Below are 72,089 nucleotides of genomic sequence, written 5' to 3' on the forward strand. Positions count from 1 at the left end.
CTGCATTTTCTTTGTTAGAAATACTTTCACTTGTTGAAATATAAAATTTAGAGCAATTTCCTAAAATAGAAACTAGAGAAATGGCTTCCCTGACCATATTTACAATCATTGATGTTGGCATTATGATACAGGTGTTGTCCTTGATGGAAACTCACATATATGATACCCAGAAATGAATCAGTGATGTATGATGGCAGTTCACAGTGCAACAAGTCAATTCAGAGGTAACAACAAAGGATTACAAATCAGACTCCATAGATTGAAGAAAGAGAATGTTTTAAGAAGTATACGCACGTTCACCTATTCGAAGTAGCGTATACAAGTAGGTTCACTGAATAAAAAGAGCATATACGTATGCACACACTTTCATATAAGGAAAAGCGCGCATGGGATTGAAAATTAAGGTTAATGAATACCAGGGGTTCCTACCATGGTATTGACCCATGGTAATGAGTGCAACAAAGAATATTGATACCATCAAAGAATACCAGAAGCATAACTATGGTTTTGGTTCGAGGTATTGAAAAAGGATCTAAGTATATAAGAAGGAGAAGATCAAAGGGCTAAGTGTGCAAGTTACCTTATGAAGAGTTATATGAAAAGAAAATATGCATGTTATGGTTTTTTGATGCTTTGCTTGACCTGAACTAAGTATGCACCTGAGTGTTTGATGATGGATGAGATCCAATGATGGATCAGGATCATGAGACCTGAAATGACTTATCATTATGTGATCTGATAATGGATAGGCTAGATCTAAGTGCTAACGCATGTTTTACCCTTTAAATATTATGATCTGAGTATGTCTGAAGTCTGGAATAGATGCGAAGTTATGAATTATTATTTGTAGATATATATGCTGGTTCTCCTTAGTGAAGGCGTGTATACACGCTGGTTCAACACTTTGAAGTAGCGTATACATTATGACATATTTTTTTGAAGTTGCGGTTGGTGATGGTTGTTGATGCAAAGTTCTGGGTTCAGCTCTGTGTTCTGGTGACCATGATCTAATTGTTCAGATTGATTGGTTATGATTTGCTTCAGTGTTGATGGGTTTCATTGATTGGTTGTATTGTAGTGGTGATTGATTTTGAGTTTCAATGTTACTGATGGGTCCAGTATGAAAATTGGATGAAATGTGGCCTACATATTGTGTTGTTGAGTACCAGGAGTATCCAGTCTGAAAATTTATGAAACTTGGTCCCTGGAGGAAGAGAGAAGGTCGTAGCCTTCTGTAGGTTGATGCCTACATACTGGTAAATATATCAGCCAAACAAGAGACAGGGGGTTGGAGCTCCCTTCCAGTAGCAGTTGGAGAACAAGTGAAGGTTGGAGCCTTCTATAGGTCGGCGCCTACGTACTGGTAAACAAATCGGCTAGCACAAGAGCTAGGGGGTTGTAGCTCCCTTCCAGTAGATGTTGGAGAATGAGAGAAGGTTGTAGCCTTCTGTAGGAGGGTGCCTACGTACTGGTATGAGTCTGCGTCAGTACAAGATTGTAAACAGGTTTTTCTTATATTAAAAGAGGATAGAGATGACACAACAGGTGGTTTTTATCCTGCATTGGGTTTCCACCTTAAATCTTGGTGTTCATGGGTGTCGTTTATGTGTGATGGTTTATTCTGTTATCACTGCACATGGTTACTGTTTAATGTTTAATAAAGTACTGATGCATTGATTAAAGATCAACATATGATGAATTAATTGAATCATAAGTTCACTGGATATACGTTGGTTTCCTTAAGAATAGTTGCATGCATACACGAGTTCCCTTAGTGGAAGTGGTGTATATAAATCTAATTATGAAATGAAAAAGTTTTTGATTAGTAAATATTGATTCACACCCCCCCCTCAGTTTTATTCCCAACAATTAGTATCAGACTTGGTCTGTTGGCAGAATATTGATCGCTTGAAGGAGATCTGTCGAGAAAATTGGAAAGAAGCAAAAGAAGAAAGCACCTCAGAAGAAGAATACATCTCAAAGGAGTAGTGACAGCATGAGAGACAATTGGCCATTAGGTGGAAGCAATTATTCATATTCAGAATCACCTCAAATTGAAGATGAACAAGCAAAAGAAGTATCAAGTACAAATTTTTGGTATTCTTGTGATACTTTTCTCTGTTCATGCAATGTTGAAGATATTGAAAGTGATAATGAAAGAAATATAGAGGTAGAAGTTAAAATACTCATAGATAAAATTAGAGATCAACAAGATCTATTTAACAAAAGGGAATGTACCTTCAAAGAAGAAGTTACCAGATTAAAAGCTCAGTTGGAGGAAGGAAACAATGTAAGGAAGTGATATCTGGAAAAGGAAGAGAAATATTAGGTTGAGGTAAATATCTTAAAAGGTAAATTAGAAGAAAGGGATAAATTGTTACGATTTCAAGATAGTACTAAGATTTTGGATAATATTCTTAGTAGTCAGAGGTCTCCTACCATCAAAACTGGTCTTGTTTTTCATGAAACTTTTGAAGGTGAATCTAGCTCACAAGATGAGGCAAGGAACTCTAATATGCTCACCACGGGATAAGAGTTCAACCCCATCAACAACCAAGGAAAGAAAGTATTCAAATAAAATAATTTACTCCTAACTATGGAAGTGTTAATCAAATAAATAATGTTGAGTGTTTTAGATGTCATAATTTTGGACATGTTGTAGCGAGATGTGGGAGTAGAATGTTTCAAGCTAATAGTCGTCTCACAGAAAGATCATCAACTTCCACGTACTTTAAGGAATATTGTTTTTCTTGCAATATGTTTGGTCACAAATAGATTGATTTCTATAGAAGGAATATGAAACATATAATATTTTATGTTTGTAACAAGTTTGGGCGTATAGCAAAGGAATGCAAGAGAAAATTTCAACCAACATACCAAAAGGAGAAAACATCATCACACTCCAAGGTATGGAAGAAGAAGGAATTACAGACAGAAAGATGTGGCATAGCTTAGTATATAGACAGAATAGGCTCATAAGGAACTGAAAGTATGCGATTTCAGTGTTCTAATTCTCATACGTAGTTATCAAGAAGACAAGTCACGTATATACGCGAGTTAGAAGCTGCACAGTCATGTATATGTTGGTTTGATGAAGCAGTGGGATAGACTCAAGAAAAGGGGTCTGATATGGTTTAGTCAATTATCTCTTCCTATTCTGATGATGATGATTACAGTCTGTTGATGATATGTCGAACTTCTTTTGGCCTTCATAAGTTATTAATGACTTTATGAATAACTGGTTGATGATGATGCCCTGATGACTCTTACTGACAAATGTAATGATCAAATCTGACAGTGAACATTTGGCACAGGTTTAGGGGGAGCATATTCTATGCTTCTAATAATGCATTTTTGGCATTATGTTTTTCTTTAGAATACCTTGGTACATAATGATTCTTATGTTAATGAAATGTTGCATCATACTATGCTGAAGACAGAGGTGGCCTATGATGAAATCTTAGATGATACTTATATTGCTTGAGCCACATAGTTGTTTTGATTCAGTTGACTCTTTTAATGATGGACATATATAGGTGGTTGATCTTAATGCTGTTGACAAATGCTTATGGTGCAACTCATATATGGTGTATGATAGTTGTTGATGACTATCATGGTCTTTTTTAGATTGTTGGTCTTTGTTATAAATGTCATATATATCATTTAATGTATAGGACATGTAAAGACCTATGATGTAATAATTGTTATATTCAGTCATGTAAGGACTTTTGAGATCATGTCACACTTGATATATCCCCACTTGGTTGGGTGGTTGATGTATGTATGAATCATTGGTGATAGGAAGGTCATACTCAAGTAGTTGAGATATAGAGTCATGTTATTCTTTTGAAAATTATCTCTACAGACTCTGCATGTGCTAAGGGGAAGCATGGACAAGGGGAGAATATCTTGGTCCGCCCTTTTCCCTTGATGTCAAAGGGGGAGAGTATCTTGGTGTTGTTTGATATATCTAACAATTTCTACAGCTTGACGTAATAGACACCAATATGGTTTCCATCAAGTCCAAAGGGGGAGATTGTTGGCATTATGATATAGGTGTTGTCCTTGATGACAATTCACATATATGGTACCCAGAAATGAATCAGTGATGTATGATGGCAGTTCATAGTGCAACAGGTCAATTCAGAGGTAACAACAAAGGATTATAGATCAGACTCTAGAGATTGAAGAAAGAGAATGTTTTAAGAAGTATACGCTAGTTCACCTAGTCGAAGTAGCGTATACAAGTGGGTTCACTGAACAAAAAGAGCGTATACGTATGCACGCACTTTCATAGAAGGAAAAGTGCACATGGGATTGAAAATTAAGGTTAATGAATACTAGGGGTTACTACCATGGTATTGACCCATGGTAATGAGCGCAACAAAGAATATTGATACCATCAAAGAATACTAGTAGCATAACTATGGTTTTGGTCCGAGGTATTGAAAAAGGATCTAAGTATATAAGAAGGAGAAGATCAAAGGGCTAAGTGTAAAAGTAATGAATATCTTATGGAGAGTTAGATGAAAAGAAAATATGCATGTTATGGGTTTTTTATGCTTTTCTTGATCTAAACTAAGTATGTACCTGAGTGTTTGATGATGGATGAGATCCAATGATGGATCAGGATCATGAGACCTAAAATGACTTATCATTATGTGATATGATAATGGATAGGCTAGATATAAGTGCTAATGCATGTTTTATCCTTTAAATGTTATGATCTGAGTATGTTTGAAGTCTGGAATAGATGTGAAGTTATGAATTATTATTTGCAGATATATACGCTAGTTCGCATTAGTGAAGGCGCGTATACATGCTAGTTTGACACTTCGAAGTAGCGTATACATTATGACATATTTTTTTGAAGTTGTAGTTGGTGCTAGTTGTTAATGCAAAGTTCTGGGTTCAACTCTGTGTTTTGGTGATAGTGATCTAATTGTTCAGATTGATTGATTGTGATTTGCTTCAGTGTTGATGGGTTTCAGTGATTGGTTGTATTGCAGTGGTGATTGATTTTGAGCTTCAATGTTACTGATGGGTCCAGTATGAAAATTGGATGAAACATGGCCTACATATTGTGTTGTTGTGTACCAGGAGTATCCAGTCTAAAAATTTATGAAACATGGTCCCTGGAGGAAGAGAGAAGGTCGTAGCCTTTTGTAGGCTGACACCTACATACTGGTAAACATATTAACCAGTACAAGAGCCAGGGGGTTGGAGCTCCCTTCCAGTAGCAGCTGGAGAATGAGTGAAGGTTGGAGCCTTCTGTAGGCTGGCGCCTATGTACTGGTAAACATATCGGCTTGTACTAGAGCTAGGGTGTTGTAGCTCCCTTCTCGTAGAAGATGGAGAATGAGAGAAGGTTGTAGCCTTCTACAGGTGGGTTCCGGTGTACTGGTATGAGTCTGCATCAATACAATATTGTAAACAAGTTTTTATTATATTAAAATAAGACAGAGACGATAGCAGCAGGTGGCTTTTCTCCTACACTGGGTTTCCACCTTGAATCTTGGTGTTCATGTGTGTTTCTTATGTGTGATGGTTTATTCTGTTATTACTGCACATGGTTACTATTTAATGTTTAATAAAGTGTTGATGCACTGATTAAAGATCAACATATGATGAATTAATTAAATCATAATTTCACTGGATATACGTTGGTTTCCTTAAGAACAATTGCATGCATACATGAGTTCCCTTCACTGAAGTGGCGTATATAAATCTGATTATGAAATGAAAAAGTTATTGATTTGTAAATACTGATTCACCCCCCCTCTCAATATTATTCCCAAAAATTGGTATTAGAGGTGGTCCTTTGGCAAAATCTTGATTGCTTGAAGGAGATCTGTTGAGAAAATGGGAAAGAAGCAAAAGAAGAAAGCACCTTAGAAGAAGAAGACATCTCAAAGGAACAGTGACAATAGGAGAGACAATTGGCCATTAGGTGGAAGTAAGTATTCAGATTCAGAATCACCTCAGATTGAAGATGAACAAGAAAAAGAAGTATCAAGTACAAATTTTGTAGGTTTTAAGCCCGTACAAAAATTACCTGCATACGAATTCTAAAACACAGAAAATAAACAATGTGAGAGAATAACACATAAAACACATATAGACAGAGATTTTCCCCTGGATCCCAAAATCGGGACTACCATCTTGATTTTTGATTATGTTCCTTTCAATGTTACAATACATATTTATACATACTGATGAGCCCCAAATTTGGTAACTTGTTGGGCTCATTTGGCCTAATTATCCTTGTTCAGTCCTTGTTCAATCCTTCATTTTTCATAGCTTATGCATTATTTTTCAGTATGTTTATGTCATTTGTACGAATAAGGGTAGTCACTCTTCCTAGGTGGCTAACACGTGCTCATTTCAGGTTTTTTGACACATGTTGGAGAAAAACCGAGCAATCATGGGCTAGAAGACAGCCAAACTTGAGGTGAGGATTCGTCGGGGGGTTGTCTATGGCATTAAATAGCCCTTCCTCGGGATCTTCACCCCCAACTCCGAGCTCCAAATGCAACCAAAATCGGATCTAGAAGGCAGCCAAGCAGATTTTGGAAGGGGCTATCTACTCACAGTTTGGACAGCCAAGTCCCATAGATTTAGGAGGCCAGCTAGGGCCCTCGTGGTGTATAAATGTTAAGGCCTCAGCTTTCGCAAGAGACTTTTGAAACCATTGCATATTTTGCACTACAGTGCTGTTAGCTTTACTTTGTTCTCTTGTAGCCATTTTGGCATAACTCTTGACTTATGACTATTTTTTGATAATGAGAAGAAGTCCGATTTTATATCAACTATGAGTTTTGTATAGGAGCCATAGCTCTCAGGGTTGGGCCCAACTGGAGAGCCTAGGGCTTCCTTTTTTACTGTTACCTTTCCCTTATGCATCGTTGTTTTCCTTTTATGCATTTGAAACGTATTTCTGTTCGGCAGATTTAGTTGTGTTGGTTAAATAGGTCACTGTTTATGAATAGAATTGCTTTAGATGTTTAAAATAGATTGGTAGGATAATAACAGGAAAAAAAGGTCCAAGAAAAGGGTCAACAACACTCTCAGTTTCACCTCATCCTTATTGGATCATGGGCTGGAATTGAAGAAACAATGTTGCCCCAACAAAAACACTAGTTTGCTTGACCATGCAATCCTTAGTGTACTATTTTCATTTGCAGAAGTTAGTTATGGGTTCAGATCTCTGAAATGTTTCTTTGCATGGTTGATGTACATGGTTTTCTTTCCAAATAAAGCTGTTGTTCATTCGTTTTATTGACAGTTAAATTAGATTAGCTAGGACTTTGATTATTTGTAAGACTTTGTTGATTCAGTTAAATGTACACTGTGCAGGGCATCTCTACCACTCTCTATCATCCACCTAAGCTTCATTAAAGCCAGTTGTTCCATATCCTAGCTAGGTTCCTCGTCTCACACCTGTCCTTTTGCCCACGTAACCCTACCTTCTTGCTCCATCATTGTCTTAGCCTTCTTTAAGCCAAGTCAGCCTTCTACACCCTCTCACCACTCCATCCACCAGTCCCTGGGTCACTCCAGGCCCCTATCCTACCTCCCTATCCATTCATGCATCTTCCCTCACTCACCCATCCTCTAAAATCCACTTTTTAAACATCCTGTAGAAATTTATGAACATCCTGTAGAAATCTCTGAACATCCTGTAGAACCCCTGCAGACTTCCTATAGAAGCTCACAAATGAGGTTTCTTGATAGCCAAACTTTGTGAAACTCTCTGGAAGGGTGTTAGGGACTCCTTAGACCCTCTCTAAACCTTCCCAACCTTTTCCAAGCATTTCTCCTACTTGATCCACCCCTGCACAGTAAAAAGCCAGTTAAAAGAACATGCATGATAATTCTAATAACTTATTCAAAAATACAAAAAGATGTTTTCTTTAGGTAGAGGTAGTCTAGAGACATGTATTTTACCTTCATAGAATTAATGGCATCCCTTCTAGTAGTTTGCATTCTCTCCTTTGCATCAGTAGGACTAGCTGGTAGAATTAGGGTTTGCTAGGGTTTGCATTACTTTTTGGCTTTCAGTTTCTTTCCGCAAGTAGATTAGCTTCCTTTGAGTTAGCTTTCATCCATCAGTTAAAAAGCTTCTTCTAAGAGCTCATAGAAGTTGGTTTAAACCCCTAGCGGACTTGTGCCAGCTGACCAAGTGACAACTGCGGCAAGAGCTAGTACTTGTGCATACAGCACCATCGCTTCCAAGTTTGTTACGAACTACCGGGTTGATAAAAGTAAAGAAGGGAGTCCCAGGAGTTGCAGCATTATTGCTGCAATACTGGAGCCCACCATCGTTTTGGCGCCGTTTCCGTGGAAGCGTTAGAGTATTGGTGATTGTTGCTTTTCTGCTATTTTCTCCTACAACCTTCTACTAAGTAGTTTATTTCATTTCATTTCCGCAAAAGTAGAGTAGATATTTCCTTCCTTCATAGATTAGCATTTCAATTCCGCAATTTCAATTCTGCAAGCGTAGATTAGTGTTTCAATTCAGCAAGCATAGACTAGCATTTAATTCCTGCAATTTCATTTGAGCAAGATAGATTGGTCCTTTTGTGCTTTCATTTCCATTCCGCATTTTCATTTCAGCAAGATAGTTAGTTGTAGTTCAATCTATTTTAGTTTTGCAGGTACTAGAAGAAAAAAAAACAAAAGCAATCAAAAGTCTTTCCATTTCATGCCTCGTAGGAACAGAGATAAAACCAGCAAATTCTTACCCAACACCCCCACCACATCACTGAGTCAACCTTCTCTCTTCTCTAGTGACAGTGAGCTAGAAGAACCCTATAGGTGAACTTCCTGAGATATACGATGATCCTATAACAGAAGAAGAGTTAGAGAACACTCCATCTGAAGCCATGGCTGAAAACCGAAACGGTAGAAGAGAAGATGAGAGAATATAAGGTGCCTTTCCCATCCGGGAGACCAATGGAGACATGAAAATGAAAAACATAAGCCCCTCCGCTTTACCTCACTTCCATGGATTGACTACTGAAGACCCTGATACCTTCCTGTTTGAGTTTGTTGTCCTTTGTCTAACTTATGACTATGCTGAGGATGAGCAAAAGTTGAAACTCTTTCCCTCTACTCTCAAGGACGCAGCATTACGCTGGTTCATGGGGTTACCTGGAAACAATATCACCACTTGGGCTCAGATGCAGCAAGCTTTCAATGCCAAATACCGGGACTACTGTAGATCCATGGAAACTAAGGGAGAAATCTTCCAGATGACCATGGGAAGCATGAATCTTTAGAAGACTATGAGGAAAGGTTCCAACTTAGTTATAAACGGGCCAGGTGCACACTTGACCGGGAATCTCTGAAGCTGGTTCTTCTCCGAGGAGTCCCTGAAGATCTTCTGGACATCCTTAACATGCTGACTGGAGGAGACATCTACCAATTATCTTATGAGGACATAAATACCGTGTTTAGAAACCATTCTAGGGCGGCCCAGAAGAGAGGTAGGGGAATCATCTTTCAGCTAGTACCACCTTCTCCAAGCATGAGTTTGCTAACTAGATGGAAGACCTCAAGAGTGAGATGAGACAGACTATTGCCATGCAAATTGATACCTTCCGAATTCAGCAAAAGAAAGAAGAAGCTGAGAGGGCTTTGGCTATTTTTTGTCCTAGATGCACGAGGAAGCATCCCAAGAATGAGTGCCCATTGCACTCAGTAGAGGTATGTTTCGTTTGTGAGGAAGACCACCACACCAACCAATGCCCTACCTTACCTGGATTTAAAGCCATGTATCTAGGGGCTGAGGTGGCTACTGAACCTCTCTACTTCCTCAACCAGAGGAGGCCACATGGACCCAGACCTTACCAGCAGGGGATGCAAGGGACATCCCAAGCTTATTATAACCCCAACCAATCCGTTCATATACCTTCTTGGGCCCCCCTGCTCATCCTTCCTGGTCAACACCTCCTCCGTGGTCTTATCCATCTCCATACCATACTCAACCTCCTTCTCATTCATTTCACTCACATGCCCAGCCACAACCTCAGTGGAATGCACCTCAACCGGGGTGGAGGCCCCAGTACAACACTCCTCCCACCATTTTGCCTCCAGTACTAGCTCAACCACAACCATTACCTCTTGCTCCTCCAAGACAACCCCAGATGCCTGCTCAACTGAACCCAAACCCCAACAACAGACAGGCCCAGCAGGTATATACCGGGGAGACAACATGCCCTACCTATGCTGTGGAGATCCAGGAGATCAACCTGCAATCTGGGAAGGTCCTTCCAGAGCGCCAACCACCTCCCCTAGAGGAGGAGGAAGAGAAACAGGAAAGTGAACCCCAAGAAATTCCACCCTTTCCTGAGCGACTCATAGTAACCACACAACCCCAAACCAGAAGAGAATGAGCTTCTGGGAGAACTCAAGCAGTAGTGTGCGAAAATATCACTTCTCCAGGCCATAAAAGATGTACCGATATACAACAAATTGATTAAGCAGAAGTGTTTCAGGCACCTAGGCAGGCGAAAGAGAGATGCCTCAACCATCATTGTCATAGGACAACTGTCCGATCTCATGTTGGGGCAAGTAATCTGTCCAAAGTATTTGGACCCTGGGAGTCTTGTAGTTGATGTCCACATCAATGGAACCATCATACCCCACACCTTGATTGATCTAGGGGCCACCATTAATGTGATGACCAGGGACACCATGCTTAAGCTCAACCTTTAGAGTTCCTTAAGGAAGACCTCGATAGTGCTGCAATTGGCAGACCGCTCCACCGTGACTCCCGAAGGGATTGTGGAAGATTTCTTGGTCTTTGTCGACTCCTGGGAGTACCCTGCGGACTTTTTGGTCCTTCAGCCAAAGGCAAAACTCATAGGATATCCCCTCATTTTGGGAAGGCCTTGGCTAGCTACTATGGATGCTTACATTAGCTGTCAAGCAGGAAGCATGACCATAAAAAATGGGCCTATTTCCAAACAGTTGGTCCTATACCCTCCTGCCCAACCTCTGCTATAACATGACTTACCCCTCTGGTTGGAAGAAGGAGAAGAGGATGAGGTCTACTCTGCACCATTATGCACAGTAGAGGCCACCAGGGGAGGTCCTCAAACCGAGGATGATTTGATTGAGAACTTAATCCAAAATCCTCCCCCTGGTGCACTATCCTTGGAAGAGTTGGTGGAAGATACCCAAGCCAATGCTTTAGTGGACCTATGTGCGACTGATCCGACCACTCCTAAAGTTAAGAATGTGGAGTTTTTCCCTGAAAGAACTTTAAAGATTAGCTCCTCTCTCTCTCCCTCTCAGGAAAAGGATCTATGTAGCCTCTTGACCCACCATTTGGAGGCTTTTGCCTGGAGCTACAAGGAAATGAAAGGAATCCATCCCTCAGTCTGCACCCATCATATTTACATTAAGGAGGATTGCAAACCAGTCAGGCAACCTCAGAGGAGAATGAATCCAGCCCTTAAGGACATTGTTAAAGAAGAAGTGCAAAAATTGTTGGATGCAGGATTCATCTACCCCATATCGGACAGCGAATGGGTTTCCCCTCTGGTGTTGGTACCCAAGAAAAATGGGAAGTGGAGAATCTGTATGGACTACAGAGAACTAAACAAAGCCACCAAGAAAGACCAATTCCCTCTTCCTTTCATAGATCAAGTGTTGGATGGATTGGCAGGAAAGAAGTTTTTCTCTTTCCTAGATGGGTTCAACGGGTATAATCAGATCTAAATCAGCCCAGAGGACCAAGATAAGACCACCTTCACTTGTCCATGGGGTACCTTTGCCTACCAATTCCTTCCCTTTGGGCTATGCAATGCCCCTGCCACTTTCCAGAGAGCTGTATTGAGTGTCTTTGTCGAGTTGGTTCATGATTCGGTGGAAATCTATATGGATGACTTTACTCCTTACGGGTCTAGCTTCCAAGAAGCCTTGTCCAACCTGGGAAAAGTTTTAAGCAAGTGCGTTGAGATGAACCTATCCCTCAGCCCTGAAAAATGTGAATTCCTGGTGACTGAAGGGACTGTGTTAGGTCATACCATTTCTCGCCAAGGATTACAGGTGGATCCTAATAAAATTGCTATCATCAAAAAGGTTCCACCTCCTGAGAAGGTAAGAGATGTTCGGAGTTTCTTAGGCTTAGCGGGATATTATAGAAGATTCATTAAAGACTTCAGTAAGCTAGCCTCGCCATTGTTTGGCCTCTTAGCAAAAGATGTTGAGTTTAAATGGACGGACGACTGTCAGAGGGCTCTGAATGAATTAAAGGATAAGTTCGTGTCTGCCCCAATTTTGAGAGGCCCAAACTGGACCCTACCTTTCCACATCCACACTGATTCCTCGAACAATGCCATAGGGGCAGCCTTAGGACAAGTTGAAGAAAAACTTCCATATGCCATATACTTTGTCAGCAAAAACTTATCCAGGGCAAAAATGAATTATACTGTAACTGAGAAAGAGTTCCTGGCCGTGGTCCATTCCCTGAACAAGTTCCGACACTACATCACTGGCTATCAAACATTTGTACATAATGACCATGCTGCAATTAGATATTTAATGAATAAGCCTGATGTGAATGCTCGTATTATTATATGGTTACTTTTGTTGCAGCAGTTGATTTGACTACCGTTGACAAACCAGGGAAAGAAAATGTTGTTGTTGACTTCTTGTCTAGATTGGATTTGCCTGCAGGTGAAGAAGGAACAATGGATGACCAGATGCTAGATGAACATCTATTTGCTATCTCAGTACTCTCTCCGTGGTTTGCTGATATAGAAAACTATCTGGTCTCAACATAGTTCCCTCTGCATCTATCCTCAAAGGAGAAGATCAAAATCATGAGGAAGAGTGCCTCATTCACTTGGATCGGGGGCAACCTGTTCAAACTTGGCCACGATCAGATCTTAAGGCGTTGTGTAAGGGAGGAGGAAGTCTTTGACATCCTCCTAACCTGTCACGATGGGCCTTTTGGAGGAAATTTTGCAACCAAGAGGACTGCCTTCAAAATTCTATAGGCAGACTACTATTGGCCCACTCTTCATCAAGATGTCAGAAGACATATCAGCCAATGTGACCGATGCCAAAGGATGGGGAAACCGACTCCAAGGGACGAAATTCCTCTCCAACCTCAAGTGACTCTTGAGCCATTTGACAAGTGGGGTATGGATTTTGTGGGTCCTATCAACCCTCCTTCAAGGAAAAGGTCTTACATCATTGTGTGCATAGACTATCTGACAAAGTGGGCGGAAACCAAGGAAATAAGCAACAGCAGAAGAAAAGGTGGCTGAGTTTTTAAGAGAAAACATCTTCTACAAATTTGCCTACCCAAGAGAGTTAGTCACCGATCAAGGAAGCCAGTTCACCCCCAACTTAATTGAAGACTTGCTCGCTCATCACAAGATCAAGCATAGGACTTCCACCCCATATCATCCTCAAGCAAATGGGCAGGTGGAAGTCACCGATAGAGCATTAGAAGGGATTTTGACTAAGGTGGTGAGCAGCAGCAGAAAGGATTGGGCAGATCGCCTGGTTGAGGCCACTTGGGCCTACAACACCACTTGGAAGACCACAACCAGTTTCACACCTTATGAGCTGGTCTATGGGAAGAGAGATTTGCTATCAATCGAGTTTGAGTACAACACATTGAGGATGGCAGCTCAGCTGGACCTAGATCTCAGCCATGCTCAACAAGAAAGGTTATTGCAGCTGAATGGGTTAGATGAACACCGAATGCAAGCCCTCCTCCACTTAGAAGTGGTTCAACTTCAGAGGAAGATATGGCATGACCGACACCTCAATGACAAACAATTCCAGCCGGGAGATTGGGCGTTGCTGTATGATTCCAGACATAAGGATTTCAAGGGGAAGCTGAGGACAAGATGGCTAGGACCATATGCAGTGGAGAAGTGTAATGAAAATGGTTCTGTCCTTATCCGGACCATTGATGAAGAAGCCATCCCCATGCTCGTCAATGGGCATCGACTAAAGATCTACAGGAAACCTCTTTCGAGGCAAGAGTTCATCAAAACTGTGGAAAAATCAGTGCTGGTCATAGAGAAGGGTTCTGCCTCTGTTTTGGGCACACCATGAGCATCATTATATATATAAAAAAAAATTTAAAAAAAAAAATGCAATAAAAAAAGATCCTTGGGTGAAAACCTTTCTGAGGCACCCAAGGCAGATGGTAGGGGTGAAAACCTCATTGAGGCGCCCCTGCTATCTCTCTGAAAAAAGAATTGGAATAAAATGATCCTTGGGTGAAAACCTCTTTGAGGCGCCCAAGGCAGATAGTAGGGGTGAAAACCTCTTTGAGGCGCCCAAGGCAGATAGTAGGGGTGAAAACCTCATTGAGGTGCCCCTGCTGTCTCTTAAAAAAAAAAAAACAAAACAAAACAAAAAGAAATAAAAAGAAAAAAGAAGAAGAAGGAAGAAACAGAAAAAAAAAAAACAAGTTTAATCTCTGGAAATTGTTGCAGGTTGCAGGAACACAATGCAAAAAGGAGGCCTCTCAACTCAAGGACAAGGGTCCCTACCAAGCTATCAGGCAACCTCACATACACTCCCTCCATGAACAGTCATTTTTTCCAAGGTTTGGACACAATATGGTCATGGTTTAGCCTTCTACAGGAAGCTACAGGACTTTCTACAGGAAGTTCTGTATTTCTACAGGAAACATCCAGTAGAGAATTTGGGCAGGCCAGGATCGATTATGGAGAAGGATTTGAAGCTTGAAGTCCATTGAGGAGGCATGCAACCACTCTTTTCTTCCATCCTCCACTTGTTTCACCTCCTTTCACCACCATTGCTGCCATCTGGTCGAATATACCTGCACAGTCATACCAGAACCCTGTTTTCTCAGATAATTTTTTTTTTAAGTGGGAAATAAAGCATGCAGAGGCTCGCACACTTTACCTATCAAGGCGACCTCAGGACCCTGCACCTGTGAACGCAACTCATTTATTTCAGCATGCACCCCAGGAGGAGAAATGGCTATAGGATGTCCTATAGGAATCCTGTAGCAGCTGATCCGGCTGGAGCACATACCATGGAGACACTAGCAGCTCCTGAATCTGTTGCATGCAACATTCACCACCAGGAAATCGAGTCTCAAGGTCTCATAGCCAGCAGCAGCCAATGAAAAGGAGCTCCAGCACCCGTGCACAAAGCAGTAGCAAGCAGATCCAACATTCCTCGTCCTGAAACCTGAAAAAACCACGTCCACGGCCGCACAAGTAAGTGCCTAACCTTATTTCGTCAAATTACATAAGCTATACTCTAAATGTGCATGACTGTGAGAATGGATGGATTGAACAAGTCTGGTATCCATTCAACTGGCCACCACAACCAGTCAGACGGCCTCGTAGGATCCGAATGGGCTTGGTTATGCCGAAAAGATGGGCAATTGACACGTGGGAAGTGTCCAGTCGGGGAGAAGCGGCAGTATGACAGGAATGGTGGCAGTGAATGCAGAGGGAAGAATTCGGCGGTCAGGGACACGCCGAGGAATGATGGTTGTGACGTCGGCCAACGGATTGACTGGGACAGCTCACCCCCGCGCCATGAATTCTGCAGCAATTCAAAATCGGCTGGTTGGATAAATTATGATACATTGCAGTAATTTACACTCACAACCATTTTGCAGCCGAGTACGCATCGTCCTCCTCTGCAAATTGTTAGCCCAAGTTCTCGGTCTGTTCCAACGTCCTGCTACTGCTCAGACTCGTCCAGAACCACCGTAACGTCCTCCAGAAGCCGTGTACGATTTCTACAGGAAGCTGCACTACAGGGAGCCCGGCATTACAAAGAAGCTTGGACTGTTCACGTCGAGGGTGGCAATTCTCAGTGAGGTAGGCCTGAACATAACTTTCCCATGCAAATAATTCAAAAGGTGGTGAATTCGATGTGTTGAGGGGGTAGGGAAAATGTGAATGCAAGTCTATCTATGAATTCAAGAGCCGTTTTCTTATCGCTACATGAAATTGTCTTCGTAGTCTGCATGCGACATTTTCTCCAGGGTTTTGAATTAAATTCCCTCCTGTAGAAAAATTGAGACACTGTCAAGGCTCACCGGTGAAAGATTGTGAACTTTATATGACTGTGTGCATAACAGAGACGTAGCTCTGCGCTCTGTGTAGAGAAATCCCGAAGTCCTCCTTATGTACACGAGCAGGCAAGTTCAGAACAACAAAAACAGAGTTTTTACCATGCCGGGAGGGTTCATTAGAAAAGAACCTTCGGACTCCAAGAAATTACGGGAAACCCCTGAGGTGGTGGACTTTTTTTCCCGTGCACACTGGATGTCATTCTGTGACAAGGTTCAAGGTCACGATGACGAAATTACAGAAGAATTCCTAAGGTCCTTGAAGCCGAAGTCAAAGACATCGGCCATTGTCAACTTCAGAGGATTGACCCTCAGACTCACCCCACAGCTCATTAACAAAGTAACTGATATACCGATGGGGGTACCCTGGGATAAGGAGGAGAGAAAATTGGGTCAGAAAGCTAAAAAAGAGTTCTTCTTGTCAGAGGAACAACTTTCAAAGGACAAGAATGGAGTTCAAAGAACTAGCCTACAACCATTCTGGAGTGAAGTCAGCCTCCAAATTATGAAGTATATTACATGTGAGGGGCGATTTAGCATCGTGTATGGTTATCATTTCCGGTTGCTCACAGAACTCAGGCACCAAATGGACCTACCCTCAGAACAAAAATTGAGCATTCCTTACTTCCTCCTGCAATCCATGATTGAGTGTGCCACCAAGCTAAGAGAGGGGACACCAGACCAGCTAGCCCATCATGGGCTTATCAAGCTCCTCGTGGAAGATGCACTCCACACTTACACTATCCCTCTCTCCTGGGAAATTTTTCAGAATATGTCTAAGGATGATGACATCCGAATTTTGGCTAAGGAACTCACTTCCTCCAACAGCGAGGAGAAGGAGCACACTCAGGCAAAGAAGAAAGCTAAAGGACAAGAAACCCCAGGAAAAACACCAAAGAAAGAATAGAAAGGAACACAAGAAAAAGGCCAAGCTGCCAAAACAGGGGGTGGTAAAATTACACCAACACCCAGGGAGAAAATACTACAAAGCAGGGTAGAAAGGACTGAGAAAGTCCAAGCCAGTGAGGGCACCCCTAAGGCAGCCTCAGCCAAGCTAAAGGAAAAGCACCCTCAGCCAAGCAGGCTAAAATGGTTCCATATGCTTCTATAGGAAAACCAGAAGGCTATTTCTACATGAAGTTTAAAAACGGCTTCTACAGGAAGCCAGAAACCAGCCACTACATGACTTTCTACAGGAAGTCCGGAAAAAGGACAGCAGAAGGAGAAATCGGCCGAAATTCTAGCTAGGGAGGTAGCAGCTGTGCTGGCCACCCTAGGTACCTCTCCCAATCCAAAGGAAAAATGAAAGAGGGAGACTCCTCTGTATTTTAAAGCAAGAAGGAGTGTGAGAATTAAGACTGGCAGACCCCAGCCTCCATCAAAAGAGCCAATCACAATTGTGGATACCCTTACCACATGAAGGGATAGGTCCCCCTCCAAGGCATCCATTACTTATGAGCGGGGGAGCCCGAAAACATCCTCATGGAGGGAAAGGATGGAGAAATTGAACTCGGAAGCCTCTCTGCAGGATGCCGAGGTGGTTCTACAGGATACTTTGGCTAGGCTGAAGGAAACTGAGCAGATGGAGGAAAGAGCAGCCAAGTCATCACAGGAGGAGGAGAAGACCGATGTCATCATGGAACCAAGCCCCCAGCCCAGCCTGGGCTCTTATTATAACTTTTTGGAGGCCAGCAAAATTATTCCTCAAAAATTCACAGTGCCACTGTTTCTAGCACTAGAGGAAGAAAGAGTACGAACCCACACTTAGATGAGGATCGCTAAATCCAAGGGGGTAGCAGATATAGGGCCTCTAGAGGAAAGGCTCAAGGAAACACAAAGGGAGTTGGCAAGAGTACGGCATGTGGAAAGCTCCCAATAGGCCAAGTTAAGAGAAGAGAATGAGCTGCTTAGACAGCAGCTACAGCTATAGGGACAGATGAAAGAAGAGGACACAACAGCCAAGGAAACCACAGCAAAACCTCAAGAAAAAGAAGGAATGCAAGCTGAACTTGAGGAACTAAACCGGCAACTACAGGAAAGCGAATTGTAGGCAGGCATAGAGATACAATCTCTAAAACAGCAGATGCAAGAAAAGGAGGCACAACTGGCTTGCATGGCTAGTTGGGCAATGGAAGCTCTGCGATGTAGGCAGCCGGCCAAATCCTATGGCCTATACCTAAGGGATCAGTGGTTGTAATTCCAAATCAACACATTGGCACAAAGGGGTATCTCCCAAATCCAAAACCCCCAGCAATTCATGGATTTATGTAACAGCAGTTCATCGGAAGATAAGGCTAAGCTTTTAGATTTTTACCTTCATAATTTGGCCCTTCCAGACATAACCTCGTGGGACCCCAACACAGCAGTAGGGGACATGCAACTGATGGCAATGACCTCATGGTTAAACCACGAAGAAAAGAGAGCAGTAGAGGTCAGAAATGTCATGGACCGAGAACTACATGAACCACTGCTGATTAGAGCAGAGCCAGGGGACCCCACAGCATTGATATCCGCTCACTATCACCTAGCAACCAATTCTCAGGCTTTATTAGAGTACATGGATCGGCAGGCTCAGGCCATAGCACACTTCAAGGATATAGAGCGATTATTAGGGGACAATTGTGTTCATGCTTGCACCCATAGGTGGAACACATTGTCCCACAGCCTCAAAATCAGAGAATATCACACTCCAACTAGAATGAGGGAGGCCTTGGCACAAGTGCCTCTCTACAAGAAGGCTATGCAGAACCTCCAGGCCAGCTGGATAGGCCTCAAGCTAATTCCACCTTTGCTTTTGGGATTGTTAGAAGGAGGCACAGAAGAAAAAGAGCATAAGCAGTGGGAAGAGGTGGAAAGGAAGGCCAGATTCCATGACAGTGAGGAGGATACTACTTCAGAAGCCTGGGATGTGAGGGTGGCGATTAAAGCAATGAAAGATGAGGAGTTGGACTAGTTGCTCAGAGGATGAGCAACCCTTTTAGCAGGGGGGTGATGATGAGCCCTAAATTTGGTAACTTGTTGGGCTCATTTGGCCTAATTATCCTTGTTCAGTCCTTGTTCAATCCTTCATTTTTCATAGCTTATGAATTATTTTTCAATATGTTTATGTCATTTGTACGAATAAGGGTAGTCACTCTTCCTAGGTGGCTAACACGTGCTCATTTCAGGTTTTTTGACACATGTTGGAGCAAAACCGAGCAATCATGGGCTAGAAGACAACCAAGCTTGAGGTGAGGATTCATAGGGGGGTTGTCTATGGCATTAAATAGCCCTTCCTCGGGATCTTCACCCCCAACTCTGAGCTCCAAAGGCCACCAAAACCGGATCTAGAAGGCAGCCAAGCAGATTTTGGAAGGGGCTGTCTACTCATAGTTTGGACAGCCAAGTCCCATAGATTTAGGAGGCCAGCTAGGGCCCTCGTGGTGTATAAATGTTAAGGCCTCAGCCTTCGTAAGGGACTTTTGAAACCATTGCATATTTTGCACTACAGTGCTGTTAGCTTTACTTTGTTCTCTTGTAGCCATTTTGGCATAACTCTTGACTTATGACTATTTTTTGATAATGAGAAGCAGTCTGATTTTATATCAACTCTGAGTTTTCTATAGGAGCCATAGCTCTCAGGGTTGGGCCCAACCTGAGAGCCTAGGGCTTCCTTTTTGTACTGTTACCTTTCCCTTATGCATCGTTGTTTTCCTTTTATGCATTTGAAACGTATTTCTGTTGGGTAGATTTAGTTATGTTGGTTAAATAGGTCACTGTTTATGAATAGAATTGCTTCAGATGTTTAAAATAGATTGGTAGGATAATAACAGGAAAAAAAGATCCAAGAAAATGGTCAACAACACTCTCAGTTTCACCTCATCCTTATTGGATCAGGGGCTGGAATTGAAGAAATAGTGCTGCCCCAACAAAAACACTAGTTTGCTTGACCATGCAATCCTTAGTGTACTGTTTTCATTTGCAGAAGTTAGTTATGGGTTCAGATCTCTGAAATGTTTCTTTGCATGATTGATGTACATGGTTTTCTTTCCAAATAAAGCTGTTGTTCATTCGTTTTATTGACAGTTAGATTAGATTAGCTAGGACTTTGATTATTTGTAAGACTTTGTTGATTCGGTTAAATGTACACCGTGCAGGGCATCTCTACCACTCTCTCATCCGCCTAAGCTTCATCAGAGCCAGCTGTTCCATCTCCTAGCTAGGTTCCTCGTCTCACACCTATCCTTTTGCCCACGTAACCCTACCTTCTTGCTCCATCATTGTCTTAGCCTTCTTTAAGACAAGTCAGCCTCTCACCACTCCATCCACCAGTCCCTGGGTCACTCCAAGCCCCTATCCTACCTCCCTATCCATTCATGCATCTTCCCTCACTCACCCATCCTCTAAAATCCACTTTTTAAACATCCTGTAGAAACTTCTGAACATCCTGTAGAACCCCTGCAGACTTCCTATAGAAGCTCACAAATGAGGTTTCTTGATAGCCAAACTTTGTGAAACTCTCCGGAAGGGTGTTAGGGTCTCCTTAGACCCTCTCTGAACCTTCCCAACCTTTTCCAAGCATTTCTCCTACTTGATCCACCCCTGCACAATAAAAAGCCAATTAAAAGCACATGCATGATAATTCTAATAACTTATTCAAAAATACAAAAAGATGTTTTCTTCAGGTAGAGGTAGTCTAGACACATGTATTTTACCTTCATAGAAGTAATGGCATCCCTTCCAGTAGTTTGAATTCTCTCCTTTGCATCAGTAGGACTAGCTGGTAGAATTAGGGTTTCCTAGGGTTTGCGTTACTTTTTGGCTTTCAATTTCTTTCCGCAAGTAGATTATCTTCCTTTGAGTTAGCTTTCATCCATGATTAAAAATATTCTTCTAAGAGCTCATAGAAGTTGGCTTAAGCCCCTAGCGGACTTGTGCCAGCTGACCAAGTGACAGCTGCGGTAAGAGCTAGTACTTGTGCATACAGCACCGTCATTTCCAAGATTGTTACGAACCATCGGGTTGATAAAAGTAAAGAAGGGAGTCCCAGGAGTTGCAGCATTATTGCTGCAATACTAGAGCCCACCACATACCGAAGCATCTGATACCATGGACCAAAAACCATCGCATCCAAAACCATGTGTGAAAATCATGCACAAAACCATAGGAAGGTCCGCCCAACCTAATATAGGGTCCAAAAAACAAAATTTTCAAGGGTGCTGCCCCAAACCCCATAGAGGGGGATTACCTACACCCCTCAAACCCCCTGTGACCCCCCCGCTACAGAATAGGCGCAACGAAGGGGGCGCTCCACCCCCCCTCTAACCCCCCAATTAACTACGTGGGCTAGTCATGGAAAGAATATAACACAACCCAACATTCTCCCAATTGTTGTTTTCTTTCCACAAGGGGCCACAAGAGAGATTAGTCATTTATCCAGCCCTGCAATGACCATTGTTTCTCTACACCAAGAGAATTTCTCAGAGCTCACAGATTTTCTCAATGCATCTGCAGTATTCTTCAAAGTGTCCACCTTTACCAACAACACCTTTTTTTCTTCTATCATATCCATCACAAAGTGATACTGAACATCAATGTGCTTTTTATTTGAATGATATGTAGGGTTCTTTGCCAAGAAAATTGCACTTTGGTTGTCACAGTCTATCCTTATAGCTCCCTGTACTAACCCGATACTTGAACACAATCTCTGCAACCAAACTACGTCCTTGCTTGCATGAGTGGCTACCATGTATTCTGCCTCTGTAGTTGATAGTGCCACTACAGATTGTTTCTTACTCATCCAACTGACTGCATCTCCAAATAGGTTAAACACATACCCACTTGTAGATCTTCTCTAATCCATATCTCCAGTCCAGTCTACATCAACAAAGCCACGAATATCCAACACTCTGTCCAATCCTGGTCTTCCTTGGTAGCACAAACCATAATCACTAGTGCCATGCAAATACTTAAAAACATCCTTCACTATTGTCCAGTGCTCCTTCCCTGGTTTTGACATAAACCTGCTTAATACTCCCACTACATGTGCAATGTCTGGTCTAGTACAGACCATTGCATACATCAAGCTACCGACTGCACTTGCATATGGAACACGGGACATGTCCTCTTCCTCTTCTTGTGTCTTGGGAAACTGTTAATTAAATAACCTCACACCTATAGGAATAGGAACCTTCACTGGTTTACTATCTTGCATATTAAACGTCTGCAGTATTGTCTTGGCATACTTCCTCTGGTTTAACCAGAGCTTCTTCTTTTCTCGAACTCTTTTAATTTCCATGCCCAAAATATAGTTTTCAGCACCAAGATCTTTCATGTCGAATTTGGAGGACAATTGGGTATTCAAATCCTGGATAATTTCTTTGTCATTTCCAACCAGCAACATATCATCCATATACAAGAACTGATAAATAAAATGGTCACCAATTAATTTAAAATACACACAGTGATCTGCTTTGTTTCTGGTGAAGCCAAGTCCCTATATAAATGTATCAAATTTCTGATACCACATCCTTGGTGACTAGTTTAACCCATACAAAGACTTCTTTAACTTGCATACCATTTCTTTCTTACCCTTCACCGAAAAACCTTTAGGATGCTTCATGTAGATCTCCTCTTCCAGATCCCCATGAAGAAATGTTGTCTTCACATCCATTTGTTCTACCTCAAAATCAAAAGCAGCAGCAACAGATAAAAGTAATCTAATAGAAGCTACCTTGGCAACAGAAGAAAAAATATCACCAAAATCAATTCCTGGGACCTAGGAATAACCTTTTGCTACCAACCGAGCTTTGTATTTCTCCACCTTTCCTTCTGCATTTGTCTTCTTCTTGAACACCCATTTGTTGCCAATGGGTTTCCTTCCAGCCGGCAACTCCACCAAATCCCAAGCCTCATTTTTGTGCAAAGATGTCATTTCATCAACCATGGCCTCTTTCTAGAGTTTTCCATCCTCTGAATCTACTGCTTCCTTCACAGTTCTAGGATCATCATCAGTAACAGATAAAGAAACATTTGAACAAGCAGATGGACTATACCTTTCTGGCTACCTTCTTTCTCGAACTGATCTTCTCACACACGGAGTTGTTGGCTCTTCATATTCTGATTCCTCCTCTGTTGTAGAGTCTTATTCTTCCTCCTTAAGCTCAAACTCTATCTTCTCAGGTTCCTTTGGTTGGACTTCATGTTTAATAACATTTTTCACCTCTCTGAACACCACATCTCAACTTTACACAACCTTCCTTGTTACTGGATTCCAAATCCTATAACCCTTTAAACCATCCTTATACCCAATAAAGATGCACTTTTCATATTTACTATCCAACTTGGTTCTTTTCTCCTTTGGAACATGTACATATGCATCACATCCAAATACCTTCAGATGTGAAAGAGAGGTTTCTTACCAGTCCATACATATTGTGGAGTCTTATCCTCCAACACTGATGAAGGTGATCTATTGACCAGGTAACATGCTGTCTCCACTGCCTCTGCTCAGAATTCATGTCCTAACCCGGCACCACTGAACATGCTTCTTGCCCTTTCCATCAACCTCTTATTCATTTTTTCTACAACTCCATTTTTCTCAGGTTTGTATGGAGTAGTCTTATGTCGTGCTATACCACACTTATTACAGAATTCTCCAAATTCCTTACTGCAAAACTCTCCACCGTTATCTATCCTCAACACCTTTATCTTCTTCTCTGTCTAGTTTTCCACCAGAGCCTTAAATTCTTTAAACCTGTCAAAGACTTTAGATTTCTTCTTAAGGAAATATATCCATATATTCCTTGAGAAGTCATTTATAAATGATACATAGTACACAGAATTACCTAGTGATGGAACATTCATGAGTCCAAACCCATCACTGTGCACAAGTTCTAATATCTGTTTCGCCCTCTTACCACTAGAGGGGAAACTCACCTGATTCTGCTTCCCATATACACAATTTTCACAAAATAAAAATCCAGAGAGCTATTACTCATACCTTCTACCATACCTTTACTATGAAGTATTCGAAGGTCCTTCTATCCAATATTTCCAAGCCTTTGATGCCACAACATGGTCTTCTCTCCAGAGACCACTAGATTTTCTGCTCCACTTTCAAGAACCACATAACTGTTGCACCCATCAACAACAGTGCTACCTTGCAACTTGTACAGAATTCCAATTCAAACTCCCCGCATCAATATCATTGCTTCTCAAACCATCTTGCAGGTATCATTCTCGAACACTGTTTTTACACCTGCATCATCCAGCTTGCTTACAGAAATTAGATTTCTAGCCAATGCAGGAATATATATAACACCCGGAAGTGTTCTAACCCTTCCACCTTGCAACTTCAACTTTACTTTTCCGCGACCAATGATTCTAGCCTTCCTATCATCCCCTAAGAAGACATCACCACCATCGTATCTCTCATACTCGCAGAACCACTCTCTATGGGGAGTGAAGTGAAAGGATGCACCTGAGTCAATCAAGCATGCCTCATGATCTACATGTGTACTTAAAGAAGCCAAGTACGCATCCCCACCTTCATCTGAGGTGGTTTTCACCTCTGCAGAAGGAGCATCGTCAAATCCCTTTCCTTTATCAGGAGCTTTAGATTTACAGTCCCTTTTGTAGTGCCCTTCCTTTCTGCATTTCCAGCACACCACCTTTACATGTTTTCCTGGAGATTTAAATATCTCTCTAGATTTAGACATCCCACTCGATGATTTATTTTTGTTTTTGTTCTAGGACCATCCTCATACAGACAAGGCATCACCATTCTAGCTCTCCATATTTTTCCATCTCATTGCCTCCATTAGCAAGGATGAGACCATTTCATCAAACTACAAGGCAGTTGTATTAATACCTATTTTAATAACCAGACTATCCCATGAATCTGGTAGAGAACACAACAACTGATGCACTTATCTTCATCTGAAATTTTAATATCAACAGATAATAACTGACTTACCACAGTATTAAATGCATTTAGATGCTCTGTTACCGAGTCTCCATCTTTCATCCTCATGTTACACAACGTTTTCTGCAAGAACAGTTTATTCACCAGAGACTTAGATTGGTACAAAGTCCATAACTTGTCCCACAAAGCCTTCGTCGTAGCTTCATGAATCTGAGACACGCAATCGTATTGTTCTCTTTGCCTTCTGAATCAACTTCTTCCATTCTTGATCGGACACTCCCGTTGGTTTAGTACCCGGATCTACCGCGATCCACTGATCTTTATCCACCAACAGATATTCTATCTTGAGTTTCCACAACTCAAAACTCTAACCATTAAATTTCTTGATCTCTATCTTTCCACTGCTCGCCATCTTCTTTCACCACCAGAATCGATCTCACAGATCTCCCACTGAACAGGGTCTACCACAGGCCCGAGTGAAACCCCTCAGTAACAAAGGCGTCCCCTTGAAGCCAAAACAACTCAGATACCAAATGTAGGTTTTAACCCCGTACAGAAATTACCTCCATACGAATTCTAAAACACATAAAATAAACAATGCGAGAGCATAACACATAAAACACATATACACAGAGATTTTCCCCTGGATCCCAAAACCGGGACTACCAGCTTGATTTTTCATTATGTTCCTTTCAATGTTACAATACATATTTATACATTTCGAAGCATCAAATACCATGGACGGAAAACCATCGCGTCCAAAACCATGTGCGAAAATCATGCACAAAACCATAGGTAGGTCCTCCCAACCTAATATATAAGGGTCCAAAAAACAAAATTTTTCGGGGCGCTGCCTCGAACCCCATAGAGGGGGGTTACCTGCACCCCTCAAATCCCCTGTGACCCCCCGCTACACAATCGGTGCAATGAAGGGGGAGGCTCCACGCCCCCTCTAACCCCCCAGTTAACTAAGTGGGCTAGTCGTGGAAAGAATATAACACAACCCAACAAATTTTTGGTCTTCTAGTGATACTTTTCTCTGTTCATGCCATGTTGAAGATATTGAAAGTGATAGTGAAAGAAATATAGAGGGAGAAGTTAAAAGACTCACAGATAAAATTAGAGATCAACAAGATCTATTTAACAAAAGGGAGTGTACCTTCAAAGAAGAAGTTACCAGATTAAAAGCTCAGTTGGAGGAAGGAAACAAAGTAAGGAAGTGATATTTGGAAAAGGAAGAGAAATATTAGGTTGAGGTAAATATCTTAAAAGGTAAATTAGAAGAAAAGGATAAATTGTTATGATTTCAAGATAGTACTAAGATTTTGGATAATATTCTTAGTAGTCAAAGGTCTCCTACCATCAAAACTGGTCTTGGTTTTCATGAAACTGTTGAAGGTGAATATAACTCACAAGATGAGGCAAGGAACTTTAATATGCTCAACCAGGAGATAAGAGGTCAACCCCATCAACAACTAAGGAAAGAAAGTATTCAATGAAAATAATTTACTCCTAACTATGGAAGAGTTAATAAAATAAATAGTGCTGAATGTTTTAGATGTCATAATTTTGGACATTTTGCAGCTAGATGCAAAAGTAGAATGTTTCAAGCTAATAACTATCTCACAGAAAGATCATCAACTTCTAGGTACTTTAAGGGATATTGTTTTTCTTGCAATATGTTTGGTCACAAATCCATTGATTGCCATAGAAGGGATATGAAACATATAATATTTTATGATTGTAACAAGTTTGGGCATATAGCAAAGGAATGCAGGAGAAAATTTCAGCCAACATACCAAAAGGAGCAAACATCATCACACTCCAAGGTATGGAAGACGAAGGAATTACAGTAATAAAGATGTGGCATAGCTCAGTATATAGACATAATAGACTCCGGAGGAACTTAAAATATGTGATTTCAGTGTTCTAATTCTTATACGTAGTTATCATGAAGACAAGTCACGTATATATGCAAGTTAGAAGTTGCACAATAGCGTATATGTTGGTTTGATGAAGAAGCAGTGGGATTGACTCAAGAAAAGGGATCTAATATGGTTTAGTCAATTATATTTTTATGTTATGATTGATGATGATTACATCCTATTGATGATACGTAGAAGTTATTTTGGCCTTCATAAGTTATTAATGACTTGATGAATAACTGGTTGATGATGACGTCTTGATGACTCTTACCGAAAAATGCAATGATCAAATCTGACAGTGAACAGTTGGCACAGGTTCAGGGGGAGAATATGCTATGCTTCTAATAATGCATTGTTGGCATTATGTTTTGCTTTAGAAGACCTTGGTACATAATGATTCTTATGTTGTTGAAATGTTGCATCATACTATGTTGAAGACAGAGGTGGCCTATGATGAAATCTCAGATGATACTTATATTGCTTGATCCACATAGTTGTTTTGATTCAGTTGACTCTTTTGATGATGGACATATACAAGTGGTTAATCTTAACGTTGTTGACATATGCTTATGGTTCAGATCATATATGGTGTATGATAGTTGCTAATGAATATCATGGTCTTGTTTAGATCATTGGTCTTTGTTATAAATGTCATGTATATCATTTAATGTAAAGGACATGTAAAGACCTATGATGTAATAATTTTTTATATTCAGTCATGTAAGGACTTTTGAGATCATGTCACACTTTGTATATCCCCACTTGGTTGGGTGATTGATGTATGTATGAGCCATTGGTGATAGGAAGGTCATACTCACGTAGTTGAGTTATAGAGACATGTTATTCTTTTGAAAATTATCTCTGCGGACTCTGCATGTGAAAAGGGGGAGAATGGACAGGGGGAGAATATCTTGGTCCGCCATTTACCCTTGATGTCAAAGGGGGAGAGTATCTTGTTGTTGTTTGATATATCTAACAGGTTCTACAGCTTGACGTAATAAAAACCAATATGGATGCCATCAAGTCCAAAGGGGGAGATTTTTGGCATTATGATACAGGTGTTGTCCTTGATGGAAAATCACATATATGATACCCAAGAATGAATTAGTGATGTATGATGGCAGTTCACAGTACAACAGGTCAATTCAGAAGTAACAACAAAGGATTATAGATCAGACTCTAGAGATTGAAGAAAGAGAATGTTTTAAGAAGTATACGCAAGTTCATCTAGTCGAAGTAGAGTATATAAGTGCGTTCACTGAACAAAAATAGAATATACGTATGCACACACTTTCACAGAAGGAAAAGCATGTATGGGATCGAAAATTAAGGTTAATGAATACCAGGGGTTCCTACCATGGTTTTGACCCATGGTAATGAGCGTGGAAAAGAATATTGATAGCATAAGTATGGTTTTGGTCTAAGGTATTGAAAAAGGATCTAAGTATATAAGAAGGAGAAGATAAAAGGGATAAGTGTGCAAGTAATGTATCTTATGAAGAGTTAGATGAAAAGAAAATATGCATGTTATGGGTTTTTTATGCTTTGCTTGATCTGAACTAAGTATGCACCTGAGTGTTTCATGATGGATGGGATCCAATGATGGATAAGGACCATGAGACCTAGAATGACTTATCATTATTTGATCTAATAATGGATCGGCTAGATCTAAGTTCTAATGCATGTTTTATCCTGTAAATGTTATGATCTGAGTATGTCTGAAGTCTGGAATAGATGTGAAGTTATGAATTATTATTTGCCAATATATTTTTGGGTTTGCCTTGGTGAAGGCACGTATACACGCTGGTTCGACACTTCGAAGTAGCGTATACATTATGACATATGTTTTTGAATTTGCAGTTGGTGTTGGTTGTTGATGCAGAGTTCTGGGTTCAGCTCTGTGTTTTGGTGACAGTGATATGATTGTTCAGATTGATTGATTGTGATTTGCTTCATTGTTGATGGGTTTTAGTGATTGGTTGTATTGCAATGGTGAATGATTTTGTGCTTCAATGTTACTGATGGGTCCAATATGAAAATTGGATGAAATATGGCCTACATATTGTGTTGTTGAGTACCAGGAGTATCCAATCTAAAAATTTATGAAATGTGGTCCCTGGAGAAAGAGAGAAGGTCGTAGCCTTCTGTAGGTTGGCACCTACGTACTGGTAAACATATCAGCTGGTACAAGAGCCAGGGGCTTGGAGCTCCCCTTCTAGTAGCAGCTAGAGAAAGAGTGAAGGTTGGAGCCTTCTGTAGCTTGGTGCCTACGTACTAGTAAACATATCAGTTAGTACAAGACCTAGGCGGTTGTAGCTCCCTTCCATTAGAAGCTTGAGAACGAGAGAAGGTTGTAGCCTTCTACAGGTGGGTTTTTGCATACTGGTATGAGTCTGCACCAATACAAGATTGTAAGCAGGTTTTTCTTATATTAAAAGAAGATAGAGACAACAGCAGCAGGTGGTTTTTCTCCCGCATTGGGTTTCCACCCTAAATCTTGGTGTTCATGTGTGTTGCTTATGTGTGATGGTTTATTCTATTATTACTGCACATGGTTACTGTTTAATGTTTAAAAAAGTACTGATGCACTGATTAAATATCAACATATCATGAATTAACTAAATCATAAGTCCACTAGATAAATGTTGGTTTCCTTAAGAACAGTTGCGTGCATACGTGAGTTCCCTTCATTGAAGTAGCGTATATAAATTTGATTATGAATTGAAAAAGTTATTGATTTGTAAATATTGATTCATCCCCCCTCCCCCATCTCAGTATTATTCCCAACAATTGAAAGCCAAGCATTGAAGATATTGTCAAAGAGTGCTTTCACTTTGAAAACACTTTAAAAAATAAGAATGTATAGTTGTTCAAACATAATGGAAAATTTAGAAAGGATAAAAGGAAATAAAAACAGTGTAGAAGCGATAACGAGGGCAAAATTTAAGGATGGAAAATTATCTTGATGTTTAAAAACATCGGCGAATCTCACTAGTCCCTAATATGCAAACTATAAAATGTTTATTGACGTATTTGTAAAATTATTAAAATTTATAATGATTTTATATGTACTCTATATAATGTTGACGATTTTTAAGTTAAAATAATTTTATATTGTAAAATTTGGGCAAATCATTTCTATAAAAAAATTAAATTGACGAATCTTTTTTTTTCTGGAAAAATCATGGAAAATTAGCCCACCTATGAATATTAGCCCCTAAATTTTTCCATGGAAATAACCTTGCTACTAGATGAAACTAAATAAGCTAAAGTAAGGTACCATCAATTGAAGGACCACTTGAATAGTTCGTTGTACAGAGAATTTTGGAACACTGGTTTTTTCCTTTTGCTTAGAAGACTCGACAAATTTGAATATACAAATACATGATTGATGTTTTATTGTATTACCATTATTGATAATGGATGAGTTGTATTCGATCTTTTCATATGTAAGTTTACGTCATTGGAATGTTGTAAAAATGATTTTTTTTCCATTAACCTCCTACCATAGATTCATCTTAACTCTATATTTATTAATTGTCCAAATGGATAAAAAAGAAATTAAGATACAAAATTAATGTTAAATGATGTGAGTTAAGACAAATTTACTTTGGTATATGTAGATACTGTTGAGAAATGGAAACAATAAATTCCAGTTTAATTTGTCCTTGAATTAAACTCAGAATTAAAATCGAATTCTATTCTCATAGCAACTTGTAAATAGTTAATTAACTTTAATTAACTTAATTATCTTAGGAATTTTGAGTTTGAAGTCTTTATTTAGTCATGTATATGTTCTCCCTAAGTTTTAGGGGTCTAGTATGAGTTTAAATTGAGTTGGAAATTAGATCACTCATTTTATTGAGTTAAGTTAAGTTAAATTAGTTCTAAATTGTTTTTGGAAATAATAGAGGACTAACAATGAGTTGGTGCACTAATCCATCCACTAGTACTACTCTAGTTAACTAAATATTTCCTCATGAGAAACTCATGCATGTCAGTTCAGAGAAAGACCGAGTTAAGACTAGAGTGCAAGGACAGAGTACTATCAATTATATGATTTATTGAGTTGTATAAATCATGCATGCAATCAGGAACTAGACCTAGTTTGGATTGTGCAGTTTTGGAAGCATTGGATTCCCATTAATATGGGTTATTTAGCCATAAGAATTGTGCAAGGAAATAGGGGATTGGAGAGCTACAGAATAAGCTAAGGATTTAGCTTGAGCTTGCTTGTGAGCTAAGAGAGTTGAGCATACTTGTGCAGAATAGTTCTAGTGAGAACAAGCTTTGTATCTTCACTCATATTTTTGATATATGCAATACATATAGTAGGGTTTTGAGTAGTGGATTTCCCCAGATACATCTTGTGTTATGTGCCATTGATTTATCTTCTTCTTGTTCTTGTTGTTTTCATCGATCTATTGGCTTTTCCGGTTGAAAGTAGAAGTGGATTCTTGTCATATGCTTTAGTAAATTGCATGATCTTGTGAATCTACAGGATTTTCTACTTGGTATCAGAGTTGAGAACAATATACTAGAGGATATTTCGAAGTTTTGAGCTTTGGGTTACAGGTGAAATTCGAATTTGTAATACATACTTCAAGATCGACAGATTGCATTCTACAGTTTGTGGCTCGAGTATGCCTTGGAAGGCAACTCGAATTTTATAGCCTAGAGGGACAAAATGGAAGTTGTGCTAGAGGATAATGGTTTGAAGGAATTCGTTGATCAAGAAATTCCTAAGCCAGTAGCATCAGATGCATAGATTTTGGCCGAATGGAAGAAGTGTGGCAAAGGCAAGGCAGATAATCCTTGAGGGAGTTCGAGACCACATTGTCTTGAGTCTCTATGGCAAGGAAAATTCGTATGCTATGTGGAAAGCATTGAAGAAATTGTATCAAAACATTAGTGACCAAAGGAAATTGGCATTGAAGGACAAACTTCGAAAAATCAAAATGGAGAAAGGTGAGACTATTTCAAAATACTTGACCAAGTTCACTCAGTGTCATGATGAACTTGGAAGTGTTGGAATCACAGTTGTCGAGGATGATATGGTGAGTCTTGCTCTTCTAGGACTCCCAAAGAGTTGGCATATTTATCAGGACTCTGTCAATGGTCAGGAGAAGTTACCAAATTTGGAACGACTGTGGTTGGATTTGATGCAGGAGGAGATTAGGAGGAACACCAGGGATGGATCTTCATCAAAGACTGATGATGAAGAGAATTGTGCCTTAGCGATTAAGGCAAAGAAGGGGAAAGGGAAAGATTCCCATTCCAAATTGGATTCTTATCATGGAGGTAAGAAGAAAGACATGAAGAAAGTTAAGTGCTTTCATTGTCATGAGCTGGGTCATTTTTCTACAAATTGTCCACTCAAGAAGTCCAAGAAGAAGTCCTCAGGAGGAGTGGTGGGTGAGGCTTTGGCCTCTCAATTCGAATTGGAATTTTCCCTCATTGCATGCATGGTGTCATCAATTATGGGAAGTGTATGGTACTTAGACAGTGGAGCTTCATTCCACATGATTGGCGATAAAGAGTTATTTAGTGACCTGGAGGAGAAAGATCTCTAGATGCATATCGAGATGGGTGACGACAGGAAGTATAGTGTTACTAGATTGGGCATGATTACTTTTCAGAGGGAGCAGGGGGCTCCACTAACCTTGAAGAATTTTTTGTATGTGACCAGGCTAAAGAAGAACTTGGTATTTGTTTCCATGCTTGAGGATAGAGGCTATGATGTGATCTTCTCGAAAGGAAAGGCGTTCCTTCGACACATAGCCATGGGTCAAGTAAAGAAGATAGGGATTCAGGTGAATAATATCTATAAGTTGGAGGTAGAGGAGTGTGTTTCTTTGAGCACAAAAGAAGAAAGGGTGTAGAGACGAGATGTTGGTGAGTTGTGGCACAGGCGATTGGGCCACTTGCATCATGGAGCTTTGAAGATATTGCAGCAGATCTCTACCAGTCTTCCCAAAGGTACACTTGAGCAAGTTGATACATGCAAGGGGTGTACTTTGGGAAAATACTCTTCCTTTCACGACAAAGACAGTCGAGCAGAGGCTATTCTAGAAAGAGTCTATTTAGATGTGTGTGGACCATTATCGACAGCATCCACGACCAAACACAAGTATTGTGTTATATTTGTTGATGACTATTCTCGTAAATGCTGGATATTTTTCATGTAGAAAAATGATCAAACTTTCACAAAGTTTTGTGAGTTTAAAGAATTGGTGGAGAAAGAGTCAGGCAAGAAGGTTAAAGCTCTATGGATTGATAATGGTGGTGAGTATGTCCCAAACGAGTTTAAGAACTTCTGTGCAGTATAAGGGATTAAACAGGAGTTGATGACACCCCATAACCCTCAGAAAAATGGGTTGGCTGAGAGGAAGAACAAAAGCATAGTAGGGGCAGCGAGGGCAATGTTGCATGATCAGGGCCTACCACTACACTTGTGGGCTAAGGCATGCAACACAACGGTTTATGTTCAGAACCATATCCCACATCAGATACTTGAGATGAAGACACTAGAGGAGGCTTTTTCCGGTAAGAGGCCAGATGTTGGTCACTTCAAGATTTTTGGACCATTGATATATTGCCATCTCACCAAGATGCACAGAACAAGCTTGAGCTGACGGTGGATCTTGGGATATTTGTGGGGTACACTGATACACCTCACAACTATTGGTTGTACTTGTCAACCAACATGATGACAGTGGTTCACAGGGATGTCATATTCGATAAGGAGAAGGCCATGTGAGTTTCCCTTGAGAGGGAGCTTAAGCTACATGCAAATGAGGAGTTTTTAGCTCCTAAGGTTGAGGAGCCTCAGATTGATGTGGAGCAACCACATGCAAAGGATCTGGGAGTGGAGACATCCACTCAAGCTGAGTCTTCTAGAGAGGGAAGAAAGTACACCAAAGAGGCTGATAAATTGTTGGATGATGCACAGGAGAATGTGGGAGCACCCACTTCTCAGCGCAAGCAGAGGAGGTCACCTGAGAAGTACACTGGATACTTGGCTCTTATGGGAGAATGTGTTGTGACAGAGCCATCTTCCTTTAAGGAAGTAGTGCAACAACCATTTTGGGTTGATGCCATGGTGGAGGGGTATGGCTCCATAATTCGTAATAGCGTTTGCGATGTGGTCCCGAGACCAGAGGACAAGTCAGTGGTGAGATCTCGTTGGCTTTACAAGGTAAAGAAAGCTGCAAATGGTAGTGTGGAGAAGCATAAGGCTAGATTTGTGGCTCGTGGATTTTCACAGGTAGAGGGGATTGACTATGATGAGACCTTTGCTCCTTTTGTAAGGTACTCATCAATCAGATCTATATTGGCACTATCAGCATAGATGGGTTGGAAGATACATCAGATGGATGTGAAGCCAGACTTCCTTAATGGCATGATTGAGGAAGAGGTGTACATAAAGAAGCCTGAAGGTTTTGAAACCTTTGACCATGAGTCGCATGTGTGTCGGCTCAAGAGAGCGTTGTATGGGCTGAAGCAAGCACCTTGTGCTTAGTACACCAAGATATATAGCTAGTTCACCAGGTTGGGCTTCACGAAGAGTGAAGCGGATGCAAACCTGTACCACATAGTGGTGGAAGGTAAGTTGTTGATGATTGTAATTTATGTTGATGATCTCATACTAGCAAGGGATGATCAACTGATCAAATCTTTCAAGGAGGACCTTGCAAGAGAGTTTGAGATGAAGGACATGGGGCTCATGCATTACTTTATTAGCATGGAGGTATGGCAGGGAGATGGGGAGTTGTTTGTGTCTCAGGGAAATTATGCCAATGAGATACTCAGGAGATTCCACATGGAGAGAAGAAAACCCATGGAGACTCCTCTAGCAGGTAACTGGAGGAAGGAGGATGCTACTTCAGGGGAAGTAGTGGAAGCTATTGTTTACAGGCATCTTGTGGGTTCACTCATGTACTTGGTGAACACACGACCATATATGTGCTATGCAGTTAACCATCTTAGTCAAGTGATGGTTAGGCCTACCAAGATGTATTGGAAGGCAGAAAAGCATGTGTTGAGATACCTCAGGGGCACTTCTCAGTATGGATTATGGTACATACAGACAGAGGGAGTGAAGCTTCAAGGCTTCATCGATGCAGATTTGGCAAGGAGTCCATCCGACAAGAAGAGCACATTAGGAGGGATCTTCAGTATTGGGTCAGTGGCAGTTTTTTGGTACAACAGGAAGCATAGATCGATTGCACTCAGTTCGGCAAAGGCAGAGTACATGGCTATGATTCAGGCAGCATGTGAGACCATATGGATGAGGAAGATCGTGGTTGGTTTGTTTGGTCAGCAGATGGATCCAACTGTGATTTACTCCGATAATTATAGTTGTATCAAACTCTTTGAAAATCTAGTTTTTCATGATCTGTCCAAGCCTATTGATATCCGATATCATCATCTCAGAGATTGTGTATTGAGGCGGATTATGTTGTTAGAGTACATTCACATGGAGGAGCAAGATGCTGACATTTTGATAAAGGCATTATCAAGATGTAAATTCGAGTTTCACATAGACAGGATCATGGTAGTTGATAATCCCTTTCTTTTTGAGAGGGAGTGTTGAGAAATGGCAAGAAATTCCAGTATAATTTGTCCTTGAATTAAACTGAGAATTAAAATCAAATTCTATTCTCATGGCAACTTGTAAATAGTTAATTAATTTTAATTAACTTAATTAGCTTAGGAATTTCAAGTTGGAAGTCTTTTCGTAGTCATGTATATGTTCTCCCTAAGTTTTAGGGGTCGAGTATGAGTTTAAATTGAGTTGGAAATTAGATCACCCAGTTTACTGAGTTAAGTTCAGTTAAAATAGTTCTAAATTGTTTCTGGAAATAATAGAGGACTAACCGTCAATTGGTGCACTAATGCATCCACTAGTGCTATTCTAGTTAACTAAAGATTTACACATGATAAACTTATTCATGTCAGTTCAGAGAAAGACCCAGTTGAGACTAGAGTGCAGGGATAGTGTACTATCAGTTGTATGATTTACTGAGTTGTATAGATCATGCATGCAATCAGGAACTGGACCTAGTTTGCATTGCACAATTTTGGAAGCACTGGATTCCCATTAATATGGGCTATTCAACCATAGGAATTGCGCAAGGAAATAGGGGCTTAGAGAGTTGCAGAATATGCTAAGGATTTAGCTTGAGCTTGCTTGTGAGCTAAGAGAGTTGAGCATACTTGTGCGGAATTGTTCTAGTGAGAACAAGCTTTGTATCTTCACTCATATTTCTGATATCTGCAATATAGATAGAGAGGTTTTGAGCAGTGTCTTTCCCCACATACATATTGTGTTATGTGCCATTGATTTATCTTCTTCTTGTTCTTATTGTTTTCATCGATCTATTGGCTTCCACTCGTTGAAAGTAGAAGTAGATTCTTGTCATGTGATTTAGTAAATTGCATGATCTTGTGAATCTACAGTATTTTCTATAGATACATTAATATATGCTCAATATTCTTTAATTAATTTTTATTTTTATATAAATTTTTAAAAATACTTTGACTTATAAATATTTTCAAAATTTATATTTAAAAAAAATATTATTATATTTTAAAATCATATATTTCGAATTTGTATAGTGAGAACTATATGTAGTTGTAGTTGTATCTGTGTTGAATTTGTGTATGCTACCTAAAAACAATGTAAATGTGGACATATTGAAAGACTTTTTGAAGAAAAGAGTTTTTGTTGTTTTTGCACTTTGAACCACTAGGATGATCATACTAAAGCCAAGTTTGAAGAAACCAAGTTACAAAACACTTTCATGAGTAGAAACAATCCCATTAGAATTATTTTTAACGAATATTATAACTCAAACACTAATAACACACAATATTTTGAACATTAAATATTTATTTTAGTAATTTTTCCACGTTACTTTTAACAACAACAACAAAAAAATTAGGAAATTGTTCATAACTTTCTACTTTGACATTTGATTTTTTTCCTTTCTTAGTTAGTTGAAAGGTCCTTGAAAATATCTACTTATAGAAGGTTTATGTTACGATATTTTTGTGTTTATGTCTACACCATGATGAATACCTATAATCACCACATAGTCCCTTTGGCAACGAGATTTGACCTCTAATGGTAATATGATGCTCTTAAGAGGTTTAGCTCATGAAGGATGTGTTTGGGGACTTCACCATTGTAAGGGGATAAAAACAAGGGAATTGGGCTCTAAATGTAATTTTTAGGGCTCATGGGCTAGCAAGAAGGCTCCAAAACACCACAAAGGCCCTCTAAATGAGACATTGATCCAGGTTGATATTGGTGACAACCCGCCTATTCCACTTGGACTCTTGGCACTATTTCCTATTAGTTTCCTATTTTTTAGCACAATTTCTTATTACGAAATTTTTCTATTTTTGGTAGTTTTCAGGTCCTCAACTTCTAGAGCCATTTTGAGGCCCTAAACGACGCTTTTTGCGGAAACGGGAAAACATAATTCAAATAAAATGTTTGTAGTCAAAAAATGTTGTCCTCCGATAGACCTTTATAATGGGCTATTGTGTGTGCCAAATAGAGATCGTATGCCAAATTTACGACCTTGGGAAAGGGACGTCCCAACTAACGCCATCGGGGCCCATAAGCTTTTGACACTTCCTCTCCTAGGGTTACGTTTTTGGATTTTTAGGGTTTCTCATTGTTTCTTCATAATAGAAAGGCTTCAAAGCTTCATTATAACACAGTTGAGAAGGCATGTATCCGTCACATATATTCTCAGAGATAAGCTACCACTACCCGATTTAGTTTGCTTTAATACTCCATGTAAACATTTTTCCATATTTTATATTTATTAATAAAAGTTTAGTTTTGTTGTATCTTTGTGCCTTTGTTTGAATCTATATTTCATTTCGTTCCTTCATAAATTTTGATCAAACATTTTTCCTCCAAGTGGAATATAGATGTACCTTTAATTCCTTGGATAGTAGGGATGGGTCTCGAGGCTTCGCTAAAAGGAGCAAGAGAAAAAATAAGGTGCTTATGTCATAGATGAAGAATCTAGGGATCAATTGGTATGAATAAAGCCATAAACCACAAAATAAGCCCTGAATAGGAGGTCATTATCCTTAGAGTGGGATAGGGATGCTAATATGAGCTTTTCATCCACTAGGGATGAGTCTCAAACCATGATTTAGGGAGAAATTGAGGGGATTAGGCTCTAAATTAATATTCTTGAGTTAAGGGGCAATGATCAAGGCCTCAAACCACAACATAGACTCTTTAAAGTGGATATATGGCATACAAGTGGGATATGGAAGCGACCAAGAGTTTTTATGTAGTGGAGATGTGTCTCAAGGCCATAACCATAGTCAAGGAATAAAAAAAAGGGTCTTAAATCATAAATGGATTTCTAAGAATGATTAGCCATGAATATGACCTTAAACCACAACACACAACCTTTAGACTTGATCTTTGGCATCCAAGTGGAACATGGGTACCATTATGAGGCCTTTCATCATATGAATGAGTCTCAAAGCATTGGCCATGGTTAAGGGAGGAAAATAAGACCTTTGGCCTTATATGAAGCCTTTATGATCAATGGAAGTAAACAAACCTATAAACCACATTACTTGACCTTTATAGGAGATTATTGTCCTTCTAGTGAGATATGGGTACCATTATGAGATTTTGTGCATCAAGGGTGAGTCTCAAGGCCTTAACCATGATTTGGAGAGAATTCTAGGGAATTAGATCATAAATGAGGATTCTTGGTCTGATGGGAAATGCTTAACGCCTTCAATTATAACATGTGCTCTGTTAGAGAGATCATTTTCATACAAGTAGGATAATATTGACATTAGGAGCTTTGTGCAATAGTAATGGGTATCAAGATGATAACCATGATTGGGGGAGTAAAATGAAGTCCTTACTCCATAAATGAATCTTATATGGCTTATGTCTAAAGGGTGTGTAATGGTTCAAGACCTCCTTTTGTCCCATGAACCTTAGAATATTCATTTATGTCACATAACCCTTATTTTACTTGCTTAACAATGTTTAAGACCCCATGATCCATCCTTAGCATGAAAAACCTCCTATAGGTCCCCATATTCCACTTAGGAATAACATATCCCTTTCAGAAGGCATGTGTGGTTCTTTGAGGCCATGCAGAGACCAAATTCTTAAAAGATTTATATATGTACTAAGGCCCTTTATTTCCTCTCCTTTCCATGGTCAAGACCTTGTGACACATCCTTACTGCAAAAAACCTCTTAATAGCACCCACATCCTAACTAGAGGTCAAATATTCCCTTAAAAGTGCATTTGTCATGGTTCGAGGACTCGTTCATGGCTCATTAGAGTTTAAAATATTCATTAATTTAAGTTATAAAACCCTTTAGTTTATCCCATGATAATGGTCAAGGTCTCAAGACCCATCCATTGTATCTAAAACATTTTAATTGTGCCCATTTTTCATTCAAATGCCAAAGATTACGAACCTCAGAAAACTAATTTAGATCATATTATCATTTTTTTCCTACATGGAACATGGTCAAGGCCTTGAGACCCATGCCTAATATAAATTAATATAATAATGCCCACATGCCATCGGGAGGCCACTTATTTAGGTCCTTATGGTGGTTTTAAACCTAGTTCAAGGAACAAGGATATAAAAACTTCATTTCGGGGCAAAGGCTTATGAGCCATCTCTTGCATCAAAAACCTCCTAATGCTACTTGTTATCACCCAAAGTCTACACCTAAGGTGCAAAACCCAGAGTAGGGAAAACTTTATGGCACAACACTACTCATATCCTAATTAAGGAAAATGTTACTTTCTAAAGAATTTCAATGGTGTTTTGAGGAATATTTCATGTTTCATAAGAGCTATAAGATTAATTTAGGGATAAAGGACCTTATTTTCCTCCCCCAACCATGGCTAAGACCTTGAAATCCATCATGTTGTAGAAAAAACCCTTTATAGTATCCCTATCCCATACATATGTAAACAATTCATTTTAGAGGGCTTATGTTACAATTCAAGGCCTTGATCATGGCCCATTATCCCAATAATATTCATTTATCATCTAATTCTTTGGATATCACTCTCAATTATAGTTAAGGCCTCAAGACCCATTCCTAAGGCACAAAATGTCATAATGGTATCCATATCTCGCTCGAGGGAGAATCATGCCCCATATAGGAGATGATATGTGGTTTATGGGATCATTTATGGGCCCTAATACCTAAAGGATTCATTTACGATCCAAAGGAATTACTTTCCTTCCTTTACCATGGCCAATTGCTTAACACATTCATCCCTAGAATGCAAGACTTCACAATGGTACCCATATTCCACTTATTGGAAAAACATTTCCTCTACGGGTCTTATGTTGTAGTTTGATGTCATGTTCATGGTGAATTAACCTTATTGATTCATTTATGGTAAAATTTTCTTGTTTTCCTCCAATGATTATGGTTAAGGTCCTAAAATCCATCCCTACTATGCAAAATTACTAGTCATGTCCATATCCCACCTATATGAAAAATACACTTTAATGGGTCTATGTCATGATTTGAGACCCTAATCATGGTCTGTTAGCTTAATAATTTTAATTTAGGACATAATTCCTTTGATTTCTTCCCCAGCCATAGTGAAGGAGGGAAGACCCATTCCTACTACACAAAACCTTTTAGTGGCATCCATATTCCACTCTAAGAACGAATATCATATTTATAGGGAATGTTTTATGGTTTGTGGCTTCATTCATGGTCCTTTCTCCCTAAATTGCTCCATATAGATATAAGGTCCTTATCACCCCCACCCCCCACCAAAAAAGAAAAAGAAAAAAGAAAAGAAACATACCCATTAGCAAGTCCTTGAGACCTATCCCTACTATCCAATGTGTTATAGGAGAAATCACGTTCCCATTGGAGGCTAATATCTCCTTTATAGGGCCCACGTGGCGTTTTGAATCTTTATTCAAGTACTATTATCCCTAAGAGCATAATTTAAAACTGAATTCCCTTGTTTTCATCCCCTTACAATGGTCAAATCCCTAAATTTCATCCCTTGTGTGCAAAAACTCCTTAAAACACCAATATTACCATGGGAAGTCGAATAGATCCATTAAAGGGACTATATGGTGGTTTTAAGTATCAATCATGGCCTTAAAATTCATTTATATATTTTTTTAAACAAGCAACATTCTATGTAAAAACATAAAAATATCATAACATAAATATTGCAAAGCCCTTTAAGATCTACCTAATGAATTAATGTATGTCAAAATGAAATTCAAAGTAAAGATATATGGAAAAATTACTATGTATCTATCTTCCTATCTTTACACACACACACACAATGCTAAAAGTAACATGCATGCATTTTGGAACACACATGCACCCTTCTAAAGTGTGTGCATGCTCTTGTGAATGTTTTTTTAGAAACTTTGTGGTGGCCTGCGCGGTGGTTCAGAAAGCACCTAGGCTACAATAAAAGAACCATGTATTTTTTAATGTGTTTTGAATTCACTATTACCACATTTTTTCTCATCAAATCCATGCAAGTGATCCATTATTACCCAATTAAACTCCAAAATTCATCATAAGATAGGTCTTCAAAAATTAGCATGTGCACTTTAATATATATATTGAATCTTTATAACCCGTCAATAAGGAATCATTGAAAATATGACTTCAATGTAAATTCAATACACAAAATTTATTGTAACACCTCCTAACCCCCTTATGCCATATCGGGCTATGGAAGTGTTACCATCTTGCTCCAATACCACTCAGTGACACCTCCCACCCCCTTAAATCATCTTAGGTTGTGGGAGTGTTACTCATTTGACCTGATCTCTAAGGCCTATTATGAAGATGGGGTTACATCAATATATTTTTCTCAAAATATTCAAACCCTAAAACTAATGTCACCATTACGTTAATCTCGTCGAGAGATTTTAGACAATATATATTTTACCTCAATTTGATTTATGGGTAGAAAATTATTTCCCTTAGAAATTTAGCCCATTTGAGAGGCAATGTCATTCAGGGAAGGTTGTGTGGCACCCATGTGTCCATGACTAACCCACATGGTGCCACACCACCACCACGTGGGGATCCATATGGCACACATGTCATACCTATATTGACATGTGCTTTTCTCCCTGGTATCATGGTTTCCCGGTACAACCTTCCCCTGGTCTGGTATCCCCCAAGACCACATCCCTCGTTATCACATTTTCCTCGCTACCATATCCATGGTGTCATGTTCCTAGGGATTACATACCTCAGTATATATCTACCTAAGCCTATATCTCCTTGGGCCTCTTTCCCTGATACCATACCCCTCAAGATCTCTTTCCCCGAGTACTGTGTTTCTTCTGGTATTGCATTACCAGGATGGTAAGTTTAAAAAATTGGCTAAACATTGATTAAACACCATAATTAAAATACTACAAACTAATCCAAGTATACCATTTGATGTTTTTTATGTAGAATCACATTACTTCAAGGACTTTACCTATACTTACATGTATGTTGCACTCGTCTGCTCCACCAGTCTGGTGACCAATAGATGAGTTGAAGCTCAAGGTTTTATAAAATAAAGGGTGATTTCTCCAAATCCAAAAATATCTATGTATTAAGGCACAAAATCTCAAGGTCTTGAAACCTCAAATTTCAATGAATTTCTATAACAAAAGGGGAAACCCAAAAACTCCAATTTCCTAAGTATTGACCAACAACAGGGATAGGGACCGTTTACCAAAATTCACTTTAAGAGATAAAGAGGGGCTAGGCCCAAAACAGCGAATTCATACAATTTTATATAAACACAACAAGAGAATTGATACCTTTCAAATAAACCTTGCCGACCTCTTGGAAACTGGTTAAACTTTATCATAGGGATATGATTTATCAATTAAATAAACATAAACATACAAGTTCATATTTCAACCATAAACATAACATTGAGCAACACATTCCAGACACTCATTAGAAAATCACAGGCATATATGATCTCATAGTAGTCACAAACATAACATTGTACACTTGCAAATATACTTATATGTATGCATCAAACTAGTTGGAAAACGAAGGAGGGACTTTCTCTCCACCCAACCATAGGCTAGCTACACCACATATTTCTTGCAACTTTACACCCCCTAGCTAGATCCATTGTCTGAGGAATGCTTTCTCAAGGAATTCACACCAAAGGCTTAGTTAAACATTTAGAATATGGAGCCCATCGTTTATCAATTTCTCTTTAACAGTAAGAACAAATGTGGTTTATCATTTGTACCTATAGTAAGAATCAAGGTGGTTTATCAACCATTCCTGTCTATAAGCACCATATTGACTCACTCTTTCCTTTGAGTTCATTTGCAGGGATTCACACAAGGTTCAAATAAGGTATTTCCTAGCCACAAGAGTTGGAATTCACTGCTTGGGTGGTTTATTAGTTGTATTTTCATAGCAAGCACCACATGGGTTTGACATCCACTTTTTATGTGGTTTATGACCTACATTTTCATAGAAAGCACCACTGGGGTCTGACATCCATTGTCCAGGTGGTCTATTAGCTACTCAACAAGCACCACCGCGACCCAAAATTCTTTGTCCAAGTGGTTTATCAAGTATACAACAAGTGCCATAGTGATTTAGTCATCCATTGAGCTTCCCACTAACCACACAAACCTAGAAAACAAATTCCAATGGCCTCACACAGTTCACAAGAATTTTAAAAAGGTTCATAGAGGTTTAAATCTTACAAAGGGTTATGAAAATAACTTAGACATCACTATGTCTTCTACTGTGTTAGCGCTTGAATTTGGCCTCAGGCTGAAAAAGACAAAATCCAAGGCAACATCAAACCACTTAGCCTCGTAGCTAGCCCTACGGGGACAGGAGAGGGCTCTCTCCGGGTCTATCTCGGAAAAAGGTCTTCAAAGGGCGGAGATGACCAATAAAGAACATTGATTATAGGCTAGTAAACTGATAGGGAAAGTTTGATTTTAAATTTTTAGAGTTTTGTTGGAAAACTGAGCACATCAATTTTGGGTGCGGGGATGAGACACAGTTTTTGCAGAGGTCTTTTTGGGGCAAGGTAGGAGATTGTCTTGATGCCTTTGAATTAAGTGAATGGATAGAAATGACCGGTGAGGAGCTAAAGAGCAAGAAACCTTCGAGAGTTCTCCTTAGACAGATGAAAAAATAGATATTAAGTAAACTTAAAGGCAGAGCATAGAAACCATGAATTCTACCTTAACACTTCATTTACTTAATGTGCAAAAAAGAGAAGTAGGAAAATGATACACATAACAAACTTACATGTACATGAGAGAAACACACCATCAACACAAAACACCACAGGAATCCCAAATAGTGCTGCAAAACCCTGGTCTTTCCTTTGCCAAAATTGCAGAGATACAAAGAGTAAAACAGTCTAAGCTTATCCCTCAAGAGTCCAACCTCTCCAACCTCTGAAAATGATTGAGAAAATACATAATATAGGCAAGCTAACACATTCCCTTGCCTCCAGGGGTCTAGCTCATCATCCTAGGAGCTGTTTCAACCAATTCTAAACTGAGCACTACAATCTAGGCAATCAAAACAACTTGCCTCTATAAGTTAGGAAACCAATTCATTAATTAATTTTTTGCCATTTTATGAATGAATCTTCTAGAATAGGTAAAAAGTTTCATGTCAATCATGAAATTACATCAAATACATCAAGGAGGATGAAAAATCCAACCAAAAAGTCAAAACTAGTCACTGCTGCGTTTTCCTGTGCTGAAGATGCAAAACTGGCAAATTTTCCCAACGCGTAGCGCGCCATTTCTCAACGCATAGCGCGCCGTTCAGGCCACTTTTGAGGCACTTCCCAGCATCCAAATGAGGCAAAATTAGGCTTGTTGGAAAGGTCTGGATGTCTACTCTCCAGCCCAAGTGGAATTTCTCAATTTGGTGGCCATTTGCCCCTCCAAAATTGCAATCTCCCAAGACTGCTTCCTGTGTGTCCAAAAAGTGGCAGAAGGTCATTTTTTGCTTGTTTTTTGACCTTTTGGGGGCTCAAATCTCCATGAAACTTCTTGGCAGTGGCTGAGCAAGTGTATTTTGCCATGAAAAATCCAAAAATGCTGAGTTTTCCTGAAATGGACCTCCCCAACTTAAGGGTAGCGCGCGGCGCGCTACGCGTTGAGGGCAAAAACCTGTTTTTGGCACAAAAAAGTCAAAATTGACCAAAATTGCTCAAAATTTCCTGAAATTTGAGCTGGAGGTGTGTCATTGAGCACCATGCTCCCTCAAGGTGGCTTCAGCCAAAATTTGAAGCGGATCGGGCCTTTTCCTCCGTTTTAGTGCCTTGGCCAAGCGTGCTTTAAGTACCTTCATTTTTGCTTTGCACACATGCATGCGGGCCCAATAATGGTTCTTCATGTGGCGGAGCATGTCTTTGTCCCTGTTTGCCTTTGCTATCAACCTCTCTAAATGTGTGTTCACCTGAATGAGCATAGAGCTTTGCTCCTTAGGTGTCAAATCACCGGGTCTCTTGCAAGCCAAGTTCTGGTCTTCTCGGATCCTCCGCAACTCATCAAGAGTGTGTTCATCCTCTAATTGCTTGTTGCGCTGCTCTAAGTATGTGATTGTCCAATTTTCCATTTCCAACTTTTGCTGCAACAAGTCATTTTCAGCCCTTAGTTGCTGGATGATCTCCTTTGGCTCTAGGCTAGGAGAACTGATATCAAGGTCAACAACATCTATGCCTGGATCACCTGATGGCCCCTCATCAATCTTGGGCTGCTTGCCTCTCTCTTGTACCTGTGCTGCTGTCGAAAACGAGGCCCTTTCCACCTGATGTGGAGATAACACTCGTTGTGCTGATGAAGAAGGCGAGACCCCTTCCACCTGATGTGGAGATAATACTCGCCGTGCAGATGCAAATAAGGCCCTGTGGCCTCTCTGATATGTAACATAAGGAGGAGTGCTGACATGCTCTGGCTCAGGAATATCAAACTGCTGTGAAGGCCCTCCCTCATCATGGACAACCTTGGGAGGTGGTTGTGGCACCATGAAGAAGTCGCGAGAAATGAAATCCTCCCAAGCAATACCCTGTTGTGCCAACTGATGCATCACTATGATCTCGATCAGTGCATAATGATATATACTTTTGAGCTGTTGTGCGGGATTCTTCCTTTGCACTACGGGCACCATCTTCTCTATATTTCGGCACATGAAAAATGGAATGTTCATCATTCGTACCCGGGTGAAATGCATCAACAAACGGATATGGTACGAATATAAACGTGAAAATCTGCCCTCACAAGTGAAATAACGCATAATGAGCCTCATCAAGGGTGCATACTCATCCCTTAGGAATCTGAAAGGAAAAACAGCAGTAAGGTGCCTCATGCATCCGGGTTTAATGTATGGTTGATAATGAAATTTGTCTAGCAGCTTGCGCTTGGTCCACTCTTCCCCAACATTTGGTATCCCGGTGGCTTGAGCAACCATTTCAGGTGATAAGGTGAAATCCACTCCTGCAAGGTTCACATGGCCATTGTGCAAATGTAGGACAAACAAGCGGACCAGCTCTCTATGGTGTTGAATTTGTGAGATCCTTTCACAATATCCGAAGCATGATTGATACCGAAAACATGACATTGCAAGTGGACAAGCTTGCAAATGAGCCAATGAAGTGGGCTCCTCTCTGACATGCCGACCACACTTACCACCCTTATGATGCCTCCTTGGCACTTCTAACTCTGGTGTTGAATCACTGTCATAGCTTTGCTCATTATCTGATTCGGTTTCTGACATGGTTATGAAGGCAAGATGACTGAAATATATTGCTGACTTGGCACCCAATTAACTGCTTTTTGATTTTTTCAAATGCTGTCACCAAGGGGACATAAATACAAGGGAATTGTTAGGGATAGGGGAACATGTGGGAATTAGGGAGAATAAACACAAAGAAGGAATTTAGGGAAGACAAGCATGGGAAATTACAAAATTGTGGAATTTATAGTGAAGTAGGGTTTAGGAATTAAGTATGCTTTTAGGAATTTTAAAGAGGAGAATGATGAAATTTCAAGGGAAAATTTGAGGGAGAAAGGTGATGAAAATGAGGGAAAAAGGGATTTACAAATGGGCAACCTTGGACAGCAAGAGAAATTTGAAACCCTAGTACCATTGAAACTTTAAATTTTCCATAACAAGGGAGGGTTTTGATTTATCATTTACATAGCATTTGAACATATTAATTCTCTTTTTCAATTTGCAAAACCAAATCTAGGCATAGAGGAGAAGCCTACCTGCACTTTGCCTGAGAGAAAAATCAATTTGATGACTTGCTGGCAGTTTGTTGAGCTGAAACCCCAACGTGTAGCGCGCCTTGCCCAACGCGTAGCGCCCCTCTGACGCGTAGCGCACTTGAATAATTACACTGAAAAAATCTCCTTGACGTGTAGCGCGCCTCTCCTGACGCGTAGCGTGCCCCTGAAACTACTCAACTTGCTCAAGAACTCCTCAAATCGACTTTGCAAGGATTCACTTAGCTTGTAAGAGGCAAATGAGTTGCAAATGAGGAGTGATGTGCTTTTATAGGTTTCCTTTTGATTTTTACTTGCCCAAAACCCACTTTGTAATGTTTTGAGTGTTGACACTTTTTGAATTAATTGGCTCTGACCTTTGATTTCTTTTCTTTGAAAAATTGGTTGAAATGATGATTTCTTCTGAAAATTTTTGCAGGGATAGCTTCTAGGATGCTTTGGCAAAGGAGACCAAGGCTGCACTTCGACATTTGAAGAATTTGAAATTTTGAGAATTTTTACAAAAATGAGATAATGACCTTTGTTTTCAAAAACAGAGTTTTTGAGAACAAGGTGAAAATTTAGCTGTACAATGATGAGAATTTTTGAAATAATGTTTAATGAAGGACATCCCTCTGGCCTGCTGGTCCTTTATGACCTCTCAAGACAAAAATGGACTCAACCCTAGACCTAAGACCTTAAAACTTAAAGCAAGATGAATGACCCTTTGAGGATTTTATTTACTTGAACAAACCTCAACCAGCAGTGCCAAACAAGAGGGGAATAACGACACAAACTCCCTCCACCAAGATTATGGCATGCCTAACGGAATGCAACATGATCACACTGATGGGACACCTAATCATGAAATGCAAAGAGCTTTGATCTCTGGTGGAGGGCTACTAGACCGACTCTAACATACTGTTAATTTCCAAATAAATGTCATGCTTCAATGATCTAAAACAAGAGCCAAAAGGCTCTTTCACCTTAAATATCCAACGTTAAAAATTTTCCAATGCCTAAGTGAGAGAGAGAGTCAACCAACCAACTAGGGAGCTGGTTCCCTTCAGTTATATGCTCATATCATTCTTCTCAATGCTTCATCCTATGTTCGAGAGGCAACAACTAATCTCCTTGATATACTAGGGGAATGGGAATTGTCCTCTCGTCATCACCTCTAATCACCTCTCATTATTTTCTTATTATCCACTAGCTCACTCCCAATCACATCACATAATGTGCTTGTTAGCTAGTAGCTCGTTAATATTTTCCAACTAATGGCTCATTAACTTCAATAATAGCATGCAGGTATTGTTTCATCATCTTTCAAGAAACCAAGCAAGAAATCCCACCCCCTTTAAGGAACACTGTTCCCAATCTTCTATAAACCGAAAAAAACAAAACTTTATAATTAATAGATGTTCCATTAGTCTGTACATTAAACAAAAAATAGGTAGTCTCCATCATTTGGTCTTCAAATTCCCAAGTGGTTCACTGGGTCCAAAGTGCTTCCATTGCACATTGACCTACTCTATTGATTTTGGAGCGTGGCCTGTCTCTGATCCAGGATGCATAATGGTTCAAGTTGGAATTCGCCCTTAGATTCCACCTATATAATACTCCAATCAATCACATGATTAGTATCATATACATAATTTTTAAGAAAATAAATATGAAATACATCATGTGCTTTCATTGTGGGTGGAAAGGCCAGTCTATAAGCTATTGGTCCCACTCTTTCCAAAATCTGAAATGGTCCACAAAATTTGGGTGGTAATTTAGCACATGACCCCACTTTTAGTGAGATTTTCCTTAGTCTGATATGGAGATATACATGTTCTCTCACTTGGAATTCTTTGTGCATTCTCTCTTGGTTTTCATAACTCTTTTTCATATCATGGGATGCTTTCAACGTTTTCTTGATATTAATCACTTCTTGATCCATTTCTCTTAGCATGTCAGGTCCAAGTACCACTTTGTTCATTGAGTCATCCCAACCAATGGGAGTATTGCATTTTTTACTATACATTGCCTCAAAAGGACTCATAATTAGTGACTCTTGGTACTCATTGTTGTATGCAAATTCAATTAATGGTAGGAATTTTTCCCACCTCTTTGGATAATGCATGATATACATCCTTATCATTTCTTCTGCAATTCTTCGTACTATTTTAGTTTGACCATCTATCTAAAAATGGTAGGTTATGCTAAAAACTAGTTAAGTGCCAAAGCCTGCAAACATTGCTTTCCAAAAAATTGAACTAAACTTGGCATTCCAATATAAAATGATCTTCTTAGATATTCCATGCAATTTTAATATTTCCTTCATAAAAACTTGAGCTATGTCAATAGCTTTTTGGGTGGACTTAATAGTTATGAAGTGAGTTTTCTTGCTTAATTTTTCCACTACCACTATAATGGCATCATGTTTTTTAGATGTCTTCGATAAAATCTTGATGAAGTCCATGGATATGACTTCTAATTTCCACTCAGGAATTGGAATTGGTTGTAATAATCTCATTGAATGTTTGCATTCTACTTTGAATTGTTGGTGTTCTAGGAACCTGACAATGTATTCAGCTATTCCTTCTTCATTCTTGGCCAATAATATAATTCCTTTATGGCTATTATCATTTTCTATTAAACAGGATGACCTGAATAAGTTATTTTATGAAACTCATCCATTACGAGTTTCTTCAAGTCTATCATATAGGGTACATAACATATGTCTTTGAACATCAACATATCATCATTGATTATCTTGTAATTCTTTCTTATCGTTCCCTTTGGTTCCTGATATAAAAATTCCTGCACATACTAAAAATTCTCATAATCTAACAACACTTCTTTAATCTTTTCTTTGGTGTCAATTTCACGAGTGGTCATGGCTTCCAAGTGAGCTACTTGTACATTTCCACTAAGTACATTTTCTAACTAGGTTTCCTTGCCCTTAATATGTTTGATTTCAAGATCAAATTCACTAGTTAAATCCAACAATATGGCTTGCCTAGTATTTAGCTTAGGTTGATCAAACAAATATCGCATTTTTCCATGGTTTGAGATCAACACAAACCTCATCCAAAGAAAGTAGTGCCTACACATCTTTAGTGCATGCACAAATTCTTATAGCTCAAAGTCATGAGTAACATTCTTAATCTCATGCCCATTCAATTTCTTAAATTCGTAGCAGATTACATGTCCTTGCATTAGAACTCCACCTAGTCCTTCCTTGCAAACATCTATGCAAACTAAGAAATATTTTTTTGGGTATTTTATTCTTAAAATAGGTTCATGTGTGAGCAAGTAGTTAAATTGCTCAAAGCTAGATGTGCACTTTGATGTCCATTTAAATTTTACTCTTTTCTTCTGTAAATATGTGATTGGATGCCCAATCTTGGAAAAACCTTAATTGAATTGTTGGTAATATTTGGCCAATCCCATGAAGAATCCGACCTCTATAACATTTTGGAGAGTGGGCCACTATATTATGGCCTTCGTCTTTTCTGGATCCACAAATACTCCTTCCTTTGATGACATGTCCCAAATATTGTACTTGTGTTTGGAAGAAATCACATCTGTTAAGTTTGGCATGCAAATTATGTTCCCATGGTAATTGCAACACCGTCTTCAAGTTCTATTCATGTTCTTCTTTGGCTTCTTAGTGAACCAAAATATCATCAACAAAAACTAACATGAACTTGTCCAAATACTGGTGAAGGACATTTTTCGTCCAACACATGAATGTGCATAGGCCATTTGTGAGCTCAATGGTACCACCACAAACTCATAGTGCTCATATCTTATTCTGAAAGATGTCTTGTGAATGTCTTCATCTTTAATTATAACTTGACAATAGCTAGATCTCAAATCTATCTTTGAAAACATTATGGCTCCTCTAAGTTGATCAGATAGATCATTGACTCTGTGCAATGGGTATCTATTCTTCACTATAGCTTTATTTAACGACATGTAATTAATGGATAGTCATAGTGTTCCATCCTTCTTCTTTACAAACAACATCGAGTCTCTCTAGGGTGATACAATGGGTTTGATGTATCCTTTATCCAAAAATTATTTTAGTTGTAGTTTTCCACCAAATTTGGCATGCTCATGTGACATGGGGATTTAGAAATTGGTACATAACCAAGAATTAATTCAATGGATAAATTGATTTCTCTCCTAATTGCAATCCCAACACTTCCTCAGGGAACACACTATTGTATTATCTCATAATGGGGTTGTTATTCAACCAGCTCACAAAATAGAAGAAAGAGATAGATCAACAAATTCAAAAGTAGCATCTTCGAGGGGGAAACCTCCTTTACATTACACACATGAACAATTCTTGGATGATACAAATGACAAGACCTCCTTTCTATATATAGAAGTCTAGGGGGTCACAATATAATCAGAGCCGACATAACAATAATAATGTAAGGGCATAACAATAACAATAAGGGGATACAATGACAATAATAATAAGGGAATACACTAGTATTATAGGGACCTAACATGCCCCTCTCCTTCAAAAAAGTGTTGTCCTCAACACTGGAGTAGTTTTGGATGCTTCTATATAAAATTCTCATCCTCCCATGTGGAATCTTTAGCAGGTAAGTTCTTCCACTTAATGAGATACTCTGAATTTGATTGATTTTGTAGTTGTCAAGTTCTTGTTTTTGTGACTGCTTCAGGTTCCAATATGATTTTTCCTTCCTCGTCAAGTTTTGGCAATAATGTTTGAACTGAGATCTATCACCTATAACCTTGTTTAAGCATGAAACATGGAAAGCTGGGTGCACTCGGGAAGATGCAGGAAGTTCCAATTTGTATTCCATAGTACCAATGTTTTGCAATATGTTGTATAAACCATAATACTTTGGTGATAATTTATTATCCTTATTATCTTGCTTTAGGTACATTTGTTTGTATGGTTGTAGTCATAGAAATACCTAGTCACCTATATGAAAACTTCTTTCATTGTGATGTTGATCTACCTGTTTTTTCATTCTATTTTGTGCCAAAGTGAGGTTATCCTTTAAGAGTTGGAGAAATTTTTTTTTATGCTCGATGTGATCTTCCTATGCTTGAACCATAGAATTTTCTCTTAAATATAATGTGATGGACGGTGGATGATATCCACAAAGTGCCATAAATGGAGTCATTTTTGCTACATTATGGAAGGAAGTGTTATACCACCATTCATCCAAAGGCAACCATTTGACCCATTATATCTATTTATAAGATACAAAGCAATAGAGATATCCTTCCAAACATTTGTTCACTATCTCAGTTTGCCCATCAGATTGAGGATGATAAGATGAGCTATGATCTAACTAAGTACCCAGACAAGAAAATATTTATGTCCAAAAATTTCCAAAGAAAATAGGATCTCTGTCGATTACAATAATCTTTGGGTTTCCATGTAGCTTTTGAATTGTTTCCATAAATGCAGTAGCAATTGTACTAGCTTTAAATGGATGAGATAATGCACAAAAGTGTGCATACTTGGTAAGTATATCAACTACCACCATTATGACACTCCTTCGTTCATACTTGAATAAACCTGTGATAAAATCCATTGAAAACTCCTCCCAACATTAACTTGGAATGGATAAAGGTTGTAATAGACCTGGGGTCTTAATTGTCTCAAATTTATTTTGTTGGAAAACCATACATTTTGCCACAAACTTTTGAATATCAGATTTAAGGCCATCCCAAAAAAAAATCCTTCTTAACCCCATGGTAAGTTTTTAAAAATATTGAATGCCCTCCTAAGGGAGAGGTGTGCAATTCTAGAAGAATCCTTTTTGAGTTGGGAATTCTTACAGAGGTATAAGTGATATTTGTACCATAACGAATCATTTTTCAAGCTAAATGTATCATATGTACTGGGATATTGCTGCAACTTTTGAATGACTGCCCACAATTCTTCGTCATTATTCCATTCATTCTTTACTTCATTTATCCAATCTGGTTGGATAATAGAAATGGAACAAAGAAATGCTTTCACATCCTCATCCTTTGTTGAGAGTGCATCTGCAATAACATTTTGCTTCCATTTTTTGTAGATGATTTCAAAGTCATAACCCAACATCTTTGTGACCCATTTTTGTTGTTGTTCTGAAGATAATATTTGTTCTAAAAAGTATTTAATACTATAATGATCTGTTTTTACCTTGAAGTGTCTTCCCATTAGTTAAGGTCGCCATTTCTTAAGTGCATGTAGTATTTCCAACATTTCCTTCTCATAAATAGCTTTGTTTAAATACTTTCCTCTGATTGGATGACTTTTGAAAGAAATGGGTCTTTCTTCTTACATTAAAACAACACCAATTCCATTTCATGCACGCATCACATTCCACAATAAAGGTTTTTGTCAAGTCTGGCGTAGCTAAGACCGGTGCTTGGCACATTGCCTCTTTAAGATGTTCAGAGGCCTTCATTGCTTTTGAAGTCCAATAAAATGTATCTTTCTTCAGTAATGTTGTCAGAGGTGCTGCTATTCTCCCATAATTCTTAACAAATTTGCGATAATACCATATCAACTCGAGAAATCCTCACAGATGCTTTATGGATATGGGGATTTTCCATTCCTTAATGGATTTAATTTTTCTAGGGTCTACCTTAACACCTTCATGAGATACAATATGACCCAAATATTCCACCTCTTGTCCTCCAAAGAAGCATTTGGAGGTTTTTGCATATAATTGTTTCTCCTCCAATAGTTTTAGCACTCTGTCAACATGTTGAACATGATCCTTCCAAAACTTGTTGTAGATTAGTATATCATCAAAAAATACTAACAAAAATTTTCTAAGGAAGGGTTTGAAAATGGAATCCATCAAACCTTGAAATGTAGAAGGTGCATTGGTAAGGCCAAAAGGCATGACCAAAAATTCATAATGACCCTCATGAGTTCTAAATGCTTTTTTTGGAATGTCTTCAATCTTCATTCTGATTTGATGATATCCTGAACAAAGGTCCAACTTGGTGAAGTAAATTGCTCCATGCAATTCATCCAATAATTCATCAATGACAGGAATGGAAAATTTATCTTCAATAGTGAGCTTGTTGAGCTCCCTATAATCTGGACACATGCACCATGATCCATCCTTCTTGTGCACCAATACTACTGGAACAGAGAAAGAACTTTGACTAGGTTGAATTATACTAGCCTCTAGCATTTTTGTAACCATACGTTCAATTTCACTCTTTTGGGCATAGGGATATCTGTAAGGCCTAATGTTTGGAGGAACACTTCCCGGAATCAAATGAATAGCATGATCATGATCACGAATAGGTGGGAGGACTTTGGGAGTCTCAAACACCTTGGAATGATTGTCCAATACTTTTTGGAGATCTGGAGAAATGGATGATTTCGATGTGGGAACCTCTAGCGAACATAATGGTGCAAATACACCTTGTTGTTCATTCTTTAGAAGCTTTGCCATGTCGTTAGAGCTGATTATATTTCCCAGTTTCCTTGCGATACCCCTTAATTCAACTTCCTTTCCTTTCGAAAAAAATTCAGGAAAAGTTCTTGAAAAATAAAAGCTATCGTACCCAAATATTGTAGCCATTGGACTCCTAATACAACATCAACATCACCCATTGGAATGGAAAGAATTGGACTATTCAACACATATTCTCCCATGGATAGCTTGATATTATGGCACTTTCGAGAGAAATTTATGGTTCCTACATTTGCAACCATCACTTGACACTCTGGTGTTGGGTATAGGAAGCAATTCAATTCCTTGGCTATCTTACAATGAATAAAATTATGGGCACTGCCCGAATCAATCAACACTCTTACCTTTTTCTTCGTGATATGTCCTTCTACCTTGATAGTTTGAGGAGTTATAATTCTGGCCAATGCATTACAAGATATGGTCAGATTCATTTCTTCTTTCTCTAGCGTTTGTTCCTATTGTGTATCCTCTTCTTTTGATGTTTCTTGTTCCTTTTCTTCCTCCTCTTCACAATCTATGTAAAATAATTTCTTCTGAACACATTTATGACCTTTAGTGTATTTGCTATCACAACTATGACAAAGCCCTTTTTCTCTTTTTTCTTCCAATTTTTGTGGTGTCAACCTTGTAGGTTGTGGAAGGCTAAGGGTAACAACACTTCCATCTTTATAGCTGTGAGTGGTAGGCTTCCTTGTTTCCGTAATTTTGCTTTCAATTTTCTTGCCAACCTGAATGCCTTCTCCAATGAATCAGGTTCCCAAAGGCGAACCTCATGTTGTATGTTATCCTTTAAATTCCCTATCAACACATCAATCCTATGCTCCTTTGGATTATCTTTTACCATTCTATTCAAATTTTGGAAGTCCTCAATGTGCTCCACTATTCACCTTTTTGTTTGAGATTTATCAATTGGTTAAAAAGGTGTTGCTTTTTGTATCTTCATAATGTGTTATCATTTCTTCCGTAAAAATTGCCCAAGTGACAATTTGTTTACAAGAAAAAAGCCATCGATACCATACAAACTAATTGGGTTCCAAATATAAAGTTACAATGCATACCTTTTGTATGTTTTGCACATTATGGAGATCAAAATATTGCTCCATCTGTAGTATCCATGTTACGGGACCCTTGCCATAAAAATTCCTCATATCAATCTTTGGAACATGGTGGGTCTTCAATCCAATGTTAGAGTCTATGAAATCATGACTAACATTTATTTTGTTCTCATCATGAGTTTCCTTTACTACCATTTAGCCATTAGTAAGCATTTCTTGTAGCAACTTTGTCAAATCTATCTTAAAATCTTCCATGTTTCCTTTAAGTTTTTCTTCTATGACATCCATCTTAGCTTTCATTCCATTTTTTAAACCATCCATCTTAGCTTCAGTCACTTTTTGTGAGAGCGAAATTTGTTGCACTTGGTCTCGTAATTTTGAGATATCATGTTGCATTTCTTCCTCTTCTTCATGTGTCATAGTAGAGATTACAGGCTACTTACTAGGTGTTTCCATTTTCTTTCTTCAGGGCATCAATGAATGATAATTATGCTTCACAATTCCCTTTGAATCACTTAAAACTACTTTCTCAAACAAAACTTATGCAAATTTTCAAAAACTACACACTTTTTTTTCCCGTTTTGTATGAGATCGATCTTGAAATGACTGTAACTATGTAATTTTAGATCTCCAAGTTTTGAAATGTTGGCTTGTTATAGCACTTTGAGTCCTCTTTCTGACCCCACAATTCTAATCGCGATTTGATTTTCCAAGAAAGAGTTATGACCAATCTCCCGCGATGACCTAATTATAGACTAGCTTAGTAGAGTTAACTTCTACGATGTGCCACATGTCACTGTTTCAATCTTCAGCTCTGAAATGGTATCGAACAAACTACAATCTGTCTTCTTTCTTTTAATTTTTACGAAATTTGAATCTGATGCTCAGAGAGAAATTTACGATAATTTTCCCAAGGTGACCCATTTGAAATCGAATTCAGGATCTTGCAAAAACCCTAACTTCCTTAGTTCATAACTCCTAACATGTTGCGATAACACATATGAAATTTAGTCAGTAAGTTCATAACTATTTCGTCTCAAATGGGTTTTAATTTCCTCTTTTGAAGCTTTGCAGAAAAAATAAAAAAATAAATAAAAAAATAAATAAAAAATATAAAAAATATAAATAAAAATAAAAATAAAATAAAAATAAATAAAAATAAAAATAAAAATAAAATAAAATAAAATAAAATAAATATAAATATAAATAAAAAATATAAATATAAATATAAATAAATAAAAAATAAATAAAATAAATAAATAAAAATAAAACTAAATAAATTTAAAAAAAATAAATAAATAATAAAAATAAAAATAAAAATAAATAAATAAATAATAAAAATAAAAATAAATAAATAAATAATAAAATAAAATAAAAAATAATTATAATAAATAAAATAAAATAAAAAAATTTAAAAAAATGAAAATAAAAATAAAAAAAATAAAAATAAAAATAAAAAATAAAAAATAAAAAATTTATAGCAAAAATTCCACGATTACCTATTTGAAGCAACGAAACACTATAATCCAAAGCTTTGATACCAATTGTTACGCAACCAACTCACAAAATATAAGAAAGAGATAGATAAACGACTTCAAAAGTAGCCTATTCAAGGGGTGAACCTCCTTTATGTTACACAAATGAAAAATTCTTGGATGATACAAATGACAAAACCTCCTTTCTATATATATGAGTGTAAGGGGTCACAATATAATCAGAGCCGACATAACAATAATAATGTAAGGGCACAACAATAACAATAAGGGGCTACAATAAAAATAATAATAAGGGAATACACTAGTATTATAGGGAGATAACATGGGTGATATTCAATTATGAGTTAGTTTCCCTCTATTACACTAGTCACTTGGATCATAAACAAGGCACAACCTTTTCGGTTGCATTTCTTCACTTGAAATGTTGAAATTTTCCTTACTAAAAAAATATTTCTTATTCCCTACAATACCTTTTCCTCCCCTTCATCATTGATGCATTCCAATGATTTACTAGAACAATCAACTTTGGTCTTGTGGGCTGCCATCCAATTCATGTCAATCAATATATCATATGAACCCAAAGGAAAAATATTAAGCACGGTTACTGTGGAAATGTCGCTTATTTCCAATTTGCATGGGTCCGCTAAATCAATCACTCTCTTTTTTATTTGCATGGCTAACTAGACCAACCATTATTTGAACTGTGGTTTCCTCTACAAGACACATGTATCTGCAATTTTGAGGCTGACATAACTGGAATGAGAACCTATTCTTCCCCTTCAAACAAGTGTTTCCCTCGACACTTTATTAGCTACAAATGTTTTCGCATGAAAAACTCATTTTCTGACGTCACCTCTTCTACTGGTAGGTTCTTCTACATGATGATGTACTTAATAATTGTTTAATTTCATATATAATCAATCCTTGTTTCAAAGATTATTTTTTTTTGTTCTAGTATGTTTTTCCCTTTTTCATTAATCTAGTAAACTAGTTTGAAATGAGATCTTATCATTTATTACCTTCTTAAGAAATAAAAATGGAATGCTTAATGTATATTGAATATGGGGGAAACTCCAATTTGAAATCCATACTTTTAATCCTCTACAACATCTTATACGGACCATATTGGCTGAGTCCTAATTGATTGTCCTTTTGTTGCTAGAAGGGCATCTATTTGTAGAGTTGTAGCCTTAGAATACCCAATATCCCACTTCAAATTTTATTTCATTGCAATGTTGATTTTCTTGTTGTTTCATCCTATTTTGTGTTGTAATTAAGTTGTGCTTCAATAGTTTGAGAACCTCTTGTTGGTGGTATATGTGGTCTTCCACTGCATTAACCTTTACTTTCCCTCTTAAAGGTGATGTGATGGATCGAGGATGATATCCACAAAGTGAAATAAATGGGAACAATCCTTTATGAAGTATAAAATGATGTGTTTTGCCACCATTCTACAAAGGGAAACCACTTGATGCATTGTGCTTATTTATCATATGCAAAGCAACAAGGATACCCTTCTAGACATTTATTCCCAACCTTAGTTTTCCCATTGAATTGAGGATGGTAAGAGGAGCTACGAGCTAATTGAGTACTTGAACAAGAATATTATTTAGTCCAAAATTATTAATGAAAAATGGATATCTATTAGTTATAATAATATTCGGGATTCCAAGTAGTTTATGGATTCCTTCCATGAATGTTTTGGCCATTGTAATTGCTTTAAAAGGATGAGAAATATAGTAAAAATGGGAATACTTTGTGAGTCAATACACTACTACCATAATGAAATTCATTCCTTTAGACTTGGGTATACATGTAATAAAATCCATTGAAATGTCTTCCCAACATTGACTTGGTATGGCCAATGATTTTAGGGGACTTGGGGTCTTGATTGTCTCTCCCTTGTTCTATTGGTAGATCACATATTGAACAACAAAATTTTGAATATCAACTTTAATATTGTCCCATAAAAATCCTTCATAATCATGTGGCAAGTTTTCAAGAACTTTGAATATCCTCCTATAGAAGAAGTGTCCAATTTCAAAAGGATCCTCTACTTGAGTTTGGAATTCTTACATAAATATAGGCAATATTGATACTATAGTGAATCATTATTCCACACAAATTTATATATGCAATCGGGTCATTTTGTAGTTGTTGAATGATATTTCTTCCATTTTGTCCTTGATTCTTCCATCCAATTAGATTACAAAATTGAAATAACACAAGTAAGCCCTTTATGTCTTCATATTTCCTTGAAAATGCAATGCCAACATATTTTATTTTCCTTTATTGCAAATAATTTCAAATAACCTATCATCTTTGTAACCCATTTTTGTTGTTTTTATGAAGATAATCATTGTTCCAAGAAGTATTCCAAATTTTAATTATTTGTTTTACTTCGAAGTGCCTTCCTATTATGTAAGGGTGTCATTTCTTAACTGCATGTAATCTGAACAACGTTTCCTTTCCATAAACAGGTTTGAGTAAGTTCTTTGATTTATGGTATTTGTTTTCAAAGGAAACAAGCCTTCCTTCTTGCTTCAAAATTGCATTAATAACACACCCTAAGGATTACACTCCACGATAAAGATTTTTGTTAAGTCATGCATGGCCATGGTAGAAGTTGTACACATAGCCTCCTTAAGTTGTTTAAATCTTTGGTTGTTTTTTAAGTCCAAAAAAATTCCTCCTTTTTAATAATGATATTAGAGGTGTTATTATTTGGCCATATTTCTTGTAAAATTTGTGGTAATAACTTGTCAATCCTAAGAATCCTCTAAGATTCATTAAGGTTTGGGGAATTGATCATTCCATCATAGCTTCAATTTTCCTAGGGTCCACTTTGATACTTTCATGAGATACAATATGTCCCAAATATTCCAATTATTGGACTCCAAAGGAACAATTAGAAAGCTTTGCACATAGTTGTTTCTCTTCCACTATTTTTATCATCATATCAACATGTTCTACATGCTCTTCTAAAGATTTGATCTAGATTAGTATATCATCGAAAAATAGTAACAAAAGTTTTCTAAGAAAGAGTTTGGAAATACAATTCATAAGGCTTTGAAAAGTTGAAGGTGTATTAGTAAGGGCAAATGACATCACCAAAAACTTATAATGGCATTCGAGCATTTTAAAGGCTATTTTTGGTATGCCTTCTTGCCTCATTCTAATTCGATGATATCTAGATGAATATATGACTTGGTAAACACAATTTATCCTTGTAATACATCTTGTAATTCATCATTGACATGTATATGGAAATTTTCTTTAATCCTCATGTTGTTGAGCTATCTATAACCTGGACACATATGATATGAACAATTTCCTCTTTTTGAACTGTCACCACTAATTAAAAGAAATCACTTTGGGTAGGTTCAACGATGCCAACCTCTAGCATTCTTAAACTATATGTTTAATCTCACTCTTTTATGCATATGTGTACTTGTAAGGCCTAATGTTAGGTGGTACACTTCTTGGATGGAAATGAATAGATGGTGATGATCTTGACTAGTTGGAAGACCCTTAGGTATCTCTCCAAATATCCTGGAATGATTGATGATAAATTTTTGGAGATCTGCTAAAGAAGAGGGTCTATATGTTTGAACATCTAGTGAGAACAATTTTGTAATTAAACCATGGTGTCCCTTTTTGAGTAAATTTTTCATGTTAGAGATGATCACTTTATAGGATTTCCATTGGATACCTTTGAGTTCAATTTATTTTCCTTGTTAGGCAAATCTCATGAAATGTTTCTAAAATTTAAGAGTTGGTATTGCCAATGATTGTAAGCATTGGACCTCTAATACAACATTAACACCACCCATTTGGATTGCAAGCATGGAATAATCCAATACATGCTCCTCCATATTAAGCTTTATACCATGGCACTTCCCTGAAATCAAAAAGACTATTACCTTTTTCTTTTTGATATATCATTTTATCTTGAGGGTTTGTTGAGTATTGTTTTCAATCAATGCATGCCAAGATATGGTTGGAGTAGTCTCTTATAGTTTTATATCTTGTGATGGTTTTGACTCTTGATCTTTTTTGTCTTCGCAGATTGTCTGTAATAATTTGTTCGTACTACATTCATGCCTTATATTGTATTTTATATTAGAACTGACGGGTGAAATCATGAGGTTGGGTTACACTTTTGGGCCAAATGTAGCAATGAAATTTCAATTTTTTCCTCTTTTATCGAATTAAAGCCCTCAAAATTCATATAAGCATTATGAATTTTGATTCAGAGTAAAAAGAAAAATTGTGGAGAATTATGATGTTATCCTAATGATATGTTTTGCAAAAATATTTAGTTTCATATAGTATGTCAATTTTTCATTAAATGAAATGCTTGTCCTTGCAAATTTTCACACATCTTAAGAGGTATGTGTGTGCTCACGTAGCATAACTTAGTCTACAATGTGTAATTATATATATATCTATATCTATATATATATAAGCATGATCTACACGGAGAGAGGTAAGTTTTTCATATTATTTTCTTTTTTCATGTAAAATTATAATTTTTATTGTTTTTCGAAGTTGGCAATGTAATATATCAATTGCATTTTGCAGACACATGTGTTCACGTAAGATTTTTTCAACTATTTAAATAAATTGAAAAAACTAAAACTACGCTTTTTAAGAGGACTTGTAAATGAAGATAGTGGTATTTTTGAAAAAAAATCATTGTGTATATTGTATGATACTGATTTTTTATTCAAACTCTTTAAAACTGTTCAAAAAAAATTCAAACATTATATTTAAAAGAAATTAGATAAAAAAATATCTTATGGATTCAAACATGTCAAACTCATATGTCATTGGATAGAGGGTTCCTTCCCGAATCTAACATGATCAACTTTGCCACTTAAAGACAATTTTTTCTTAGAGTCCGCTAGGGTACAAAATGGTGTTGTAGAGAAATATGCAAAAGAGGAGCTAAAACTCTATGTTTTAGGCCCTCAACAGCTCGATTGAGCGCTTAAATTGCTCGATCAAGGGTTTAATAAACCCTCGATCGAGCCCTTAACATGGTTAAATAAAGGCTCAATCGAGCTATAGGATGGATCGAGCCTATAGCTAGATTGAGCTATCATAATTATCTTAAAGAAAAAATAAAAAAGAAATGAAGCCTCTCAATACTTGTCTATAAGCGAATTATAAAATTTATTTATTCCACAAAAATAATTTTTATAAATATTCAAATATATTCCAAACTCTAATTTTCCTTAATTATAAATCCAAATTTTATTTTGCTTTACCAAGAAAATAATTATAATAACATATAGATGTCCACGGGGTCTTGGATAGACAATGATCGGGTGCTCTGTTAAAGCACCCCTTGATGTGAAGTCATCGGTTCAATTCTCTGCCTTGATCGGGGTGATACATTGGACATGATGAAGATGTAGTCCTGCCAAGCTTACAAATTTTTTTTTTTATAATAACATATAGATAACTTTCTATAAAAAAAAATTAACTTTGCTTTTTTAATTTTGAAATTCTTAAAAATTATAATTTGTTTATTGTTTTGATTTTAAATATAACATATTTTTATACTTAATCATTTTATAATTTTTTTATGTAGAAATTTTCAATAAAAATAAATCAAATTATAATAAATAAATAAAACAACAAACTAAACTAAACTAAATTTTATAATATTATTATTTTAAAAATAATTTCATAACATTTAAATCAAGATTACTCAATTTCAAATTAATCAAACACTATTTTAAAATTTATGATTTCCTTATATTTTCATTATTTTAAAAATATTGCAAACCTAAGTCACAAGTAAAAATTTCTATATATACTTCACACTTGTGCAAACTAAGGAAAAAATTGAGTGCAATCACATTTTACAAGTTGAGAGAGATTTATAACCACATATACCATTGCATCCATTACAACTATATTAATTATAACTTACAAGTATGTTAATTATTATTGCACTCATTTCTTTTCTTCAACAAATATATATAAGTTGGATTTTAATAGATATGATTATGACTGAGGGAATCATGTTTATTAACTCTTTAGTGAATTTTATAAAATATACATTTCCAGCAACGTCAAATTCACATTTTTGAGTTACACTTATTCATATAAAAAATTATAATATTTATTAAATCAAATTGATAAATTTTCTTATGTTTAATCAATTTATTATTTAAATTATAAAATTTAAATCATATTAAAAACTAATTTTTAGGTTACCAAATTATAAATATAAGAATATTACAATCTCAACTGCAAGTGGAATAGAATCCTTTTTCAAATTTATACACCAAAAAGTTAGAAATGTAATGAGAAATGAATCCACACCATTGTTAATTACCTATTCAAATTTAATTAGTAATTTAATTTATTTTTAGTTTTTTTAACCATCAAAAACTTACAATTTTAAAGTTTGCATATCATTATTGATATTTACATAAATTTTAAAATTTCCATCTTTAAGGTATGGAGCTTTAGGGCTCGATCGAGCTCCGAACCTGGGGTTACACAAGAGCTCGATCGAGAGTTAGTTTTAATGCTCGATTGAGATGTTTTTTAGCGGTCAAGGATCTTGATCGAGCGCTTAAATGGCTCAATCGATCCATCATTTTTCCACCCAAACGCTCCATTTCTCCCCAAAAAGTGTAACCCAACTCCAACCATTCACACTGAGCATACTCCCTTTGGTCTTTTTTTATTCATTTGTTGAGATGTCAACCTTGTAGTTTGAGTGAGGTTAGAATAGGAACATGGTATTGTATATATTTGTTAGTGGAATGTGTTTCTCTTAATATTCACATAATGTGCTATGAATTCATCTTTGAAAATGGACCAAGATATGATAGAATCCTTTTTTCGTTCACAAAGCCATTGATACTAGACAAATTAATCAAGTTCTAATTTATACAAATATGTAAAAGTTACCTTTTGTAAAGTTGGCACCAAGTGTAGACCAAATAATTACTCTGTCTAGACTATCCATGTTATAAGATATTGATAGTCAAGTTGAATCTTCATACTGGGCTTAGGATTGTTAAGTAGTTCCTTGATCCTGATTTGAGCCCTTGATGATGTGGATCTTAGAGAAATGAATGATCACGACTATTGGATTGAATATTCATTCTCTTCAAATGTGTTAAACTATTCCCCATATGTGACTGAGGTTCAACACTATTTTCCCCATATTTTCATGATTTCCTTGGATCATAATATCCCTTTTACATAACCTTTGTGAGAGGATGGTTTCAATGGAATTTGTAATCATTCCATCTTTTGGTCCATAAACGTTTCCATTTGATCTCATATTTCCCTTTAAATGATTTCCCACGAATGTGAGAAATCCATTCAAATTTCAACATACAACCATTCATTTCATTAACTTGGTTCTTCAATTAGGATACCTTGTCTTTGAAGTCTTCACTTTCTATAGATGTTGTGTGTGACTTATTTGGTGGTTTAGTAGGAATATAAATTCTTGAAAAACCTTTGACGTGTGAGAGAATGACAACACTAATGCCTTTTAACAGTTTTTAAAATCACTAAAAATAGATCTTCCAATCAAGGGTTATGCCAATTGTAAGTTACATTACCTTTAAAATCTTGATTTGGAAATTGTCTTATTAGCCAACCTTTTTCTTATTTATCATAGAAAATTTTGACCCTTTTGAGTCTAAAATTTCAGCATGTAGTATGTCTTCTTTGCAATGTTAGAGGTTTGACCAAAGTTTGATGTGTCATGTGAAAGTTATATTAACTTTCCCCAAACTTGTTGATTCATAGGCCTTTTTAGAGTAAATTTTTATGGAAAGCCACATTTCTAATATTTATAATATAATTATGAAATTTGGTCTTGAAATACTATGGTTTGTCCTAATTCCAATTAAACTAGTGGCACTCAAATTGTATATTTCTAGAATAAGATATGATTGGTTTGCTTGGAACACTTGTTTGAGACTAGTAAAAAACCCTAACTTCCATAGTTTGTAATCTGAAAGTATAAAGACTTAGAATCTTAAATTGTTATGACATGGTACATGCCATGTTTCCTTTGTTTATTAAAAATTTTTGTTTGATATATCACCCCAAAAAATCTATGATTATTTTACCAAGAACACTTACTTGAGACTAATTTTAGGACTAGTAATAACTTCCATAGGCTACAACTTGAAATTATAGAGAATTGAAAATTGACCATTTTTTCACAAGTACCTTGATATGTTTTCTTATTCTCTTGAAAAATTTGTGATTTAAAACTTCTCACAAAAAGATATATAGAAAAAATTCTAAGGTGAGTTGTTTGAAGGAGCAAAGCCTTAGGATCATATGCTCTGAAATCAAATGTTAAGCACCAAACACCCAAATAGCATAAGAATAGAAAGATAAGTGACTTCATGCCTTGATAATAAGGGATATGAATGAATGTGAAGTCTCCTTGAGGGAGAATCTCCTCTACAATAGGACAAATGTATAATAAGAGATGATTTTTAAAACTAGCTTGCCTTGGTATATATAGGAGACAAATGGTTCAATTATAGTGAAAGGGTCTTGCTAATAATAGTAATATAAAAATATAATGAAAACAATGTTTAGAGGTTGAGGCCTTTCCAATATATTTTTCTAAATAGGGCCATAGAAAGAAATTAGTTGGAGAGAATACCATCATTGAGAGAATTAGATAGGTCAATGGGAGAGAATATCATCACTGAAAATGATAGATAGATTAGTGGGAGAGAAATTAGTAAAACGACTGGAAAAGTCAACTAGGAGGATCTAGATTTGAGGGTTCAACCTTTAGGCAAAGATTTTTTACCATGCACAATAAGAAATACTAAGGTATTGAAGCACTCATGAAAATATTGTCATTGTATATGATGGTATAATCTTCCTAATATAGAGAAAATTGGGTTTATCATAGGTAGTTGAGAGGAATTATTGTTATTCTACCGTCCCAAGGTCAATTCTCACAACTAACATTTTGAGTTCATATTGAGTATATTGTTGTAATGACTTCAAGCCTTCTTGTTGAATGACCTTGAGCCTTGAAGAAAAGTTTAGCCTTGTCTTTGAGTTGGAGGGTGGTATGCATGGTTACATGGAAAAAATTAAACTTCCTAATAAGGAAATGAAGAATGAATTTATTGTGGCACATGCTTAGGATTTATGTTCCAAATGGGTCATCCCAGTGATTGAGGAGAAGAAAGCTTGGAAAATATTCAATATCTAGGGATTAATATAGGACTTAACATAGGTATTTATGTAGGGCTTAACAAAATGCATAAAATAAGTGTGGAGATCCAAGGTTAGGTTGAACCACAAGTAGAATCATTGGTCATGATAGCCAAGGATTTAGTGAAAACACTAATGTGCACAATATATTGATCTTTAATGATTTTGCCAAAAGCTCAAATTCTAAATTTTATTATGTTTGGGCCTTTCATATGATAGCTATGGGAGGGAGGGGTGAAGCATTACAATGGAAACATGTTAGCATAACATAAGAATGCATAAGATATAGTGATATATTTATATATTTAAGAATGAATAAAGGTAAACATATCATGGTTAAAGGTAAAGAAAATTAATAATATATACTTATTAGGCAATAACTAATCCTATAGAGTTTATAGGTACCAACTTGATTTACACATCAATATTGAGATTCATTTAACCAACACATGTGAACCCCTAAGGATACCATTGTCCTCCCAATGGGTATTTTGGCACCATTTGGATGTCTTGAGAACTAGTTATGGTTTTTGAGGCCTTAAACGTGACCACATGTGAAAACTTATATCTTAATCCCTAAAGAAGCCTTGTATATCCAAGGAAAATAACAATGATTGAAAAAACACACATCATCTCTTGGTGGCCTTCTAGTCACCTAGGAATAGTAATGATTCTCTAACATGTCTTGTGTGGTTCACGTACCTTACTAGGCACTATTAGGGCCTATGTCATTAGCTCCTGCATTTAAATAGACCAAGGTATGTCAATTACCTAATTTATTCTCATATACAACCTATAGGTAACATTTCCCTCTATAGGGCTTGGTAATGGTTTAATACTTTATGCATATTGGGCCCTATGTCCTTGCTTTTGGTGCTTAAAAATCCTATGAGTTCATAAGACACACCCATTATACACTAAATACCAAAGTTGTGCATGTATGCCACTTGTAGGACAGAAAGTCCTTCTAAAATGCATTTATGTTTGTTTGAGGCCATGTGGATGAGAAATTAACCCTAGAGGAAACACTTTGGACCCATGTCTCTAGGTTTTGGTCCTAAACCATGGCTCAAACCACAAGAGCCATCCTTGTTACACAAAATGTCAAACTCCAAACCATATCCTAATTGCATGAAATTTTTGACATCTTCACATGAACTATATTTAAGCATTGTATATGGACCATGAATTGTATAAGAAATTATGAGGGCCTATATGCCTAGCTAATGTATGTGTGTGTGAGAGAAAGAGAGAGAGATGTCCTAGGATGAAATACCTATTATCTCTTAGGGTCTTCATTGCTAATTTTCATACTTAAATCATGACCTTACCCAATGTTATTGTACACAACAAAATTGTTCTTAGCTTGAATTTGTAGGTTGAAAATCCCTTTTATAGGAAGTTTGTGCCAGTTATGGGCCCTATGCATATCTTCAAAACACTGGAAGCAATTTTTTTGACTGAGATTAAGTGCTTAATTTTACATCGCCAAACCGTAAATATAGAGCCAAGACCCACACATAGTCCTCAACTTGTTAGAGGCATTATGATGTCTCACTTGCAAGCCAAATATTCCATTTATAGGTCCTTTTGTGATGATTGAGGGTCATTTGCATGGATCGTGAGACCTAAAAGTAAATATTTGAGACTAATTCACCATGTTATAGCCTTGAACCATGCTCTAAGCAATGCAACCCTTCCATAGAAAGAAAAATGAGAACAACAAGTGTGCTAGGTATCTAAATATTCTTCTTTTCACACCATTATGAGACAAAGAGAAAAAAAGTATGAGATGCCTTATTCACTAAAACAACTTGTCCAAAAAACTTCCAACATATTTGAACATTGTATAGTGTTAATATCTCACTCATGAAATACAAAGGAGAAAAGAGTAAAGACACTCTCTAAACAACACACTACACATCTAGTTATAAATCAAAAGTAAATAAACAATATTTTTTTCCTTATGAAAAAAAACTTCTAGCGATCCCAACCCTACCATATTTATCATGGTTAACCTCCTCACAACCATTAGTATAAATTTACTCGTTGGTTCACATTGGCATAGATAAAATTTTGAACCTGCTATGGATTCACACCACACCAAAGTCTCATTTAAATAACACATTAAAAACATCTAGCAATTCATTCAATGTGCCATTTCGAGTGATTAAGAATGTGCGTGTGTATTTATATGCTCTAGTAGAGTAAAAACAAGTTTATTTAATCAAATCGCATACACATTTTTTTCAAGTAAAACACGTTTTGGTGAAGTAAAACATGCATGCATTACCTTGACCGGGCATGCATGTCAAATGATCTACTACTTGAACATAACTTTTGTATTCTAGAATTTTATAAATTTTATAATTAAGGCGGTCTTTTAAATATTGGTCTATGTGTAAAAAGTCGGACAATTTTGGTGTGTTTTGTTGGAAATAATACTGAGAGGGGGGGGGGGGGGGGGGGTGAATCATTATTATCAAGTTCTTTTAATAAATCTTCCTTATTTATACTTTGAATTATTTTTGCATATCAGTACCATAAAATAATGAGCATGAACAAAGAAAATAGATAGTCACATCAAAGAACACCAGATGTAAGGTGGAAACCCAATGTGGGTGAAAACCACCTGCTGCAATATGTCTCTATCTTCTTTCAAATTAGAAACTCCTTTTACAATGGTTTTGTACTGGTGCAGTCCTTTACCAGTACGCAGGCTGCAACCTGCAGAGAGCTACAACTCTCTCTCGTTTTCCAGTCTCTCCTGGAAGGGAGCTACAACCCCCTACTACTTTTCTTTCAAGGATCACTTTTCATAAATTTTCAAACTAGATCCATAAACATCAGGAGATCATCAAGTACAAATAAATCACCCAGTCAACTGCAGTAACCAGATCAACAATAACAGTAAACTAAACCCAGAACACCTTATCAACAGAGAAAAGTCAGCCAACAAAAGATCTTAAGACAGATACGCAGTTTTTCTTTCTCTGGCCTGCGAGCGTACGCACTTCACCTTTTGCTCCCCTGCGTATACCCGCAGAGACCCTTCTGCCGCACCGCGTACCCACGCACTGTTTCTTTAATCACGCTGCGTACTGTTACTGTAGGCACGCACCCAGTGATACTATCGCGCCGTGTACTGCTACTGCAGCCACACACCCACAGATGCTATCGCGCCGCGTACCCATGCACCTACGGCTTCTGAAGCGCCGCGTACTTTCCCTGTGCCTACGCACCTGAACCTCTGTCACGCTGCGTACCCACGCACTGCGCCTTCTTCTACTCTGCATACCCACGCACTTCTCCTTTTTCTGCTCTGCGTACCCACGCACTTGCACTGTTAATCACCTGCGTACTTCTGGTTAGGGCCGAATTGGCAGTCCACCAATGTGCTACAGATCGTCAGATACTCAGATCAGATCATGCGCTCGAGAGATCACCCTTCATAGATTCGCTTTCGTCTTCACTTTTATATAGATCAAGCTTTTAAAACAATAACCCAATATTTCAGATCTTAGGATATTCTATTTGCAAAAGATGCTTAGCCAAGTGATCTCCTTTGCTTTATATAGGCAAGCTCTTCCTAAAATCATGGATCAATACCATCGATAACCAATACAAGGGGCCTAAAACATGAGGGTCAATAATAATAATAATATAAAGCAATACCACGGGCCAAAACCATAGAATCAAGAACGGCGGGCTAAATACCACGGGCCAAACATAGGAAACCCCACGTGAACGCGCTTTTCTGCCTTGAAGTAAGTGAACTGGGGGTACGCACCTTCTGAACGGGTGACCTGCGTGTGCGGCCGCAGTCCCTTCACGGCGTACCTGCGTGTATGCACCATTTGAACTATTCTCCTGCGTACTTCTTGATTTTCAACATTTTGAGAGCCTGATCAGAGCATTGCCACTTGAGGGTGTTGCCATCAAGTACAACATCTGTATCATAGAGCCATACCAGAATCATAATGCCAACATGTTTTTAAATCAGAGAAAATTAAGACACTACAACGTAGTCATTTAATCTAATTTATAGTATAAAAAAGGAAATCTATACTGACAATTATTATCTAATTTTAAGGTTATAGTTAAGCCACAAATCAAATTGGTGTATGAGACCTTTGTTTGTGGGATAAGGGGCCCATTTCCGCACATGAATCCTACGAAGGTATACATACTCTACCCCCTCCGGTTTTGAACATGTGACCACTTAAGAGGAAACACATGTTCTTAACCATTAGACCCACTCAAGTTGTACAATAATAACAAATTTATGATATTCATCATGAAACAAGTCTTATAAATTATAAATTAAAATTAGTGTAGGCATATAAATTAAATGAATGGAAAAATAGAGATTAAAACAATATATCTCACATTTACCGATAAAAAAAATCATAATAATAATAATAATTAAAAAATATAATTTTATTTTGAATTATTATTATTTATTATAAAAACAATTAATTTATGTATTAAAGATATATTCATTTAAAAAAGCATGTAACAAGATTTTTAATCATGGAGATTTCCCCCTTGTAAATATCATTTGCTATAACACTCTCAATACTATGGTTTATTAATGCCACATGCCCAAAAAGACATAACCCACATTCATATGGCATTTCCTTTTAATTAATCAATTTAATTAAAAGGATAGAAAATGAGTAACTACTTTTGAGATAGATCTCAACCTTTAATCAATGACAACTATTAAGAATATTCCATGGAGGTTAAATCTCTACCATTCACTTAATAATGATTGATAATTAAATTAAAATTTTGTGAACCATAATCTAAAATAGATAGACCTATCCACGTAAATATTTGTTACAAAAGAAACAATCTTAACCTTTTAATTGGTCAAAATTATGAAGATTTGGGAAAACTCCTCTCCAATATTTTAAAAAATAGCAATAAGATTTTAAAATAAATCAAGTAAATATTTATCTTTTTTTTCAATGGCAATATGAAGATGGTCATCATTATCACTAGAGAAACTCTATAAATTATAGGTAACAAAACATTTATCTTGTGATACATCTTACATTACCAAGATTTAAAAAAATCATAAAAATTAAAATTATTATAGCTTGAGTGACTTACTGGTTAAGAGCATGTGTTTTCTCCTAAGAGGTCACAAGTTCAAAACCAAAGGGGGGTAGAGTATGTATGCGTTCTAGACTTAGAGGTCACAAGTTCAAAACCAGAGGGGGGTAGAGTATGTATAGACTAGAGATCACAGGTTCAAAACTAGACGGGGGTAGGTCACAAGTTCAAAATCAGAGGGGGGTAGAGTATGTATGCCTTCTAGACTTAGAGGTCAGAGGTTCAAAACCAAAGGGGGGTAGGTCACAGGTTCAAAACCAGAGGGGATAGAGTATGTATGCCTTCTAGACTTAGAGGTCAGAGGTTCAAAACTAGAGGGGGGTAGTGTATGTATGTCACTGCGTGTAGGTAGGTCCCTTATCCCTCATACACCAATTTGGGGTAGAGTATGTATGCCTTTTAAACTTAGAGGTTAGAGGTTCGAAACCAGAGGGGGTAGAGTATGTATGCCTTCTAGACTTAGAGGTCAGAGGTTCAAA

This window comes from Pinus tabuliformis, chromosome 3_1 (assembly GCF_031772625.1).
Source record: "Pinus tabuliformis cultivar Carrire ecotype Pingquan chromosome 3_1, CPIR1, whole genome shotgun sequence".
Classification (NCBI taxonomy): domain Eukaryota; kingdom Viridiplantae; phylum Streptophyta; class Pinopsida; order Pinales; family Pinaceae; genus Pinus; species Pinus tabuliformis.